The sequence below is a fragment of the Perissodus microlepis genome, chromosome 3 (assembly GCF_051167445.1).
Source record: "Perissodus microlepis isolate ML-2025 ecotype Zambia chromosome 3, ASM5116744v1, whole genome shotgun sequence".
Lineage (NCBI taxonomy): Eukaryota > Metazoa > Chordata > Actinopteri > Cichliformes > Cichlidae > Perissodus > Perissodus microlepis.
The window spans coordinates 5,389,987-5,447,241 of NC_140463.1; the positions used below are offsets into that span (position 1 = coordinate 5,389,987).

General features: G+C 43.1%; 3 protein-coding genes across 3 annotated transcripts; all 3 read left to right on the plus strand.

The window, feature by feature from the left end:
- Positions 1-88: 88 nt before the first annotated feature.
- LOC146389563 (ubiquitin carboxyl-terminal hydrolase 37-like) lies at positions 89-3,538 on the plus strand. Its single transcript, XM_084911383.1, has 11 exons — positions 89-214; positions 338-394; positions 495-626; positions 719-842; positions 928-1,079; positions 1,185-1,284; positions 1,425-1,501; positions 1,679-1,787; positions 2,397-2,454; positions 2,624-2,781; positions 2,868-3,538. Exons 1-11 carry the CDS (start codon positions 168-170, stop codon positions 2,871-2,873), a joined length of 1,020 nt encoding a protein of 339 aa, XP_084767509.1. The 5' UTR covers positions 89-167; the 3' UTR covers positions 2,874-3,538.
- Positions 3,539-35,363: 31,825 nt separating this feature from the next.
- Positions 35,364-41,467, plus strand: LOC146389564 (uncharacterized). Its single transcript, XM_084912274.1, has 6 exons — positions 35,364-35,473; positions 36,338-36,688; positions 38,120-38,452; positions 38,539-38,622; positions 40,724-41,074; positions 41,141-41,467. The coding sequence occupies exons 1-6, from the start codon at positions 35,437-35,439 to the stop codon at positions 41,185-41,187; spliced, it is 1,203 nt and encodes a 400-aa protein (XP_084768400.1). The 5' UTR covers positions 35,364-35,436; the 3' UTR covers positions 41,188-41,467.
- Positions 41,468-43,145: 1,678 nt separating this feature from the next.
- On the plus strand, positions 43,146-48,247 carry LOC146389565 (butyrophilin-like protein 2). The gene is made up of 6 exons (XM_084919198.1): positions 43,146-43,179; positions 45,638-45,985; positions 46,446-46,769; positions 46,859-46,960; positions 47,748-48,074; positions 48,141-48,247. Exons 1-6 carry the CDS (start codon positions 43,146-43,148, stop codon positions 48,245-48,247), a joined length of 1,242 nt encoding a protein of 413 aa, XP_084775324.1.
- The last annotated feature ends 9,008 nt before the right edge of the window (positions 48,248-57,255 follow it).

Here is a 57,255-nt window from a genome sequence, read left to right on the forward strand (position 1 = left end):
TCTTTTTAAATCCGGGAAGGTATGTTTTATGGAAAGAGTCACTGTCATCAAGCATTTAAATGAGAGCAATTAAGAGCAATGAGGCACACAGCTATGTCCTATATATATATCAGGTAAGAAGCACCACGGAAAAGATCCCAGCAGACCTGAGTTGGGACACTTGGATTATGGAGCTTCTGGACCAAGAGAGTGGATGGGAGCATGTGTTTAACAGGTAAGAGAAAGACGTCCTCCAAAATGTTTCAACTTCAAAGCTCATGCATACATGCACATACACTGCTCAGCATCCTGACATCTTTCCTAATTTTGTGTTCGTGTTTTTACCTTTTTGGAGCAGTGTAGCATGCGGTGGAAAAATAATAGAAAGTCAAACTGAGACTACAGACTGCTTCGGGTGAGTACACGTGGTGCACAAAGACCAAAGCTCACTTTGTCAAAGTGGAGAAAATGAATTCTTTTACACTGATACTGTAAACGTTGTGCGTGTGTGTCAGGTTTCCAAACATCGGAAACACCTGCTACATGAACTCCTGCCTGCAGAGCCTCCTCAACATTGAGGAGTTCATAAGAGACATCGGGCGTCAGGAGGTTTTGTGGAGCACAGATCCAGAAGCTCAGCTCTTAAGGTGCGCTACGTCAACCTTCTACTTTCTTCAAAAACCTGAAGAACAAAGAGATCTAACAGCAGAAATGTCTGTTTACCCTTTCCTTTCTACAGAAGGCTCATTGATGTCAGGGACTGTCATGAGTCAACAGATTATGGCCTTAAAGATCACCACCTAAGAGCTTTTAAGAAGGCATTCAGCAATCAAGCTCCTGAATACACCGGCAGTGCACAGAAAGTGCGTCAGCTATTTGGACATTTCGTTTTTTGCTTTACCTTCTGATTTTGATGTACTGTTTTAAATCTCTCTGCTTTTCTTTCAGGACGCTCATGAATTCCTAACATTGTTCCTCAATGAGGTCAAAAGGCTCGCACCTCACCTGGAGAGGAACGCAGCTCTGCTGGGCCAAAGTTATACCTGCCCAGTAGAAGACCATCACATTTTTAAAATGGAAAACATGAGGACATGCAAGAGGTAAGCCTGTCTTTCAGAAACGCAGAGCTGGTTGCAATATTTCCATATACCTCTTTTCCACCTACCTGATCTTTACTTTAACTACGTTACTCCTGAAATGTGTAGCTGCGGTCACCAATCATCACAGCAAGAGGAATTCACCAGCTTGTCTCTTGACCTGGTTCCAGAGGGGTCTGTTATAAACATGTTAGAGACATACTTGAAGGTAAGATCACAAATTCCAATAGAGTTGTAGTGTCAGCGATCTTAACACACCTTTTTTGTTAGTGTTTGTGTGTATGTGTGTGTGCATATGTTGAGATTTCTTTCTACCATAAAGCCTGTTTTCTCTGTGCTGTTGTTCAGGAACAAGAAATAGAATTTCGCTGTGATTGTGGAGGGACGGCCTCAGAACTGAAGTCGTCTTTTGATACACTGCCAAGGTGAGTAAGGTCACATCAGAATTGATCGACTGACCAGGTTTCCAAACTGTGGCGCATCAAATATCAGAGTTTTTCGAGACAATACTTGAGCAGTCGTTTTCTCCCATCTTCTGTTTGTGTTTGACACTCATTCTTCTTATTTTCTACCTTGTTTGTGTTTTTTTTCTTTTCTGCCAGAGTTCTGATCTTGCATCTGAAGAGGTTTGGCTTTACACAAACCTACAAGATTCAGAAGGTGGATGACCCCGTCAGGCTGCAGAGGGACTTGGTGGTGCCATCCAATCAGGTAAAAACAGACTGCAGAACGTCTCAGGCTACGTCCACACTAGCCCGGAGAGATTTGAAAACTCCGTGTCCACACTAGCGTTTTCAGTCATTTTCAAATAGTTGTGCGTCTGCATTGAAACGGCCGAAAACGCTTACGTTCCAGTCCTGCGCATGCGCAAAAGTGAGTGAGAATTACAGAATTTGAAGAAAAGCTATCCGGAGCATGTACAAACTGATATTAATCTTTTTTAGGGCTGTCAAAGTTGAGAGCAATCAAAACAACTGCTGTATAATGCACTCGGCTATCTTTGTTTAATTGCTCACATGACTGCATCACATGACTAAAATGCGTCATCGTTTTAGAAAGTCTGCGTTTTCGAGTGTCCACACTGCGACGGGACAGCTCCGTTTTCAAATGTATGCGTTTTCGAGAGCGTTTTCAAGATGCTGTGTTTTTCCTTGAGGAAAACGCCGTCTCAGTGTGGACGGGAGGTCAAAGCGGAGAGAAAACGATGTGTTTTCAAACGAAAACGCATTCGTGTGGACGTAGCCTCAGCAAATCAGCTTAATTATGGCACTGATGTGAGACTTTATGAAACTAACACTCTTTGGATTTGTTCCTTCTCAGGGTGGTGGCTGTTACAGTCTTGTCAGCATCATCAGTCATTATGGAGGCACAGAGTCAGGTAAAACAACAGACTTGTTACAAACAGAAAATGAAAACTTGCTACTTTTCAGTGAAGGACTCACACACAAAAGCTTTTGATGTTCTAAGAAGCACTAAGTCAAAATCACTGTTTGCTTGAATCAGTTGACTTCCAGAAGTTGGATTCATTTGTCTTAATGTGATTTCAGGACACTACATCTGTAGTTCTGTCCATCCTGAGGAGAGTCAGCACTCTACATCAGATCGCTGGCTCACCTATAATGACGCACAGGTGCTCCACACAACTGGATCTGCAGCTTGTGAGGAACAGCAGCACTCGGCCTACATCCTGTTTTACAAGAGAAACGTAAGAAGGCACAGCATCTCATCCTGAAGTGAGAGAATTTTTAAATGTCCTGTTACCTTGTTAACCAGTTTTGTCTTCATTCTCAGTTCTGAAACAGGAAATGGAAGGAAGGAAGGAAGTTAAGGTCATCATCATGCTGAGAAGGAAAAGCAGTCGTCCCAGCCCACCATCGCACACTGGAGGACAAGTACTGGTAAGTATTGCCCTCAGGAGGAAGGGTCCTCCCAGAGAGCCTGGTTCCTCCCAAGATTTCTTCCTCCAGGAGGGAGTTTTTTCTTGCCACCGTCGCCCCACATTCACTGGTCTCATCAGCAGGGACATTTTTAACATCCTAAGACCTGAACTCTTTCATGGCATGCATTTTTAATTTCTCTGTGCCATTTGGGTTGATTGGGACCTGATCGATGTAAAAACAAAGACATCAGATTCGGACTATCTTTTTTTTGTTTCTCAAAACAATGAGATCCACATATGAGGACGTTCATTTTAAATTTCGATTGAACAGTGGCAGTGTAATGTCCTCCCTCATAAGTGGATATCAGGTTTTTGAAGAGCAAAATTTTGTATTTTGGTCTAGACAACCCAAAATGTTATGTCCACATATGTGGACACCAGGTCCTAGGAGGTTAAAACAAAATCTACTAGTAGTGCACCACTACTAGAGATCGTCCTTTTCTGGACCAGTGTTTGGCTTGCTCTCTGGGAACAACAAATTAGTGCTGTCAGCGTTAACGTCATTTTAACTAATGACGTTAACGCTGACATCACTAATTTGTTGTTATTATTATTAATATTATTATTAATTTATTTGTAAAATAAATTAAATTAAAAAATAAAGAAATTATTTAATTCTTTATTTTTTTTGTTTTATTAAAATCAAAATAACAACAAAAACAAAAATAACTAATAAAAAAATATTAAAAGTATTCAGCAGTGTTTTGTGAAATTTGTAATGAGCCTTAGTTAAGTTGATGTCACAGAAGTTTCTGAATCATTTAGATTGTTCAACAAACTGATTCACTCAGGTAAAGATGGTAAGCTGGAGCAATGGTACCCTTGGAGTTCAGTTTAAGTTTTCAGACAAATATTCCCTCGATCAGTTGCAGCTTCTGCTTTTAAATAAATGATTTAGCTGCAAATGTTTAGCTGCAGGTAGCAAAGTCCAAAAGTGACAACATTTCCACTGCGGTCTCTCCAGAAATGGCTTATAAAATTTTGACCAAATTAGACATTTATCCTTGGATCAATTAAAGGGTGAAAATCTTTAATTGTACCTTTTATAACATTTTAACAAGTTACTGTCTCCTGCTGCATGTTTCCTGTTTTGGCTGAACTTCATCAGCTCAAAAAACTCACCGTGCTGTGGTGTACTAAATGACCTCATGTACAGGACACACTGAAGGCAGGTTTGCAACGTTTAATCAACAAAGTCAAGATCAGTTAACAACAGCTGAACTAAAGACTTTCTTTTTCTCATCGATAAAATGAGGTCCATGCCAATGCGCTCAAATGGGACCTCCATTAATGGTGAGGGGCATAAAGGCGCTTTTTGAATGACCAGCTGGTTCACCAGCTGACACCACTGGACGCACACCATCGGCGCACATCCAAACATGCAAAAAATGCAAGATGGTGGTGCGCACAGATACAGCGGCTCTATGCTCTCGACACACTGAACATGGTCTGTCCCTACTCGTTACAACATGTGGAAATGTCAGTGCTATGTCAGGGCGCACTATTTGACTCTCAGCTCTCATCATTTGATCAAAGGGCCAGTTGCATAATGCCATTATCTTCTGTGTAGCGAATTGCTGGAACGGGCAACCCAAACGCCACGTGTCCCTGTTGGTGGTGTGTGCAGGCCTACATACTGTCCTATTGAGCTACTAAACCCCGACCAATCAGTTTTCAGATTTAAGGGGTATGATGGCCGTCAGCTAACCGCAGCTGTTACTCTTTGCATTTTCCCCCGATATTTCTTTTCCACCAGTACTATGGGGTATTTGTGAATATCCATGACTGACCCGGCCAGTTGGTCTTTGGACAGGGTCACGGCAGTTTCAAGGTTAAAAAAAAAATCCCTTTCACTGACAGACTGAAGGAAAGCTCCTCAAAAATGGAGGGTCTTCAAGCTCCTCAGTGGCAGGAAAAGGTTTCCCGGACCCAGTGTTGTATATTTGTTTCCCAAAAGATTGAAATAGTGGAGAGAAATCAGGTTCTGAAACCATCCAGAAGACAAAGTCTCCAACTGGTTTGTGGAAGTCCAGTTTCTCCAAATTAATCAGCGGGTGAAATGTCTCTTCATGGATGGTTTTGATTCTGTTGTTGTTCACGAACAAAGCCCTCAAAGCAGCATATGAAAGAAAGTCATCTTTCATTGTTGTCTCCAGCGTGTTAAAAGAGAGATCGAGCTCAGTGATGAGTTTTGAAGCGGCTGCAGGGACTTCTCGAAGGTTTTGGCTCAAACGGTCGCAGGATGTTGTTCACAGTGGTGACACTGTTGACTGGTGATTGACAAGCACTGAGATACTAACATGACAAACACAAGAAACATCATGACTTATTCTCCTGAGTGCCTGCAAAACACAAAATCAAACTCAAAGCTTTTCTCTCAGGTGCTGGTGTGGCACAATCTAATGATAAGAAAGGTCATGCTAACAGCTTTTGGAGCACAGCTGCACAAAATAACAGCTTTTGGAGCACAAAATGCATTACAGGCAAACCCAGTACCCAAACATGTTAACAAGGATAAAGAAAAAATCTGAAACAAAAGCAGGTAGTGTGGTGATTTATGTTGTGAGGATGCTTTCACTCCCATCAAAGTCACCCAGTGTTGAGAACCCAAATGAGCCCAAAAACCTCAAGTGGCTGCAACCAACAGCGAACGTCAAGAAGTGGATACTTGCATGTTGAGCCAGAAACATGCAGAAAACCCAAAAGAGGCAAGACGGCACATCTTGGTCCCACTCAGGCAGTACGAACACCTGGAAAGAGGAGCCCACAGTTCAGACCCAAGGTCACTGGTAAGGACACCAGCCAGCCAGTTATAAGTCTAGTTTTAATTTTCATTTTAGTTAGTGTTATGGCCATTCTAGGGGTGGCCAGACCATAATATAAGGGTGATCCACCCCTGTCTGACCCCAAGCAGCACATCACACAACCAGTACAATTTTGATGGTGATTTATTTACAGTGATTGAATTCTAACAAAGGAAAGGAGCGAACTATAGCTTCGGGGTGGACCCCAAAACAACAAACAAAAGGGACCGTATCTAAAGGATGTACAAAACTTATTTATGAAAAGAATAAAACCAAATGACAATGTCTTATCTCCCTAACTAACAAAGACATGAGAAAAGGGTAATCAAATAAAAAGGCAGTCCACCCCTACATGCTCCTGTATAAAGAAACAGGTAACACAAAGCCTGCCGGTTGAGGTCCATGGCGGTGTCATCTTATATGTTGTCTCCAGGTCATGAGCCAATCTGTATGGGCCGTCCCATGGATGCACCAATCACGGAAAGGCACCTGCACACTCAGATTTACATATGAGACAACATTACAACAACAGTCGTAACATTAACTAAAAATGTTTTTCACCATCTCGTTTTAACTTCTGGTTTAGCTTCAGCTAACTAAAACTAAATGGGCCTTGGAAATAATCACATCTTAATAGAGTGAACCATAGACTGTATAAAAGATAGGACCATTGCAACTTTACTGCAGCACTTCACCCTTTCACATAGTCCCAGCTCTTCTCTGTCATGTTTTATGGTTCTGCAAATGTCTTCAGTTGGTGAAAGGTCTGGACTGCTGGTGTCTTGTTGTGCTTGCTATGCATCCCTGACTCGTTTCTTCTTTCTGCATCAAGTAAGGAATGTAGTGAAAGTTCCCAAGAGGTTAAAAACACCACTGAAAACATGCCATCAGACCTGAGTTGGGACACTTGGATTATGGAGCTTCTGGACCAAGAGAGTGGATGGGAGCATGTGTTTAACAAGTAAGAGTATAACGTCCCCCAAAATGTCCCTAACTAACAAAAACATGAGAAAAGGGTAATCAAATAAAAAGGCAGTCCACCCCTACATGCTCCTGTATAAAGAAACAGGTAACACAAAGCCTGCTGGTTGAGGTCCATGGCGGTGTCATCTTATATGTTGTCTCCAGGTCAAGGAGACAACATATAAGATGGATAGACAGACAGATTTCAAAATAGCCAGCTGGAATGTTAAGGGGTTGAATAACGGGATTAAGAGGAAGAAAATGTTAACATATCTAAAGTTATCAAGAGTTGATATAGCCTTTATTCAAGAAATGCACATGTGCAAGTCAGAAGCCTTACAACTTAAATGTTCCTTGGTAGGTAAAGTCTTTTCCAGTCCTGGAACTGGTAAAAGTAGGGGAGTGTCGGTTCTGATTCATAAAGCAGTTAGCTTTACTGAAACAAAATTAATAACAGATAAGGAAGGTAGATTTATATTGGTTTATGGACAGCTACTGGACACACCAATAATTTTATGCAATATCTATGCACCTAATGCGGACATACTCGCCTTTTTTCATAACCTGTCACAGTATCTTTTGGAATTAGAAGGTGCACAAATAGTGGTAGGAGGAGATTTTAATCAAATACTGGATCAAGACCTAGATAGATCACTTCCTAGGAGAGGCACAGAGAGTAGATCTGTAGTTGCCATAAGGCAGATGACCTCAGATTTAGGTCTGAATGATATTTGGCGGACAATGCATCCAGAAGGCAGGGAATATTCCTTTTACTCTCCGCCTCATAATGTTTATACTAGAATCGACTACTTTCTTATTTCTGAAGCCTTAGTGAATAACTCTATAGATTCAAGTGTTGGTAATATAGTAATCTCGGACCATGTGCCAATTTTTCTGTCTTGGAAATATTTTACAGATTCCTCAAAGCCGCAGATGGCATTTAAATGTGTCCTTAATTAAAGACTCTGGGTTTATTAAATTGATAAGAGATGAAATACAATTTTACAAACAGACAAATAAGCGAGAGGACACTACATTGGCTACTTGGTGGGATGCTATGAAGGCATACTTAAGGGGGAGGATAATTTCTTACGCTTCCTTTAAAAAGAAGGCAGCTAACAAGAATATCATTACGTTAGAAGCCAAATTAAAGGCACTTGAGGCAGTACATTCCCATACAAAAGACAGAGTTACGTTGAATAAAATCGTTAAAGTTAAATATAAGTTGAATGTACTGTACAACAGAAAGGCAGAATACGCTTTATTTCGCATTAATCAAGCATATTGGGAAATGGGAGAAAAGCCGAGTCGTTTATTAGCATACCGTCTTAAACAGAAAGACGGTATGAACCATATCCCAGGCATACGACAATCAGATGGGGTTATTTCAACTTCTATTAGACATATAAATGATGGATTCAGGGCCTTTTACAATAATCTTTATTCTACACAAGGGAGTTTAGATGAACAGAAATTCGAAGCATTCTTTACTGGTTTAAACCTGCCACAGCTTTCTACTACTGACCAGCAGATTATAGATGCTCCAATTACAGTGGAGGAGATTACCCGTGCAATTAACAGTATGCCACTTAATAAAGCTCCAGGATTAGATGGGTTACCATTGGATTTCTATAGAGCATTTGAGGATATGTTAAGCCCCCTGTTGCTCGATGTTTATAATGAGGCCAAAGGAGCTTGCAAAGAAAAGCGTCTGGACTTCTTTAAGTTACTTGAAGACGTTTCACCTCTCATCCGAGAAGCTTCTTTATAATGAGGCGTTCAAAGTAGGCTCATTACCTCAGTCAATGCACTCTGGACTTATAACATTTATTCTTAAAACTGGGAAAGACCCTTTAGACCCAAGTGGTTACCGCCCCATATCTTTGCTGAATTCTGACCAAAAAATCTTGGCAAAGGTCTTAGCGGGTCGATTAAAAGTAGTAATGGTGAAAATAATTCATGCAGACCAATCTGGTTTTGTTCCAAACCGCTATGGTTCAGATAATATTAGGCGGTTGGTTAATTTGCAAAATTATGTATATGATTCAGTATATCCAACAGTGGCCCTATCGCTGGATGCTGCAAAAGCTTTTGATTGTGTTGAGTGGGATTATCTGTTTAAGACATTATAAAAGTTTGGTTTTGGTGACAATTTTATTAGGTGGATAAAGATATTATATGATTCACCTTCAGCGCGAGTATTGACGAATGGGCTCATATCAGACCTATTCCTTTTACAGAGATCCACAAGACGGGGCTGTCCCCTTAGCCCCGGTCTTTTTGTAATTGCTATAGAGCCTTTGGCACAAAAACTGAGAAATAATGTAAATATATTTGAAATTTCGATGGGTAATAGTCAACACAAGCTTCTATTATATGCAGATGATATGTTGTTACTCATGACCCAGCCTGGGAAGTCAATTCCAGCCCTATTAGAATGTATAGAAAGCTTTACGCTGCTTTCAGGGTATCGCGTCAACTGGGATAAATCAGAGGCAATGCCTAAGTCAGGACACTGCCCCCATACTTTATTTAAACAGTGGGAGTTTCGGTGGTCCGTGAATGGTTTGAGGTATTTGGGGATACAAATGACCTCGGATTACACTAAGATGGTTCGAGCAAATATGGAGCCAATGTTTGAAAGAATAAAAATGGAATTTGGTAGATGGTCCAGAGTACGTCTCACAATATGGGGTAAAATTAGTTGTATTAAGATGATGACTGCACCCATGATCTTTTATATTTTATCTAATATTCCATTACACATTCCAGATAAGTATTTCAAAGATCTAGACTTTTTAATCCGGCAGTTTCTTTGGGGTAGCTCACTGCATCGTTTAAGTATTAAGAAACTTCAAGCGAGTGCAAAACAAGGAGGTTTTTCATTGCCTAATTTCCAATGGTATTATTGGGTGATGAACGTGAAACAACTTAGAGCTTGGTTACCTACTGCACCAGTTAAACCCATCTGGTCCCATATAGAGACGGAAGTTAATGGCGGTATTTCTCCTTGGAGGGAGCTGTTTGATACCAGTCATAAAACTACCCATCCTATAATTGCAAAGACATTGTGGTTTAAATTACATAGGGCAGGTCGCTGGGACTTTATTAAATCACCTTCGGCAACCTTATGGAGTAATAAAAGAATTTTAATTGGAGGGACATCGGTTGACTGGTTACAGTGGCGTAAAGCAGGCATCCTTAATGTATCAGATTTATTTGACTGTGGGACTAAATGTTTTTTAAGCTTTGATAAAATTGTAGAGTTATATAAGTTGCAGCGTAATCAATTCTGGAGATATGTCCAAATACATAGTTCATTATCGAAGTGGCTGGGAACCCCCTTGAGTTGTCCTGTGGGCAGCCCTGTGGAAGTCCTGCTCTCAAGATCACCCTTGGGTAAAGGTACCAACGCTAAGATTTATCACTTATTGCAAGAACGGTCAGCTGACCCTCTCCTTAAAGTTAAGGGCTACTGGGCCCAGGACATGGCATTGGACATATCTTCAGTTGAATGGGATTCATGTTTTCAAAATGTTAATACTATGTGTAAAGAAACAGGCAGTAGATTTATTCAACTTAAGATAATCCATAGGTGGCATCGAACACCGCAACAATTGTATAAATGGAACCTGGCCTCTACGGACGAATGTTGGAGATGTGATGGTCAAAATGCTTCGATTTTACATATCTTATGGAGCTGTTCGGCACTTCGGGATTGGTGGGAAAATATAATGGAGGTAATTTTCAGTGTTTTAAAAAGGAGATTTGGTATCTCACCAAAACTGTCCATACTTGGTATAACCACAGAACTTTCTGATGGAGATTTTTCCAGTTATACAAAAAGATGGATTATTTTGGCTCTTACTACGGCCAAACGGGTCCTGCTAAGACATTGGCGGAAAAAGAACCCCCCTCCCTATGAAGAGTGGCTAAAGACAATGGCTAAGTTGGCGTCTTACGAAAAAGTGACTTATGGTTTATTAGACAAATTGCCTCAATATGATTGTATTTGGTCCCCCTTTACAAGCTGGCTTTCTGTAACTTGAAGAACAGAGGAGTAATGACAGAGTGGTGGTGTGGGGATTGGTGTGCGAAGAAAGAATAGGATAACTTCCCTTTGTTTTGTTTGTTTGTTTTTTAAACTATTTATTTATGTAGTTATCCTTAAGCTCTGTTATTGAAGTTTAAAATGAAATAAATAAAAATTGTTGATGATAAAAAAAAAAGTTTAAATTTCAAAGCTCATGCATACATGCACATCCAGTGCTCAGTGTCTAATTGTGTGTTTGTGTTTTTACCTTTTTGCAGTAGCGTAGTGAAACATTTGGGCGGTGGATAAATAATGGAAACAAATCAAACAAATGACCATAATTTCCTAACCGTAGGGGCTAGAACGGTCATTCTTACACCGTTTTGTTCAGAAGAGATGGGGGAATCTTAAAGTGTTGACAATTTATCATTAAAATGTGAATTATTAAAGATATTTGACTTCTAATGCACCATAACTGAGTAGAGCAAAGCAAAAACTGCCTTGACTTGCCCTCAAACAACGCTTTCTAACTCTAAATCTATTTGGAGTATCAATATCATTCTTTCACCGTAAGAGACAGCAGGCTTTGGTGAACAATCATGGAAATTTTCAGGTCTCTGTGGAAATCCATTAAAAAGATATGACGAGAGAAAAAAGTGGTTCATTTCCAGAGTTTGAAATCTGAAGAAATCTGAGCGAAGGACGAATTTCCTACCCTCAAACAAGTCTAACTCATTTCAGAACGGTAATAGGTGAGAAAGAAATTCTTGAATTGTGAGCGTCAGGAGTGTCTGAAGATATACTGGGACAAGCCTTATGTCTTAACTTTGCTTCGTTAAGGAGATATGACGATTCGAATATGCCTCTCATTACAGAAATCAAGCGGTGATTTTGAACAAGCTCTCCATTGACTTTCTATGGAGAGTTTTGCGACTTTGTGTTGGTCTGAGGAGATTTGCCAAAATTCTATAAATCCCACAACAATGATAGTGACATTTTCGGAAAGCCAGCAAAAATACCTACGTTTTGATGTATAATTTGTGGAAGTTGAGTGAAAATTGAGCAAGTAGCAAGAAGTTGTTCGGACATGAAGAGAAGACTGCAAAACCTTCAGTGGCACACTGGAATCCAAGTGCATAGCAACCATAACAACGCATGTATTTTGTGAAAAAAATCACAATTTTGCAACTGAAAACTTTAAGAGGCATAAAAGTAAAACGGTAAAAGATTTGAAAAAGCTGATTTATACCTGAATAGCCCAATAATTTCAGAACATTTTAAAGTTTGAATGGTTGTTCTACGTGAAAATATGAGGAAGTAGTTAAGTTTCAAAAACAAGCAAATTTTAGCAGAATTGCAGAAGTTTCCCATTCATTTCAATGGGACAAATTAAGCTTAATATTTTAAAAAGTATAATAGTGAAAAATACCAAAAGACATAGCACACATTAGCAGAAATAGCAGAATAGTTTAAAATTTGAACGGTGAAAATCGGCTGAAAATTGTGGAAGTAGTTAAGTGCCAAAAAGTGTACGGAAGTCCTAAGAGGAACTCAATAGTGTGGATGCTTAAAGAGTCCACACAATAAAAAAAAAAAAAAAAAAAAAGAAAGTCAGAGGTCAGTGCTGTAGATACAGGTCAAAGGTCAGAGGTCATGTAGGAGTTTATTCTCTAAAAGCTTTTAGTTTGAATCTATTTTCAGTTCATTCAAATAAAATAAATTCTAACTTCAAAATAAAAGCCTCAGAGACAGAAGCAGCTGTATGTAAGCGTTCTACAGGACGGCTTACACAAACCTGATGTTACTGATGTCTCCTAGATAGATCTCATGGACCAAAGGCTCTCTGTGTCATCTTGGCTCCAGCTGAACTAAACTGAGAGTGAATTTGGGCTTTTAGGGAGGGGTGAAAGCAGAGCGCTGTAAAGGAAAGGGCTGTGATTGGTTCATAACACGTCAATGAGAAGAAAGGAAAGCTTCAGAGCAACATGAATGAAACAAAGTGTTTTGATGACGACTGAAAGCCAAAACTGTCCCTGAAATCAGAATCCAGTTCATCTCCAGCCCTGTCAGCAGTTCCAGCTGTAGTGCTGTTACAATAATAGTCATCACTTCTAGTTTCACAGCAGGAAACTGGGAACATTCAGCGTCTCAAAGATTGACCTGTTAGCACCTGCAGACATTGTTGAGCTGGGTCTGCTGATCTTGTCTTCATTTCTCCACTATTTGGAGAAGCTTCAGCAGGATCCACAGTCAGAGTCAAAGTGGAGTTCTAGCATGGACGTAACGCTTCAAGAAGCTTCAGACAGACAGTGTTCTCCAAAAGTTCTGCTCTACAAGGAAGCTTTGAGCTGGCTCTGTCATTGTTGTAGTCAGAAGGATGGAGGCTGGATCTTTGATGAGTGCTTGCACACAGGCTGTCTTTAAGTATTCTGGGACACAGCCAGAGGACAGACAAGTGTTCATTATTGGAAGCAGCCGAGGGGCAGGGACATCCCAAACTTCACTCAGGAACTTTGGAGGAATCATATCTACACAGCTTGATGAGCGTTTCAGTTGTGCCACAGTCCTTCAAAGCTCCTCCACAGAGACTGGCAGAAAAGAAGATCAGAGATTGTGGCTGGGGTCGGGGACATCAAGAAAAGAATCAGGAGCTGCTGTTTTGGATTTCCTCTCATTCATTTGATCCTTCAGAAAGTTTAGAAAGTGAAGACGTTCCTCACTCGATGCCGTAATCTGATGAAAACTTGCAGGATTTCAAAGACGCTCCACTGAGCTCCAAAGAGCTCTGGGCTGTGCTTATTAGAATGAATTAAAGGAGAGAAATAGCCGGCCCTCGCCTCGTTCACCTGTTCATTGAAAGCAGTCGTTCATGCTTTCATTTCTTGATGACGCAGCTGAAGATTCACCTTCTTCCGTCTCCTTTCTGCCCTCTGGCATTGTCTTTTCAGACTGTGAATGTCTTTGTGGATCCAGGGCAGCGAGCGAGCACCACGTTTAGTCCTGATCTTAAAGGTGCAGTTGAATCTAAAGTGGATGTACAAAGGAGGTTCAGATCATTCAGAGTGTTTGTGTGTGTGAGGGAGGAGGAACACCAGTGGTGGTAGAAACACTGATGAACATGTTTCTCCTGCTTCCTCATGAAAAGAGCGTCAGCGTACTGACACAGCTTCTTTTGCCTGATCACTTGGAAAAATGATCTCAAACAGAATCCATCAATGATCAGATAGAAACACATCAGCTCAAAGCCTGGAGTTCATACTGAAGCCCACAGTTATATGTAGGCCAACAACACGCTGTTTGAAACCAATGAATTTACTGTACTGAGGAACTCAAATGAGTCAGTAAGATCATCAACATGGATCTTAAAATCAGCAGCTCAGATCATGTGATCACACATAAGAACCATGGAGCAGGAAACATCTGAGACTTCAGCTCCAACTCTGATGGAGCCTTAGGAGGGCGGAGATACCTGCACAGATAGGAGCTGTTTCACACTTTAACAAGCAGCACCTCCAAACTACACCCTTCATCCACCTTAATAGGGGAGCATTTGAAGTGTCTAAAACGCCCCAGAGCGTCGGGCCGGGAAAAGACAGAGCGTACGCCTCCTTTATTGTGAAATTCCTCACCATGGTAACTGAACACATCAGCTGGTCTGCAGCAGGTTATGTTCAGAGTTTGAGGCTCAAATTGGCTCAAAGTTTCCCATTTTCACTGATTGTTTCCCGACGACATGCTTCAAGTGTGATATGGATCCTCTGCTGAAGGAATCTGCTTTCTATCCACAACCTGTTGATCCGTATCTGACTAACAGCAGCGCAGGAAGCCCTGCAGTTATAGAGAAACTGTCTGAGTCGCATTGTTGCTGCAGTTTACCTGCAACTGCTGATGAAGAAAAAGTCTCAATGTGTTTGTGTTTGGTCCTAATCTGCTGCCAAGTCTGTTTGACATGCTGGATTTCCAGCTGATAGATGACAGATTAGAAACTGATCAGTCTATTGATCACACAATATTCCATCAATAGAATTGATTTGACTTTGATTTGTGTAACAAAGTGATTTCCACGTCTCCTTCATGATGTGACAGTGTCAGAGCTGAATGCACTTGTAGAGTATCATGTTTTTATGGCTCACATTTAAAGTGTTCCAGCTCTAATGTACAGCTGTCATATTAGAAATAGAAGCAGCTCTGATTTTAGTGCTCAAAGAAATCTATGAAGTTATGAATTCACACATGAACAGTTTTCTGCAGCGTTCCTCTCGGCCTTATTTGCAGCTCCACTCTTGTTTTTGCTCTAATAATTATTTCTCTCCATGAGCTGTTTCTCTGCCTGAAGGAGGCGCCACTCCATCGCTTCATTTAGTGCAGAACAAGAGTCACATGATGCTGCTCTGTGAACACCAATCACACTTTGTACAGCTCATGTTGTGTTTGTTGTCCTCTCAGTGTGTCAGGTGGAGGTGGAGGAGGGGGCGGAGTCTGTCCAGCTGCCCTTCAAAACCACACAAAACCTGCCTGAAAATGTTGAGGTGGAGTGGGTACGCTATGACCCTGAATACAGGAAGGTCCACGTGTATAAGAACGGCTCTGACCAGCCTGAAGAACAGCACCAGGATTACAGAGACCGAACGAAGATGAATGAAGACCTGCTGAAAACTGGAGACCTCAGTCTGACCCTGAAACAGCCCACAGAGAGAGACAGTGGGAGATATGAATGTGATGTCTGGAGGAACGGACGGATTAGATTCAAAACAGTGCAGCTCAAAGTCAAAGGTTTGTTTGTCTGTCTGTGTGTGTGTGTGTGTGTGTGTGTGTGTGTGTGTGACTGTCTTGTGTCTCCTCTGCAGGGAGAGTTCAGGTCCAGGATCAAACAGGGGACATCAGGAACAGAAGCAGCTCCATTGATCCGACTCCTCTGATGGCTGATCAATCAGTTTGATCTGTGTGTTCTTTGATTATTGATCAGTGATGTCAGAGTGGAGTCAGTGTGATGTTGTTGTTGTGTGTTTGAGACTTTTAGTGTCCATGAAGGTCTCTGCTGCCGTAGATCCTCTGAACTGTGACAGAGGTCTCACTCTGGAGGAACCTCTCAGCACTTTCCAGCAGCTCCTCCATCATGGAGGACGTTCCCTCACTGTAACAGGTGGAGGAGAGAGGAGAGGAAGCACAGGTGGATCCTCTGAGGAAGAGGAGCGTTCCTGCAAACCACATGATCACATGACCAGAGGACAAGCATGTGTAGAAACACATTAAAGTCAGCCTGTAAATTCATCAGGAAGATGTTTTCTGCTGTAAATGGAGCCGTGTTGTGTTTTCTTTAGAACAAAGGTGAGCACAGTAAGGATCAGATTTGAAAAATTATCACAGGACTGAGACGAACAGATGAGAACTGATGTAGTTATTTTGGACTTCCTGGTGTTGACTCTGACTGAGGTGATGTTTCACAGAACCGAGTGGGCACTAACAGTTTCTGTGTCCTTGATGGAGCTTTCTCATCTTTTCAACATCTCTGCTGGACATAATCAGGAGTCTGTTGGCACATCCTCGCTGCAGGTGTGAAGAAGGAAACCTCACAGACAAAATGATGTAAATGTAAAAAAAGGTTTTGACAAATCTTTAAAACCTATGTTTGCATTAAAAGTGGGAACTAGCACTAGACATGAGGCTGATTAAGCAGTTCCCGGATGCTGTTCAGTGCCCACCCTAAGGCCCATTTTTTTAGCTAAAGATTTAATTTGTTGCTTTTATAAAAAGCTATTCTTGATAATCCCGTATTGTATAACTAACCTGTTGTTACATGTGGGCGTGGTGTTGTCCTCTCCCTCTCCTCTTCCTTCTTTATTGCCCCATCCCTTGTTTCTCTCTGCCCCTGCCTTCTCCTTTAGGACACACCTGCTGCTCATTTGCCCTCGTTGACCACCAACTGCCCTCCGAGGTGATATAAGCTGGAGGAGAGCAGTGTGGAGGTGGGAGAGAGAGAGAGAGACCAGCCCCACCGTGCGTGGCTTGTTGTGGGCAGTGGTTTTGGTTAAGTGACGGCGGCCTCCATTACTTGGTTTGGCCTGCCTGCTTATTTCTATAAGCAGTTGAAGCCTTATAGTTGTTTTTTTTGTTGAAGTGGTCACCATCTCGTTGGGTCGACCTGCCTGATTTATCATTAAAGCAGCGTTGCTGTCTCTTTCTGTTGTTACTGTTTACATGATTAATTGATTATAATAAAGATTTATTTTGTGTTAAACACCTCTGCCTGGCGTCTTTTTCATTTCAACCCAGATCCAACTGTTACTGTCCCCCACCCTCTTCGCCTAGCTTTCATGTGGGGATGTAACAAAGTGGGGACTCGTCCAGGATCGGAATGAAGAGAATTGAGTTAATCACGATTGCGAACAGGTGTTTGTGTGTTGTGTGAGGGTCATTTGACTAGCTGCTGCTCTCCCCGGCTAGCACAGGGGAGTGTCTAGCTGAGCGTTTGCTCTTCCTTTGGACACTTGTTTTTTGTTTTGCCTTTGTTATTTTCGGAGCAAACCCAGGTGGGAATTACTTCTCTGTTGGGGGTATGCTTTTCGGTGCCTTTGGCACTTGATGATTTACCTTCAAAGTGGCCTCGAGCCTGGTACGCTCCAGAAGCTAGGTGAGGCTAGATTCTGAGTAGGCAGGACTGGGGAGAAGGTTGGTAGAATTTTAGTTAATGGTTGACTCGACACAACACATTGTTTCGCATGTTTTTTTTTTTGTTTTTTTTGGTTGTGTAGTGAAGGTGTTCTGTGGCCCTTTAGTGGTTTGCCTGTGTTTTGCGTTTCATGGCCACTTTTGATATTGCTGGGTTTACGGCAAAGCTGTCGCTTACCCTGCTGGATATTTGTAGAAAGAAGGATCTGCATGAGGTGGCAACATATTACGGGATCAGTGTCTCCACTGGTCTACGCAAAGCGGAGCTGAAGGCCGCTCTGGTGTCTGGGTTGTTGGAGAAGGGGGTGGTTGTAATGCAAGAACCCCCGAGCACACCCGGTCCGGCTGGACCAAGTGCAGTGCCTCATGTTCCAAGCCAGGTCGTAGAACCGTCAGTGTTTACACCTGTGGGCCAGGGGCTGCCCGAGGGTGGACAAATGACGCTGCCCCATTTTGATCCGCTCTCCACCCAGTCATCAGAGGGTTCTAAGCAGGATGCTAGGCTCAAAGTCCGTCTGGCTCATCTCCAGCTGGAAAAGGAGGAGCGTGAGAGAGAGTTCCAGCTGAAAAGGGAGATAGAGCTTAGGCGTTTGGATGCGGAACTGGCTATGGCTAGGGAGGTTGAGCTGAAGAAGGTGGAGGCGGAGACTAAGGTCAAGGTGCGACAGCTGGAACTCCAGCAGGCCTCCTTCCCTCCTGTGGCGGCCTCGCTGTCACAGACAGAGGTACAGTTTGATGTAGGAAGGAATAGTCGTCTGGTCCCTGTATTTCGTGACACTGAGGTGGAGATTTATTTTTAATCATTTGAGCGGATAGCGACAGCCTTGCGTTGGCCGCGGGATGCGTGGGCCATCCTGCTGCAGTGCAAGCTGGTTGGCTTGGCACAGGAAGTTTGTTCCTCGTTGTCCGCTGGGTGCAGTTTGGATTACGACAAACTGAAAAGTGCTATCCTGTTAGCCTACGAACTAGTCCCCGAGGCTTATAGGCAGCGATTTCGTGGGTTGAAAAAGGTGCAGGGTCAATCCTTCCTAGATTTCACGAGGGAAAAGAGTGTCCTCTTTGACCAATGGTGTATGGCCTGTAAAGCTGCAGACCTAGTTTTGGTACGGGAGTTAATTCTCATTGAGGAATTTAAAAACTGCATCTCCGAGCGGATGGCAGTATATCTGAATGAACAGAAAGTCTCCACTTTGCAGCAGGCCGCAACACTGGCTGACGAGTTCGCACTCGTCCATAAAGCCAGTATCGTTAAGCATGAGCGACGCGACACACTAGCGAAGGCTAGCGGTGCTAGTGGTGAGCAAGGCACAAGGGGGAGGTGCCTGTGCCTCGTCCCAGGTCAGACTGGAAATGTTTTTACTGTTTTAAATCTGGCCATTTAATAGCGGACTGCGAGGCCTACAGGCGAAGGCAGCCAGCCTCAACACCACATAAGTCAAAAGGGATGGGGCTGATTAAAATCACTTCCCCTGTTAACAGGCCCCTTAGCACGGAGACTCCTGATGAATGTTTTAAACCCTTCATTTTTAAAGGAGCAGTGTCGCTTTCTGGTGAGCCTAAAGATAAGTGTACTGCGACTATTTTACGTGACACAGGTGGTTCACAGTCCCTCATACTGGCCAGTGCACTTGCCTTTGATGAAATGACTGCCAGTGGCACTGATGTTATTGTTAGAGGCGTTGGAATGACTTACGTGCCAGCCCCCCTCCATCGAATTTGGGTGCAGAGTGACCTAGTAAGTGGTATTTTTCCTGTGGCTGTGTGTCCTTGCTTCCCGATTGATGCCGTGGATTTCATAATGGGCAATGACATTGCAGGTGGGAAGGTTTATCCTACCCCAGAGGTCACAAAGACTCCTGACCCAAGGCCTTTGTCAGATGCTTTAAACCGGCAGCACCCGGATGTATTTCCTGTAGGTGTTCTCACCCGGTCACATGCCCATCGGCAGGGAGAAGTGGTTGACTTGTCAGAGTCAGTGGTCGGCTCTATTTTGGAAAAGGATGTGATGCCCTCCAAGGAGGGGGTGGGTCCTGATGCCAAGGAACTGGCTCAAGAAGTAGCTGAGCCTGCTCCTAAACCTGCAGCCCCTACTCTCCTCACACGGAAGGCCCTTATTATCGCTCAGAAAGAGGACCCGTCGTTAGCCAAATATTTTGCCGCCGTAGATGAGAGTGATGGTCCGACAGGAGACCGGAAGCAGACGTTTTTTGTTTGTGATTGATTGTTAATGCCCAGGTGGACCTCAAAGCCAGGGGAGGACTGGAGTGTAGTCCAACAGATAGCGGTCCCAGCTAGTTTGCGTCAGCATGTGGTACAATTAGCCCATGGTCATTCATGGTCAGGACATTTGGGGATAACTAAAACATATGACCGTATTCTGCAGCACTTCTTCTGGCCAGCAATGAAGGCAGATGTTGCAAAGTATTGTAATACTTGTCACACGTGTCAACTGGTGGGCAAACCAAACCAAACTGTGCCCCCCGCCCCACTTTGTCCAATACCTGCCGTTGGTGAGCCATTTGAACACGTTTTGGTCGATTGTGTTGGTCTGTTGCCAAGATCACGGGCAGGTAATCAGTTTTTATTGACCATAATGTGCTTGTCCACGCCGTTCCCCGAAGCAATTCCTCTGCGGAGGATCACCACTGCAAACATTACTAAGCCGCTAATCAAATTTTTTACCACCTTTGGTCTCCCAAAAACAGTGCAAACGGACCAGGGAACTAACTTCTTATCCCGAGCATTTAAACAGACTTTAATCTCCCTAGGCATTTCTCATTCTGTGTCCAGTGCTTACCACCCAGAGTCGCAGGGTGCACTTGAGCGTTGGCACCAAACACTTAAGGCCATGCTGAAAAAGTACTGCCATGACACGGGCAGAGGTTGGGATGAGGGTGTCCCCTTTGTGCTGTTTGCGCCACGCAATGCTAAGCAGGAGTCCTTAGGGTTCAGCCCAGCTACCCTTGTGTTTGGCCGAGATGTGCGGGGCCCGCTAAAGATGTTGAAAGAGAGGTTCCTTAGCGGGGGTGTTCCAAAAGCTGATGTGGCAGAATTTGTGAAGATGTGTAGGGATCGATGGCAACATGCTACCACACTAGCAAAAGAGGCCCTGTGTACATCCCAGGCAAGCATGAAGAAGTGGTATGACAGGAATGCTGTGAAAAGACATTTTCAGCCTGGAGAGAAAGTCCTAGTGTTGCTGCCAGTGCCCGGTTCTGCCCTTTCGGCCCGTTTTGCAGGACTGTATGTTATAGTTAAGGTTTCCGAGACAGATTATGTCCTCAGTACCCCAGAACGCAGGAGGAAATCTCGCCTGTGCCACATCAACATGTTGAAACCCTACCATGATAGGGAAACCCATGAGACTGTTGCCAGCGCAGCAACCCCCAGTTCTGTCTCTGCTGCCGTGCTGAGCGTAGAGGCCAGTGCTGACGACGATCTGCATATGCTTTCTGAGGGACAACAGTGTGGGCGGTTGGCAAATTCAGCTTACTTAGCCGAGGTAACGGCCCACTTGTCTCATCTGTCCCCTTCACAGTTTGAAGATGTGCTTAGCCTGCTGCACTCCTACCGTTCTCTCTTTGGTGATGTGCCCTCGTGTACTAGTGTTTGTGAACATGATATCAATGTTGGTGACGCAACCCCAATCAAACAGCACGCGTACCGCTGCCCCATGGGAAAGCGCGAGGTGATGAAGAAGGAAGTCAGTTACTTAGTAGAGAACGATTTGGCACAACCAAGCCACAGCCCTTGGAGCTCCCCGTGTTTGCTTACGCCCAAGTCTGATGGCACCCCACGTTTCTGCACAGACTACCGGAAGGTAAATGCAGTGACTGTCTCCGATTCTTTTCCACTTCCTCGTATGGAGGATTGCATTGACAATATAGGTCCTGCCAAATTCATTTCCAAACTGGACCTTCTTAAAGGGTATTGGCAGGTGCCTTTGACCCACAGAGACATTTCTGCATTTGTCACACCCGACCATTTCATGCAGTACACCGTGATGGCGTTTGGCATGAAAAATTCTCCGGCCACATTCCAACGTTTAATGCAGCTAGTGTTGGGGGATGTGCCTCGGTGTAATGTGTACTTGGATGATGTAGTGATATACACGGACACATGGGAAGAGCATGTGGCTACCCTACAATCAGTGTTCCAGCGGTTGGCCGAAGCCTCGTTAACTCTAAATCTCGCTAAGTGCAAGTTTGCCAAAGCGACCGTCACCTACCTGGGAAAGCAGGTGGGTTTCGGGCAGGTTCGCCCGATAGAGGCAAAAGTCGAGGCTGTCCTCAGCTACCTGGCCCCAACCACTAGGCGGGAGTTAAAGCGGTTCTTGGGCATGACTGGATACTGTCGCTGTTTTTGTAAGAACTTTGCGGTAGTTGTGGCCCCTTTGACAAAGCTATGTAGCCCCAAAATCCCTTTTGAGTGGTCAGGGAAATGCCAGCATGCATTTGAGGCTGCAAAATCTCTCCTTTGCAGTGCCCCGGTTCTGGCAGCCCCCAACTTCTCTCAGCCTTTCAAACTGGAAGTTGACGCTAGTGCCACCGGAGCTGGTACGGTTCTGTTACAGGATGACGCAGAGGGTGTGTGTCACCCAGTCTGCTACTATTCTGTAAAGTTCAAGCGCCATTAGCTAAACTATTCCACCATAGAAAAAGAAGCTCTGGCACTGCTGATGGCCTTGCAGCACTTCACTGTGTATGTGGGCTCTAGCTCCTTTCCAGCTTCCATCTGTGTATACAGATCACAATCCCCTTACATTCCTCCAAAGTATGTACAACCACAACCAGCGACTCATGCGCTGGGCATTGCTGGTGCAGGATTATGATCTGGTTATCCAACACAAGAAAGGGACTGAAAATCTGGTGGCTGATGCACTCTCCCGCAGCGCATAGTGATGCGTTTGTTCTGTGTTTCGTATAGTGTGAATGTAAGGGGTGGGGGGATGTTACATCCTGTGAGGCTGTGGGAGTGTGTGGGCGTGGTGTTGTCCTCTCCCTCTCCTCCTCCTTCTTTATTGCCCCACCCCTTGTTTCTCTCTGCCCCTGCCTTCTCCTTTAGGACACACCTGCTGCTCATTTGCCCTCGTTGACCACCAATTACCCTCAGAGGTGATATAAGCTGGAGGAGAGCAGTGTGGAGGTGGGAGAGGCTTCTGGTGGATTTCCTCTGTGTTGGTCAGAGAGGCTTCTGGTGGATTTCCTCTGTCTTGGTCAGTGTGTGATTCTGGTCTAGGTGCGGCCTCCATTACTTGGTTTGGCCTGCCTGGTTATTTCTAATAGCAGCGTTGCTGTCTTTTTCTGTTGAAGCCTTATAGTTGTTTTCTTTGTTGAAGTGGTCACCATCTCGTTGGGTTGACCTGCCTGATTTATCATTAAAGCAGCGTTGCTGTCTCTTTCTGTTGTTACTGTTTATATGATTATTGGATTAATTGATTGTAATAAAGATTTATTTCGTGTTAAACACCTCTGCCTGGCATTCTTTTCATTTCAACCCGGATCCGACTGTTACTGTCCCCCACCCTCTTTGCCTAGCTTTCATGTGGGGACGTAACACCTGTTGAATGGAATAAAGTCTGTTCCTTCAAATATATGTTCCAAGTATTCCTTTACAACTCCAATCTGAGAAGTTTTTCCAGCTGTGTGTATGTTTGCATGCAATTACTGGCAGTCATTTTTAGAAACTCCCAGCATGCTGTCAGAGATTTATTATTGCACAGTGCCTGTTATATCCAGCCAGGGCTCATAGAAGATGTTTTAACCATCTGGAGATACTTGTAGACTTTTAATTCATTTGAAAACCTGATACTTAACCTCGTCCACCCCAGCTGTAAAACTCAGAAACCAGTCTTACTTGTTATCATCTATCGTCCACCTGGGCCTTACACAGAGTTTCTGTCTGATTTCTCAGACTTTTTATCTGATTTAGTTCTCAGCTCAGATAAAATAATTATTGTAGGTGATTTTAACATCCATGTAAATGCTAAAAATGACAGCCTCAACATGGCATTTAATCTGTTATTAGACTCAATTGGCTTCTCTCAAAATGTGAAAGAACCCACCCACCACTTTAATCACATTTTAGATCTTGTTTTAACATGTGGCATAGAAACTGAACATGTAACAGTGTTTCCTGAAAACCCTCTCCTGTCTGATCATTTCCTGATAACATTTAAAATAATTGATTACACAGCAGTGGAGAGTAGACTTTATCAAAGTAGATGTCTTTCTGAAACCGCTGTAACTAAGTTTAAGAATATAATCCACCCACTGTTATCATCTTCAATGCCCTGTACTAACATAGAGCAGAGCAGATATCTGAACGCTACCCCAACAGAGGTCGATTATCTTGTTAATAATTTTACCTCCTCACTACGTACGACTCTGGATACTGTAGCTCCAGTGAAAATAAGATCTCAAATCAGAAGTACCTGACTCCATGGTATAATTCTCAAACATGTAACCTAAAGCAGATTAAGCTGGAGAGGAAATGGCGTGTCACAAATTTAGAGGATCATCATTTTGTGATGACTGTGGCAGCAGTCGTGTGGTTTTAGTGAAGAAGGACCCAAAGTCTGGCAAAAGCTGTGATTTGAGTGAGCTTTATTATGGGAGGTGAAAACAACAAAAGCGAGGGTGTCGAGTACAGAACTAAAACATAACCTAAACTGGGAAAACTAGAGAACAAACCTGAAACCATAATATCCCAGGACGAACATGGGATGGAGAATAGAGAAGGCAGAGACACACCGAGTTACACAGACAACGCAACAAGGAACATAAATACACATGAGATAATGAGGGAATGACACACCAGAGGGAAACACAGCTGAACCTAATTAGGCAAGACAAGGAAGTAAAACAGAATACGCTAACATGAGGCGGGACCTTCAAAGGAAAACAGGAAATTCACAAACACAAACTCAGGGACACGAAGAGAGCACAAGGGGAGGACACAGGAAACCAAAACCAGAATAAAGTAGGACATGAGATAATAATATTAAACACAAAACGCTGGGTCAAACGACCCAGGACCATGACACATTTAGCCTGGAGAAATAGTTTGTTGCTTTATAAGAAAGCCCTCCGCAAAGCCAGAACATCCCACTATTCGTCATTGATTGAAGAAAATAAGAACAATCCTAGATTTCTCTTCAGCTCTGTAGCCAGGCTGACAAAAAGTCAGAGCTCTTTTGTGAGAAATCTCACAGATGTAATATTATCTACAGCTACTTTTAGTACCATTGATATTTATTTAGACTCTTTTTCTCCAATTGATCGTTCTGAGTTAACTTCAATAATTACTTCCTCCAAATCATCAACGTGTCTTTTAGACCAAATTCCTACAAAACTGCTCAAAGAAGTCCTGCCATTAATTAATTCTTCGATCTTAAATATAATCAACCTATCTCTAATAATCAGCTATGTACCACAGGCCTTCAAGCTGGCTGTAGTTAAACCTTTACTCAAAAAGCATCTCTAGACCCAGCAGTCTTAGCTAATTATAGGCCAATCTCCAACCTTCCTTTCATATCAAACATCCTTGAAAGAGTAGTTGTCAAACAGCTAACAGATCATCTGCAGAGGAATGGCTTATTTGAAGAGTTTCACTCAGGTTTCAGAGCTCATCACAGCACAGAAACAGCCTGCTAGACCTTAGTGCTGCATTTGATACTGTTGACCATAATATCCTATTAGAGTGATTAAAACATACTGTAGGTATTACAGGTACTGCACTGCAGTGGTCAATTATGGAGTTCCACAGTGTTCGGTGCTAGGACCAATTCTGTTTACATTATACATGCTTCCCTTAGGCAGCATCATTAGAAGACAAAAGCATACATTTTCACAGCTATGCAGATGACACCCAGCTCTATCTGTCCATGAAGCCAGATAACACACACCAATTAGTTAAACTGCAGGAATGTCTTAAAGACATAAAGACCTGGATGGCCGCTAACTTTCTGCTTCTTAATTCAGATAAAACTGAGGTCATTTTACTCGGCCCTGAAAATCTTAGAAATATGGTATCTAACCAGATTCTTACTCTGGATGGCATTACCTTGGCCTCCGGTAACACTGTGAGGAACCTTGGAGTCATTTTTGACCAGGACATGTCCTTCAATGCACATATTAAACAAATACGTAAGACTGCTTTCTTCCATTAGCGCAACATCTCTAAAATTAGAAATATCCTGTCTCAGAGTGATGCTGAAAAACTAGTTCATGCATTTATTACTTCCAGGCTGGACGACTGTAATTCATTATTATCAGGAAGTCCTAAAAACTCCCTGAAAAGAATAGAATAGAATAGAATAGAATAGAATAATCCTTTAATTGTCCCACAAGGGGAAATTTGGGTGTAACAGCAGCAAGAAAAACACATATACAAACAAACAGTACACAAGACACAGAACAGAAACATACACAATTTTTTACATATTTACATAAAGGAAAGTCTTCAGTTAATCCAAAATGCTGCAGCAAGAGTACTGACAGGCCCTCATTGGCGTCCTGTTAAATCCAGAATTGAATTCAAAATCCTGCTCATCACATACAAAGTCTTAAATAATCAGACCCCATCTTATCTTAATGACCATATCACCCCATTAGAGCACAGGATGATTCACGGCTTCCACCTCAGCTCTTTTTCCAAAAAGAAGAGTGCTGTCTGCTGCCGCTCATACAAGTCGACGTCAACTAGGTCCAGTTCGTGTCTTTGCAGCAGGTGTTGTTTTTCTGTCAGTGTACTGTGTGGAAAATGGAGAAAGAGGACCCAAATGCAGGACTTGCAGGCTGGTTAAGAATGAGCATGGTGCTTATAATAAAGACTGGATAAACTTAACTACAAGTCTAAGCTTTGTTTTATATTTTAATACTGTCATTTGTTTTACTTTGGTTGTTGTAAAGTTTTTCCCACATCATAACTGGAAAACTGTTCAATCATACAGTCTGTTCCTGAAAACCTGGGCCTTCTTTGAAAGGCTGTTCCTTTTGAGCTCCATAACCAGTTTCTATAATTTCTCGAAAGTATACTTTTCCAGTGGGTAGGTGAGGTTCAAAGTGTACATTAATCCAAACAGCATTGCAGCTGCTAGGGTATAGTTATCCAAATCCTGCAAGACTCTCTGGCCTTCAAGGACTATCCCAATGTCCTCAGGGCTGCCGCTGGCATCTCTTGACTTTATAATGTAAATTCCCATGGTTGTTTCCATATTAGATCATTGGATAATGGCTTCATCTGTGGCCTAGAAAATGCAGAATTCCAAGATTTAATTCAACAGAACACTGGTCAAAGAACATTATACCAAATTTTGTTTTAATCTGTGTCACTATTCCAAAAAATGTTAACATTAACACATTAGGTGAACAAAAATGGATTCATTACAGCATGTGATTTGAGTCCTCAGAATGCTCAAAAAGGTAATTCATTTCTGAAGTGAAATCTCCATGCAAATAAGAAACAGGGTTCGCAAAATCGCTAGCCCGACGTCCCGGGGCTAGCGATTTTTCCATCTCAGCCCTGCCCGTCGGGCTATCATAGGAAAGAAAGATATGTCAATGCTTTTGCATTCTTTCGCAAATGTAGCTGAGTAACTATGTCATCGGCATCGATGAGCCACTGTCAATATGTGACACATTGAAATCGCGTTTGGATTTGCGCTTGTTTTTTGCTTTCACTTTTACTTTGCGATCGTGCGAACTGTGTGTAGAGAGCGGCAGCACTGATTGGTGAGTGACGATTAATTGCGCACCAATTCCTCTGGCATCGTCTTATCAATCGTTAGCTTACTATCAAACATGACAAGTGAAATCTCCTGCAGCAAGCTTAAACGTGATAGAGGTTGATTGCGCAGAGAATTGCTGATCGTTATGTAAGTATGTGTGTAAGAGCAGATGGATTTATGCAGGTATTTTAGTTCTGCAGAGCCAAACAAGACAGGTCAAGGTGAAGAAGGGGCAGCCAAAGAAAAGCCTACCACAAAACGGAAAAGTTATGACAAATCAGACTATGAGGGAAAAAGAAAGCGCAGCTTTTTTGGTTTCATGGACAAAAGAATTTATGTGGCTGGAATTTGACGAGCTAAATAACATACCTGTAAAATAACAACACCCCAGTAAAAGTCCACATATATAAAGGGTCTACACTCTTTTTCACTGGTGTTTATGCTTTAAAATCTTATTTACCTTCAAGTTTAAAACTCCAGATGGTAGTAGATTTTCCAAAGCGAGAGGGACAGTGCAGCCGATTTTTCCTCCATAACCTTTCCAGGGGGCGGAGCTTGAGGATAAAACACGACTAATTTGTTTCTTCTCAACATGATTTATTCTAAAAGAATGAATATACTTAAAGAATATGTGGAAATTAAAAGACAAAAATATGTTTAGATGTAAAATTTAAATTAGTCATGCTGGATATATGAAGTAATTATATGCAAATTCAACAACCACCCTATTGCATTTTTTTCAGTGTATATTTGCTTCTTCACTGACCCCTGCAGACCTCTTTTACCAGCACATGTGCATCTTCTAAATATAATATTATATTTTAAAGGGTCTTAGACCCCACCTATTTTATAGTGAACCACATTTTGTTGGAATATAAGAAGGAAGATTCACTGTTGGAAGACCCTTATGAAGAGAACATCGAGGGAACAGTTTACCCTGCCCGGGATAGGGTTACCGGGGCCGCGCCCTGGAGCCAGGCCTGGGGAGGGTGCCCGAGGGCGAGTGTCTGGTGGCCGGGCCTTAGTCCATGGGGCCCGGCCGGGCACAGCCCGAAGAGGAGACATGGGCCCATCCTCCCACAGGCCCACCACCCGCAGGAGGCGCGATAGGGGTCGGGTGCATTGTGTGCCGGGCGGCGGCCAGGAGCGGAGGCCCTGGTGGACTGATCCCCGGCTACCAAGACTGGCAATAGGGACATGGAATGTCACCTCTCTGGTGGGGAAGGAGCCTGAGTTGGTGCGTGAGGTTGAGAAGTACCGGCTAGATATAGTCAGGCTCACCTCTACGCATGGCTTGGGCTCTGGAACCAGTCTCCTGGAGAGGGGCTGGACTCAGTCTCAGTCTGGAGTTGCCCCTGGTGAGAGGCGGCGGGTATTCTAATATCCCCTCAGCTTGCTGCCGGTACGTTGGGGTTTTTCCCGGTGGATGAGAGGGTTTGTTCCCTGCGCCTTAGGGTCGGGGAACGGGTCCTGACTGTCATCTGCGCTTATGCGCCGAGTGGCAGTTCAGAGTACCCAGCCTTCTTAGAGTCCCTGGGGGGGTGCTGGAAGGTGCTCCAGGACTCTGTTGTCCTGCTGGGAGACTTCAATTCTCACGTGGGTAACGACAGCGAGACCTGGAGGGGCGTGATTGGGAGGAACGGCCTCCCTGATCTGAACCCGAGCGGTGTTTTGTTATTGGACTTCTGTGCAAATCACAGTTTGGCCATAACGAACACCTTGTTCGAACATGAGAGTGTCCATAAGTCCACGTGCCACAAGGACGCTGTAGGCCGCAGGTCGATGATCGACCTGAATTTTGTAATCGTATCACCAGACCTGCGACCATATGTTCTGGACACTCGGGTAAAGAGAGGGGTCAGCTGTCAACTGATCACCACCTGGTGGTGAGTTGGATCAGGTGGCGGGGGAGGCAAGGCAAGGCAAGGCAAGGCAAGGCAAATTTATTTGTATAGCACAATTCAACAACAAGGTGATTCAAAGTGCTTTACAGAGACATTAGAAACAAAACAAATAAAAAGCATGATTTAAAATTGATTAAAACAAGCAAACAAACAAACTAACTAATTAACAAACAAACAAACAAACAAACAAACAAAACAGTATATAAAATCAAAACAGATAAAATCAGAACAGTAGATAAAATCAGTAGTTAAAATGTTAGTTTTGAAATTTAAGCTTAAAAGTGTGGATTTGGTGCTTTATTCAAATGCAGCTGAGAACAGTTGAGTCTTCAACCTGGATTTAAATAAACTGAGTGTTTCAGCTGATCTGAGGCTTTCTGGGAGTTTGTTCCAGATATAAGGAGCATAAAAGCTGAATGCAGCTTCTCCGTGTCTGGTTCTGACTCTGGGAACTGATAAAAGACCGGATCCAGATGACCTGAGGGATCTGGAAGGTTCATACTGGGTCAGGAGGTCACTTTCTGCTTCTTAATTCAGATAAAACTGAGGTTATTGTACTCGGCCCTGAAAATCTTAGAAATATGGTATCTAACCAGATTCATACTCTGGATGGCATTACCTTGGCCTCCAGTAACGCTGTGAGGAACCTTGGAGTAATTTTTGACCAGGACATGTCCTTCAACGCACATATTAAACAAATATGTAAGACTGCTTTCTTCCATTTGCGCAACATCTCTAAAATTAGAAATATCCTGTCTCAGAGTGACGCTGAAAAACTAGTTCATGCATTTATTACTTCCAGGCTGGACTACTGTAATTCATTATTATTAGGATGTCCAAAAAACTCACTGAAAAGCCTTCAGCTAATCCAAAATGCTGCAGCAAGAGTACTGACAGGGACTAGAAGGAGAGAGCATATTTCTCCTGTTTTGGCTTCCCTTCATTGGCTTCCTGTTAAATCCAGAATTGAATTCAAAATCCTGCTCCTCACATACAAGGTCTTAAATAATCAGGCCCCATCTTATCTTAATGACCTTGTAGTACCATATCACCCTATTAGAGCACTTCGCTCTCGCTCTGCAGGCCTACTTGTTGTTCCTAGAGTATTAAAAAGTAGAATGGGAGGCAGAGCCTTCAGTTTTCAGGCCCCTCTTCTGTGGAACCAGCTTCCAGTTTGGATTCGGGAGACAGAAACTATCTCTACTTTTAAGATTAGGCTTAAAACTTTCCTTTTTGCTAAAGCATATAGTTAGGGCTGGACCAGGTGACCCTGAATCCTCCCTTAGTTATGCTGCAATAGACGTAGGCTGCCGGGGGATTCCCATGATGCATTGAGTTTTTCCTTTCCAGTCACCTTTCTCACTCACTATGTATTAATAGACCTCTCTGCATTGAATCATATCTGTTATTAACCTCTGTCTCTCTTCCACAGCATGTCTTTTATCCTGTCTTCCTTCTCTCACCCCAACCGGTCGCAGCAGATGGCCGCCCCTCCCTGAGCCTGGTTCTGCCGGAGGTTTCTTCCTGTTAAAAGGGAGTTTTTCCTTCCCACTGTCACCAAAGTGCTTGCTCATAGGGGGTCATATGATTGTTGGGTTTTTCTCTGTATCTATGAAGCGCCTTGAGGCGACTTTTGTTGTGATTTGGCGCTATATAAATAAAATTGAATTGAATTGAATTGAATTGAATTGATGTATTTTGGTCCTAAACCATTCAGAGCTTTATAGACCAGCATCAGAACTTTAAAGTCTATCCTCTGATGGACAGGCAGCCAGTGTAAAGACCTCAGAGCTGGACTGATGTGGTCCACTTTTTTGGTCTTAGTGAGGACTCGAGCAGCAGAGTTCTGAATGAGCTGTAGTTGTCTGACTGATTTTTTAGGTAGACCTGTAAAGATGCTGTTACAGTAGTCAAGCCTACTAAAGATGAATGCATGGACTAGTTTTTCCAGGTCCTGTTGAGACATCAGATCTTTTATCCTTGAAATATTCTTGAGGTGATAGTAAGCTGACTTTGTTATTGTCTTAATGTGTTTTTCTAAGTTTAGGTCTGCATCCATCACTACACCCAAATTTCTCGCCTGGTTTGTGGTTTTTAGATGTATAGATTGAAGTTCTCTGGTGACCTGTAATCGTTTTTCTTTGGCGCCAAAGACTATTACCTAAGTTTTGTTTTTGTTTAGCTGGAGAAAATTGTGGCACAACCAGTCATTAATTTCCTCAATGCATTTACCAAGAGCCTGTACAGAGCCTTTGTCTCCTGGTGACATTGTGATATATATTTGTGTGTCATCTGCATAGCTATGATAGTTTATTTTGTTGTTCTTTATAATCTGTGCCAGTGGGAGCATGTAAATGTTAAACAGAAGGGATCCCAAGATGGAACATTGGGGAACTCCACATGTGATACTTGTCTGCTCAGATGTGAAGTTACCTATTGATACAAAGTATTTCCTGTTTTCTAAGTATGTTTTGAACCAGTTTAGTACAGTTCCTGAAAGACCTGCCCAGTTCTCCAGTCGTTTGAGTAATATGTTGTGGTCAACTGTATCAAATGCTGCACTGAGATCCAGTAAAACTAAGAGTGACATTTTTCCACTGTCTGTATTCAGACATATGTCGTTAAACACTTTGGTCAGAGGACGCTGGACAGACCCGGTGCACCTAAACGCGTAGTGAGGGTGTGCTGGGAACGTCTAGCAGAGGCCCCAGTCCACGAGATCTTCAACGCACACCTCCGGCAGAGCTTCAACAGCATTCCGAGGGAGACTGGGGACATTGAGTCCGAATGGACCATGTTCAGCGTCTACATTGCCGAAGCTGCTGCATTGAGCTGCGGCCGCAAGGTGGTTGGTGCCTGCCGTGGTGGTAATCCCCGAACCAAATGGTGTACACCAGAGGTGAAGGGAGCCACCAGGCTGAAGAAGGAGTCCTATCGGGCTTGGTTAGCCTGTGGGACTCCGGAGGCAGCCGACAGGTATCGACAGGCCAAGAGGAATGCGGCTCGGGCAGTGGCTGAAGCAAAAACTCGGGTGTGGGAGGAGTTCGGAGAGGCCATGGAAAAAGACTTTCGGACTGCCTCGAAGAGATTCTGGCAAACCGTCAGGCGTCTCAGGAGGGGAAAGCGGTGCCCTACCTGCACTGTGTATAGTGCTGGCAGAGCGCTGCTGACGTCGACTGAGAAAATTGTCGGGCGGTGGAAGGAATACACTGACACGTCTTCCGAGGAGGAAGTAGAGTCTGGGGATGAGGGGAATGACCCGCCAATTTCCGGGGGCGAGGTCACTGAGGCAGTTAAACAACTCCTTGGTGGCAGAGCCCCTGGTGTTGATGAGGTCCGCTCCAAGTTCCTGAAGGCTCTGGATGTTGTAGGGCTGTCCTGGTTGACACGCCTCTACAATGTTGCGTGGAGATCAGGGGCAGTACCCCTGGACTAGCAGACCGGGGTGGTGGTCCCCATCTTTAAGAAGGGAGACCGGAGGGTGTGTTCCAACTACAGGGGGATCACACTCCTCAGCCTCCCTGCGAAAGTCTATGCCAGGGTGCTGGAAAGGAGAACCTCGGATACAGGAGGAACAATGCGGTTTTCGTCCCGGTCGCGGAACACTGGATCAGCTCTTTATCCTCTCAAGGATACTTGAGGGTGCATGGGAGTTTGCCCAACCAGTCTACATGTGTTTTGTGGACTTGGAGAAGGCATTCGACCGTGTCCCTCGGGGTGTCCTGTGGGAGGTGCTGCGGGAGTATGGGGTGTATGGCCCATTGCTACAGACCATTTGATCCCTATACAACCGTTGCAAGAGCTTGGTTCGCATTGCCGGCAATAAATCGGACTCGTTCCCGGTGGGTGATGGGCTCCGCCAGGGCTGCCCTTTGTCACCGATTCTGTTGATAATTTTTATGGACAGGATTTCTAGGCACAGCCAAGTGGCGGAGGGCTTTCACTTTGGTGGCCTCAGAATCTCATCTCTGCTTTTCGCGGATGATGTGGTTCTGTTGGCTTCATCGGGTGGAGGCCTCCAGCTCACACTGGAACGGTTCGTAGCCGAGTGTGAAGCAGCGGGAATGAGGATCAGCACCTCCAAATCTGAGGCCATGGTTCTCAGCCGGAAAAGGGTGGAGTGCCTACTCCGGGTCGGGGATGAGTTCCTGCCCCAAGTGGAGGAGTTCAAGTATCTCGGGGTCTTGTTCGCGAGTGATGGGAGAAGGGAGCCGGAGATTGACAGACGGATTGGTGCGGTGGCGGGAGTGATGCGGACGCTGCACCAGTCTGTCGTGGTGAAGAGGGAGCTGAGTGTAAAAGCGAAGCTTTCAATTTACCGGTCGATCTATTTCCCTACCCTCACCTATGGTCACAAATTGTGGGTAGTGACCGAAAGAACGAGATCGCGGATACAAGCGGCGGAAATGAGCTTCCTCCGAAGGGTGGCTGGCCTCTCCCTTAGAGATAGGGTGAGAAGTTCGGCCATCCGGGAGGGGCTCAGAGTAGAGCCGCTGCTCCTCCACATCGAAAGGAGCCAGCTGAGGTGGTTCGGGCATCTGACAAGGATGCCTCCTGGGCGCCTCCTGGGGTTGGTGTTCCGGACATGTTCCACCTGGAGGAGGCCCCGGGGCAGACCCAGGACACCCTGGAGAGATTACATCTCTCGGCTGGCCTGGGAACGCCTTGGTGTTCCCCCGGATAAGCTGGAGGAGGTGGCTGGGGAGAGGGAGGTCTGGGCTTCTCTGCTTAGGCTGCTGCCCCCGTGACCTGGCCCCGGATAAAGCGGATGAAGATGGATGGATGGATCTTTTATAAACATTTTAAGCTTCTTCAGTTTTCTGTCTTAAGACATTTCTGTTTGGTGCATTTTTCTTTTTACATGCATTTATTATGTATGGACACTCTATATATTTATGTTTTCTAATATATTGCTTTATTGGGCAGTTTGTGTTATATCATAATGTAAATATTCTAAGGAATTCATCATACACACTGACATCTTGTTTCTGATATATTTCACCCAGTTTTGATTTATTTAATCGTTTTAAAAGCATTTATTGTTTCCTCTGTCCTTACTCGTCTGTGATCTTTATTTCTGTCCAAATTATTAATCTTGTAATTACCTTCACAGACTGTAAAAACTGGAAAATGGTCACTGATGTCACTACTGAGAAGTCCACTTAGTGCCTCATTTATAAACGTGTCTATGAGAGCTGCAGGATGTGATGTGGCTCTGCTACTTTTAGAGATCAGGTTCACACAGTATGTTGCTTTAATACCTGAAGATTAGGTTTCAACTGTTATACATTTAACACGTCATCAATCACTGTTTAGTTTAATTCATATTTTACAGTTGGTCATCCAAGTACTTCAAATTTTTCCCAGTTTCTAATGGTACAGTACTTTTTTTTGGCTATCAGTTGTTTAAAAGTCTTTAGATATGAGATTTTTTTTAGTTTTTAAGAATAAGGGCGATCGTGGCTCAAGAGTTGGCAGTTCGTCTTGTAATCGGAAGGTTGCCGGTTCGAGCCCCAGCTTGGACAGTTTCGGTCGTTATGTCCTTGGGCAAGACACTTCACCTACCACCTACTGGTGTTGGCCAGAGGGGCCGATGGCGCGATATGGCAGCCTCGCTTCTGTCAGTCTGCCCCAGGGCAGCTGTGGCTACAACTGTAGCTGCCTCCACCAGTGTGTGAATGTGAGAGTGAATGAATAGTGGAATTGTACAGTGCTTTGAGGTTCTCGAAAAGCGCTATATAAATGCAATCCATTATTATTATTAATAAATTTACCAGCAATCCAAAATACATACATGTATTTATTAGAATTAAATATAAAGATTGTCGTTATTCACTTTTCTTTTTCCTTTTTCTTTCTATTTTTTGTTTACTTTTACAAAAGTAAAAGAAGTAACAAACAAAGTTATGTCTTTGGAATATGACAAGTGAGTCAAACAGTGCTTCACATCCTCGCTGCAGGTGTGAAGAAGGAAACCTCACAAAACGATGTAAATGTATGAAAATGTTTTGACAAAGCTTAAAATCCTACTGTAGGTTTGGTAAAATTTTAAGTTTAATTTCTACATTTAAATTCTAAATGACAGCAGAAACTTAATTCCTCAGGGCAGCAAACACATGTTACTAGAAGGAGTAACGCTTCTAATAACATGTTGTTTCTCCTCTGAGTTTAATTGTGAAAGTAAAAAAAAGAACAAAAAAGAGTTTTATTTTGAAGAATCTGCAGGAAATTATCAGTGTTCCTCTGTCTAACTTAAGAGGACCAAACTTTTAGTGCATCAGCAGCTGCGTGTTGTTGTTATCAGGACTTTAACTGGAGATGAAGATGTTGCTGCCACTCCTGCTCCTCGTACTCGGTAAGAGCGCTCTTTGAATGCAAACACAACGACACAACTTTTTGTGCTTTTAGACAACATAAAGTCTAACATGAGTTTACTGAATGTAAACTGACTCTACTTGACTTTATTCCTTATAACCCCCTCTGGGACTTCATGCAGGGCGCTCACAGGGTTACAGCTGAGTTCATATCTGTTTAAGACGAACTATCTGTGTGTTCCAGACGTCTCTGTTTCTTACTGATAGAACCACAAACCTGCCAGAGAGTAGTGACGTTTGACAAGATTAACGACTATGGCAAAAAAAAAAAAAGAAGAAAAAAAACTTGTCCAATGATACAGATGAAAATTGGTTGTGTTGCCAGTTGTGTGTAACATTGTCAGTGGTGACACGTTCATGTGTTGTAACACTGAGATGTCTATTTGCTAATAAACTGTTTTGTGTGTGTGTGTGTGTGTGTGTGTGTGTGTGTGTGTGACTGTGTTTCTGCCTCATTTGATGTTGTTGCATGGTGAGGTTACTTGTTAAAAATGAATAGACTGCGGTGTCGTTGTTAGCCCTGCAGGGCTCAGATCTGCTTGTATCTGTGTTCATTTTCAACCAAATGTAGATATAAATAAGAGATGGTTTCCTCCTTTCACCTCAGTGTTGTTCAGTCATCCATCAGTTTTCTTTAACATCTTTGATGTCCTTTCAGTCAGTGTTTGTTGGATTGGAAGAATCCATGTTTGAATACTTTTCATAAAACATGGCTGAGAGTGACGTTACATATTCTGCAACTTTCTGAAACCACTTTATATTCGACTTTATATCAACCCAAGGACAAAATCCACTGCATACACATAATAAGTGTTTTTGTTGTGTGTGCTTGTGTCTCCTTCCAGTTTCCCAGCATGCCCTGGCTCCGGTAGTGGAGGTGTATGAGGGGGAAAAATCTGTCCTGTTGCCTTACGAGTACTCAGGTTTTATACCTGAGGAAAATCCCACAGTGCTGTGGACTCACAATGATCTCAACCCCAAATCTGTCCACCTACGACGAGAGGAAACAGATGATCTTAAAGGGCAAAACCAGCGTTACAGCGGGCGCACATCAATGAGGCCTGATGCTCTGGACAGTTTAGACTTCAGCCTCACTCTGAGAAAACCCCAAATGACTGATAGTGGCAACTACACCTGCTCCATCAGAAATGAAGGGGCAGAACTGAAACTGACCGACGTACAGCTGCATGTCAAAGGTAAGAAACCCAAACAAACAAAAGAAAAATAACACCTTCTATAATCACAAGTCAAAGATCACATGTCAAACTAAAGGTTGATAGAAAAGGAATTTCTTTTGTTGAAAACTGGAAAATGGCATTAACATTTTCCAGATGTATCCAGTCTGCAACCATCAAAATCTCACAGGTAGATTTTTTGGTGTTTCTACTAAATCTGGATGATTTGATTCAGAAGGTTTTACATCCTGTATACGCAAGAAAACCTGCAGCTCACAGGCCTAATAGAGATCGATGTACAACATGTAATGGAGGATGTCATTTTAAGAAGATAAACTTGACCTCCAGAACTATGAATGACAGGATGATAAAGTGCTGCCAGCTGTTCTTTATTACAGAAGAATCCACTTCCAATCAAGTAGCTTTCATTTATTCATTTATTGAACAGGAAGCAGGGTTATGCATTCATAATGTGAGTGTGGAGGTTGTGTAGTAAGGGGGTGTTATACAAGGGCCAACATGAGAAATTAGTGGCGCTCCCTTAATGGCCTCAAGCTGCCACTTGTGGCACGTCTGGAGGAAAGGCAGATAATTTTGAATGTTGTGGATCCAAAACTTGGCACCGCCTCCATCTATGATGGCCCAGGAGCTCCGTTTCTGGGTAGATGACCTGAACATACCAGCATCAGGCCGCTGCATCAACAACATGTTGGGAGTGATTGAATCAAAATCAGCTACGTTTGAGGGGACATAAACACAACCAGGGGCTTGGAGTTGACGATGCCCTCTACTTTGCTGAGTATGGTCCTAAAGACTTCTTCAGTGACATGCTACGAGATGGTGTAGAGCTGACTTGATGGAACAAATCTCCCGTTCCCATGAACCACCGTGTGGCGCGTATGCAGGGTTGAAATGGAGATGCTGGCTGGCCAACTGTTTTCAGAGCAGGGCCGAGATGCGATCCTTGACATGACGATGAACACCAGGTGCTGCCATCTGTACTGTGTATGTACCACATGTAGTGAAATGTATATAAAATTTGAATAGACACTGAGGAGTGGAGGCCTACTGTAGGAGAGCTTTGGCTGGACCCTGCAGAATCCAACCAAGTCGGTACAGTACAGCTGGTCCTCTTCATGGATCCAGATGTGCAGGCTCCACTGGAGTCAGGAAATATGACCAATCATGATCGTGTATGTCTCTATCTTTATTTACACACGTTCTGTTGCTTGTCAAGACTATTTGTATGGATTTTATAGTGTCCAGTTTAGTTACCATTTTAAACAAAAAGAGAGAGAATCATGATATTTATATATTATTAATATGTATTTTTACTGGTAGCAGAGATCAGAGTTCAGTAACATAGATGCTCAGATCAGAGCACATCAATTCTCTCTTTACCATGAGCATGGCTGCTGCTGCTTCTGATATTATGGTTCATTTTCCTCGTAGATCAGCAGGTGGAGGTGAAGGTGGAGGAAGGGTCAGACTCTGTCATCCTGCCCTGCAAAACAAAACCTGACCTGCCTAAAAAGGCCACAGTGGAGTGGACTCGCCCCGACCAAGAACTCACTATGGTCCATTTGTATGTAAACAGAAGTGACCATCCTAAAAATGTAGACAACCTTTACTGTGGCCGCGCAAAGATGAACAAAGACCTGCTGAGAACTGGAGACATCAGTCTGACCCTGAAATACCCCACAGAGAGAGACAGTGGAGGATACATCTGCACCATCTCCAGGGACAAAGACATCCTGAGACAGAAAGTAGTGCTCCAGGTCAAAGGTCAGACATGTAGAAAAACACCAGGTGTCAGTGCAGGAGATTGAGGTTCAACAGTCATGTTGATATTGTTTCATATTTCTCAACAGAACCATTTCCATCCTGGGCCACAGCTCTCCTGGTTCTTCTTGTTCTTTTTCTAGTACTTTTTGCGGGTCTTATATTTCAATTCATTATTTGGTGTCAGGTGAGTGTCTCCTCCTACACTACCCATAATGCCGATGGTTAGCAGAGCTGAAGAGAAACTTCCAAGTTTTTTCCTGAAGTCACAAAACCTCCTTCAGACTCAGTCATTGATCAGTGAACTCAATCAAAACCCTCTGTTCACTTGGAAAAATGTGCTGACAGTAAATAAGCTCAGTCTGTCTGTTCTTCTGCTCTTCATCCAACATGTCTGCAGACTAGTTACCAAAGAACGAGTCAGGAACACATCAGGAGCATGATGGAGACACAGTCTAATACTTGTGTCTCCATCATGCTCCAAAACGTTGTTGCTTTGACTCTCGTCTGCGGGTTTTTATCAAGATGAAGGAATCCAGAAGAAGTGTAATAATAACAATTTTCAAGAACATCAGTGAGGTGCAGATTGTTTGCAATATTTGGTTAAAGGTGCCTTAGTGAGTTGCACTTCAATGAAAAGTACTCATATGAATGGGGATTGAAATTTTTACTCAATAAGACAAAGATGATGTTTTTTATAAGGAAAAGGTAGAAAATGAGGTCAAGCACAAGTTACAAGATCAAGTTAAATGTTATGCGATTTAAACAGTTCAAGTTTGTGGTTTGAAACAATGATGTGGATAATACATTTTAGTAAGGTGTTAAATATGAGATGGTTAATATGAGCAGTAGACAGGATTTCTCTCAGAGCTCTGTAGACTGTGTTGATCCGATGAGTGTTGGACCGTAGATGTGAACTATTTAATTCAGCAGCAGACAGTAGGTTCACATTAATGGAAAAGAAGAGCAAAGATGGAGTTTTAACTTTAAACTCGCATATCATGCAGGCTTACATTTTTTAAGTTCTGTCCAAATCTATAAATAAAAGAATACATGTGATCAAACCAGGTCAGCATTCATTGTTCCAGAGTTTCATGTCAAAGCAGGAAAAGGGTTAAAGATGAATGTTCAGTATACACAGGTCACAGTACTGTTAGCTGCTCAGTGGGTAGAAAATATGAGACCGTTAATTGATTGACTGATAATACTTTATTCATCCCGAGGGAAATCGGGTTAAGGCTGCCAGCCGTGCCAGCGCCATCTTGCCCTCCGACCATACATACATTACACAAACATCACATGGGGTAGACAGGTCAGAGAGGTATAACAATGGAAAATGTACAACATGAGGAAAGACGAGGAGAAAAAAATAACTCCCCCAGACTGAGCTCCAACTGGGAGATCAGGGGGGTGAGTGTAGGTGTGCGTCAGTGTACATGCGTATGTGTGCGTGTTCTGTGTTCAACCGAGAGAAAGTGTCCCTTCACCCGGTTAAGCTAAAGTCAACAATCTTCTTCAATGTGGGCGGCCTTGAATGAGGGGAAAGAGAGTCACAACAAAAAGTCTTATTATCTAAAGGAGAGTTTTGTTATTCCCGTCAGCTTTTGCCTTGAGCATCCAGCTGGTGCCAAGGGGGCCGCATGAGATGAAGATGGTAGTTGTTTTGATTAGGGCGAAAAAAACTGCATCCAGTTTTACAGCTGGTGTAACGTCCGTCACTGGTCACCAGGTCTCTTAATTCCCGTTGTTCTTCTTCAAGATCTTATCCATAATGTGTTCCAAAAACACAGTCTGAGTGCTCACAGCCCATCGTCTATCATGTCGGCCAGCCTTGTGAGATTTTGAACAGCTGTAGCCGCTTCTTGTTCTTCGATAAGCCTGGTCTGAGCCAGCTCCAATCAGCCAGAACTCTGTTACCATAGTTCTGAATTGGTAGACGTCGTTCAGTGTCCTCCATCAAGAGTGTCGCCAGACACACGACGCAACCGACCATCGAGTATCTGGCAGCAAACATCTCCTCAGGACAATCGGGCTCTCCCAATTCCCGGAGAGTGTCAGATTCATTAAGGGACCATAATTCTTCTTTAGGTTTTTAGAGAACAAGTCTGGGAGACTCTCTTAGGGTTAGAGAATAATCGAGACTATACAAAAGACATGAGAAGCCAAGCAGTTTTAAATTTCTCTCAGTGTCAGGATCTCTATCCTGTTCCTCCTGCTCAGATCTGCTTCCGTCCTTCAGTTTTCTCTACACCTCTGAAAACCTGCTGCTGTCTGTGTTTGCTGTTCTTTCAGTGATTCCGGTGGAGGTGGAGGTGGGGGCGGGGGCGGAGTCTGTCCAGCTGCCCTTTAAAACAACAAAAAACCTGTTGGGGGAAATTCAAGTGATATGGGAACGTTATGAGCCGTTCCAGAAGGCTCACGTGTTTCCAAACGGCCCAAACCAATTTGAAGAACAGCACGAGGTTTACAAAGGCCGAACTGTGATGAACAAAGACCTGCTGGAAACTGGAGACCTCAGTCTGACGCTGAAACAGCCCACAGAGAGAGACAGTGGAGAGTACAAGTGTTTGGTCTGGAGGAAGGGAACCTTCATCAGAAAGAAAACCGTGAAGCTCAAAGTCAAAGGTTGGTTTGTCTGTTTGTTTGTTGGCTTGTGTGATTGTGTCTGACTGTCTCGTGTCTCCTCTGCAGGTCCAGGATCAAACAGGGGACATCAGGACCAGAAGCTGCTTCATTGATCTGACTCTCAGTTTTACCCTCACCACTCTGCCTTTTTGTTCATTTAGTGGGTTTTAATGTCACAGCGTGATAATACAGGAACACACGTTTCACTTTTAAGTCCAGTCACATCCTCACTCTGTTTCTGCTGTGTGTGATCAGCTATTGTGTGACGTTCCATATTCCTCATCTGTTTCTCACCATCTTTACAGTCTGTGCTGTTTAACTTTTTTAAGCCATTTTTGGGCTTTTTCTGCTCTTTAATTAAACACTTTTAAATAAAGGTTTTACTTCACTTATCGTTTGGTTTTCTTGTGTCTTTTGTATGCATTATGTTGCACACATAGACTAGTGTTACCTTTGTGTTTATTTTGGGGTTTTGTTTGTTGTCGTTTTAAGCTTTGTGTGTATTTGACTTTTGCAAATTAAAATGAAGAAAATATTTTGGTATTAAGAAAAAGTCTCAAAGTAATTGTTGCGATGCCAACAGAAGGTTGTTATTTTTATATTGTGATGGAAATGGAGAGCGGAACCAACTAAGTGGAACCAGTGGGCTGTGAGGTGTTGCACCTGGCACTCCTAAGGTGAGGGACCCGTGCTCTCCTCAGAGGAAGAGAAATGAGAGGCCTGTGTGTTTGTTCCTCTGACAGCTTCAGCTGTTTTTCACCTGCTTGTCTTGAGGCAACTGTTATCATGATTTATATATAAAACTGAGTTGAACTGTTTGGGTTCACAGTGCACTGAATGCATCATTTGCTACTGTGGTGCGACCAGTGTTCGGACCATGTGACCTGCCCAGAGTGTACAGCTGGAAATGAGCAGCTTAACGACAATCTGACTGGTTTCCATCATTATGTTTCTGATTCATTTACATTAACTCACACTGTCCCTGTTCAATAAAAACAACAGGCTAACCGTTAATCTGATCCAGTGTTGTTCTTCTTCTGTGGTGTTTGTGATGGAGCAGCTGCTCCTGATGTGTTTGATGAAATCAGGGTTTCCCACAGCTTCAGGAAGCTTACCCACTGTGCAAACTTGATATCATGAATTGAGCCTTTTATGAGCCATTTCTGGACGTCCAATGTTGGGTCTTTTTTTCTGAACATTTACTGACTGTTACCTTCATGCACGGGCTGTTTATAGTCCACATGTGTGTTTAACCTCAAACGTAAACTCATTTTAGATCGTTTTCACACTCCGTCCATCGGCTCTGTAGGCCCATGTTTCCAGAGTGTGGAGGACATGTTTTCTGTCTGTTCTCAACTTTCTATGAGCCTCCAGTCATCCTCTGCGACAGAGGAGACAATTAAATGAAGTTAGTGGAAAATATTTTGTAACAGAAAAATGTCCTCCTCCCTCTGTAAAACATGTGTGAAGGACTGCAGAGTGATCAGCGGACATCTCCAACATGGCACAAGTTCATTAGCTAAAACCAAAGTGATGCTTTAAACTTCTTAAACACGATGTACTCCTTTTAAAAATGATTCCAAACATTTTCTTAGTAATTATAATACTTAATTCTTTAAACATTATTAATTTGTGTTTTTTAACACATAAGAACTACAGCAGGAGTGAAAGAGGAAAACTCAAAAAACAAAGTCATGAGCTTGAAGAGTTGAATTTTATTTTTAAAGCTATAAAAACATTTTTCATAGGTTCAAAACTTATTGTCAGTTTTGCAGAACTTCAACATAGAGAGACTAAAACTGACGTCCTCCCTTTCAAACCTTCTTTTCAGCTTCAGATTCCAGCAGAATATAAATCCACATGTTGCTAAAAGCTGTCAGTAGTCTGTGTGAGACATGCTGTAACGCTTCTCCTCCGAGTTTAATGTTGAAAGTATTTTTCTGTAAAGGATTTTATTTTGAAGGAACTCAGGAGGGTCTTCTTATCAGGAAACTTTTCGTCGTGCACCAATGCCTGCAGTGCAGCGAACACCACAGTGATTTCTAACTAAAGGTTTTTCCCAGAGAAGGAGATGCTGCTGCTGTTGTTCGTGCTGCTGGTACTCGGTGAGAGCGCTCTTTGAATGCACACACACACACACACACACACACACACGGTTGTTTAAAATAATTTGAAGTGTGTAACATGTATAACTACTCACCTCAGTTACTTTACTCCTGCTGAAATCTGCAGGCTTCATGCTGTGTGACAGCTGAGCTCATGATCCTGGTATCTGCTCATCTGTTTAAGAAATGTTCCTGTCCTGTCTCACTAATAGTACCACAGTAATGCCTGTAGTGAAGTTTGGCCACATTAAAGGTTATAACAGAAGCCTGGGGCCAGATCTATTGTAGCTTCAGCTAAATAAATGGGAACAGTGTGTTTTTGCAGCAGGTCAGTTGTAACAAAGTGCTCATAATGTCAAATGTATTAGTTGTGTTGTGTAGTCCCCACACTGGTTCATCCTGGTGCCTTTTTAAGCTTCACTGATTCACAGGTCATTGTTAAACTTAACAAACAACATTTAGTTTTTGGTTTATTTGTAACAGTTTGTTCCAAACGCACAAATGTGCTCTGGTCTTTTTAAATTGATGACTTTTGGCTGTCCAGTGTTCCACCAGATGTCTGATATGGAAGACCAAGAGATTCACACACATTGACATAAAGCATTTTTAATTTGGTGTTTAATTGTACAATAAAATACAGATTAGTAAATACATGTAGGAATTTTTTTTTTAAATTTACTTTGGAGACTGACCTGGATTTTTTTCTAAGCTCCTGTTTGAACCATTAGCTCTGCTTTAGCATTACTAACAGGTGTGTGTGCTCGTTTAAAGGACTTTTAGCTCCAGCATTCACACTCTGTGCAACACTGATATATTGAACCTCTTAAACTAATGTGCTAAAACAGCTAATGCTAGCATCAGTGCATGTTTGTGTTACTCTAACCAATCACAGAGCTCCTTTCATCACACTTCATGGCTGATTTATTAACTAATTTCATAGTTATTTTCAAAAACATCTTTAAAAACTGAAAATTGAAAAAGTACTTTTAAATTATTTTTTGCATGGAGAGTTTAGCTTTTTTAAACTTCATCTTCAAATTGAAATACTGGAGTGATAGTAGATCTGGAAATATTTACTATCAATGATTCTTTTTTTTAATTAAATTATCACATAATAATTAACTTTATAAGTGTCCAACTAAATAAAAGAAAAATAATTAGCAGATTCCCACCCTCATTTTCAAGTACATTTTGTGATGAAGACATACACACACTCTCGCTCTCTCTCTCTCACACACACACACCACGATAAGATTTAAGTGGATTTATGTAGCTGTGAATTTTTAGATGTTTGTTTTCCAGATGTTGTACATTTGTTGTTGTTTTTTCTCTTACCAATAGAGCAGTTGGCGATATGCTGTTCATTTCTATTTGTGCTCTAGTCATTTATTACATCTTCCTCAAGTCTCCTCCACCCCATGTTTTCCTCCTGCCTGTCCTGCCTTAGACATCATCATACTGTACACCAGATACATTTTTAATAACTGAAATAACACAAATAGAAATTAAGAAACAAAAAGATAAAAGAAACACATGAACCAGAGGAGACAAAGCTGATGCTGCCTCAGAGGGCAGGATTTAAGAAGGAGAGAAGAAAATTCACGAGTTGATGAATTTACTGATGCACTGTAAGAACGTCCTGAGTTCACTGCATCATCTGGCCTTTCTGTGTGGAGTTTGCATGTTCTCCTCGTGTATGAGTGGGTTCTCTCAGGATTTCCTCCCACAGTCCAAAGACATGCAGTCACTGGGGTTGAGGTTAATCTGTGATTCTAATTTGCCCGTAGGTGTGAATAGTTGTCTGTCTCTGTGTCAGACTAATGGGTCTAATTGCATAATTTGATATCCACTATCTGTGGCTATCCATTAGATAGCTTGAATTCATCTCGTGCAGTCTTTCACCAGTTCATGGGAAACCCAGTTAGCAATTTTCTGTTATCTGAAACGTAGCTCCTGCAGTGCAGCTACACTTTCTACATACACCTGTGTATGTAGGTCAGGGGTCACTGAGCTTACCGAGCCAATAATTAGTTCTAAAGGTTTTAGAATCAATAAAATGACAACAGTGCCCAAATTTATGCACCCGCCTGATTTTGTTTAAACAATTATTGCACACTTTCTGTTAATCCAACAAACTTCATTTCACTTCTCAAGTATCACTGTGTGTGTCTCCTATATGATAAATTTAACTGACATTTTTTATTGTAACAACCAACAATTGTTGGGCAGGAAAATAATGACTATTAACAAGGTTGCCCAAACTTTTGCATCCCACTGTATGGAAAAGCTCTTTTTTAGAGCTTTATCATTTCACACATAAATGATATTAAACCTTTCCACACTTGCTCAGATGTAGGGAGAGAAAAATCAGGGGGATTTCAGTCTCTTTCTATCCTCATTATATGGGCTAATTATAGTTAATTAGTGTTTCTGTTTTTGTGTTTGTGTCTCCTTCCAGTTTCACATCATGTCCTGGCTGTGATGGTGGAGGTGTATGAGGGGGCAAAGTCTGTCCTGCTGCCCTGTCAGTACACAGGTTTTGTAGTTGAGGACCCCACAATGATATGGACTCGCACTGATCTCAACCCCAAATCTGTCCATCTGAGACAAGAAGAAACTGATGATCTGAGCGGACAAAACCAGTGTTACAGCGGGCGCACGTCAATGAGGCCTGATGCTCTGGACACTGGAGACTTCAGCCTCACTCTGAGAAACCCCCGACTGACTGATAGTGGCGACTACACCTGCTCCATCCGCACTGAAAGGGAGGAACTGAAACTGACACACGTACAGCTGCATGTCAAAGGTCAAAAGCCCCAATAACGTCTGTAATTACAAGTCAAAGATGAGTACAGTGCTAACACAGGTCAGAGGTCACAGTAAAAGGTAGTAGAAAGGGTCTTTCTAGTAATCTAAACCTAAAAAATGGCAGAAACATTTTATAAACGCAACCAGTCTGGAAACATAAAAAAAAAACTGGGGAGACAAAGAGACCATGACTGGGGAAATCTGAGGTAAACTAGCATGAGCACACTGAGGACAGGACACAGAGACAGACTGGTCTGACTAAATGAAGTCAGATGCACTAAAAGAATACAAAAGTCATATAAAATAGAATGTAAATACAATAGACAACTCAAATATGAACATTTTATAATTCCAGCTCAAAGACTGGGTCAAAGACACAGGACCATCACAAACACGGATGCTTTGATTATCATCAGTGTGACTGCTGCTGCTGATACTGTGGTTTCTTGTTCTCTCAGACCAGCAGGTGGAGGTGAAGGTGGAGGAAGGCTCAGACTCTGTCATCCTGCCCTGCAACACAACACCTGACCTGCCTGAGGACACCACAGTGAAGTGGACTCACTCTGACCGAGAACTCATGATGGTCCATGGGTGTTCAAATGGAAGCGACCACCAGGACGACCTTTACTGTGGTCGCACAAAGATGAACAAAGACCTGCTGAGAACTGGAGACCTCAGTCTGACCCTGAAATACCCCACAGAGAGAGACAGTGGAGGATACATCTGCACCGTCTACAGGGACAAAGACATCCTGACACAGAAAGTAGTGCTGCAGGTCAAAGGTCAGAGATGTAGCTACAGGTCAGAGGTCAGAGCAGGAGATTGAGTACAGCATTCATCAGTCATGTGATATTGCTTTGTTTGTCCACAGAACCGTTTCCATCCTGGGCCACAGTTCTCCTGGTTTTCCTGCTTCTTCTTGTAGTTGTTTCTGCGAGTCTTTTGTTTCATTTCCGTCATGCCTTGGTGTCAGGTGAGTCTCTCATACTACACTACCCATAATGCATATAGTTAGCAGGTGTCCTCTGGGGTTTCTTGACTTGTTCCGCTAATTTATTCATTAATATGTAAATATTTAATTTGGATATTAATGATCAAAGAACTGCCGTCACAGCCCATTGTTCATCTTACTGCTATCTTACTCCGTACAGTTTTCTATACATATTTCTGTACATTGTTACCTGCATATACAAACTTCAGTTGCTTGTGTAAATAGGACCACTTTGTGTTTTCCTTTTATATTTTATATCCCCTTGCTATAAGAGTTGTGTAACACCCACATTTCTCATTCGTGGGATCATAGTTTTTTGTATTCTTTTCAAATTCCACCAGTAAGATTGGGGAAACCTTTTTCCATTACATTAGCCTGTCCCTGCTGGTGGTGTCGTTCAAACAGAAAACAAGTCTTTGTTAGTCTGTAGATGTTGGAGGAGCTCCTCAGTGGGCAGTTCCTCTCAGAGAGTCTGCAGGACAGTTTGGTCTGAAAGCTCCTCCTGTGTCCTCGAGGATCAGAGTGTAAAATGAGAAGTGAACAAACACCTGCTGAACTTTGATCTCCAGGAGAAAACCTGATAACGTTCCCCCTGTGAGAACAGCGAGATCTGCTCTGAGCTGCTCCGTAAACACAAATCAGACTTTGTGCGTTAGATTGTTTGAACCTCCAGCATTCAGTGAAGCTACAGATGGATGATTCAAACAGGACATGGTATTTCTCTACACCTCTGAAAACCTGCTGCTGTCTGTGTTTGCTGTTCTTTCAGTTATTCCAGTGAAGGTGGAGGAGGGGGCGGAGTCTGTCCAGCTGCCCTTTAAAAGAACAAAAAACCCGTCGGGGGAAATTCAAGTGATATGGGAACGTTACGAGCCGTTCCAGAAGGCTCACGTGTTTCCAAACGGCCCAAACCAATTTGAAGAACAGCACAAAGTTTACAAAGGCCGAACTGTGATGAACAAAGACCTGCTGGAAACTGGAGACCTCAGTCTGACGCTGAAACAGCCCACAGAGAGAGACAGTGGAGAGTACAAGTGTTTGGTCTGGAGGAAGGGAACCTTCATCAGAAAGAAAACCGTGAAGCTCAAAGTCAAAGGTTGGTTTGTCTGTTTGTTTGCTGGCTTGTGTGATTGTGTCTGACTGTCTTGTGTCTCCTCTGCAGGGAGAGTTCAGGTCCAGGATCAAACAGGGGACATCAGGAACAGAAGCAGCTCCATTGATCCGACTCCTCTGACGGCTGATCAATCAGTGTTACGACTGCTGTCGTAATGTTGTCTCTCATGTGCACCCGGAGACGGTGCCTGCAGATTGGCTAACTACATGGAGACAACATATTTACACAGGAGCATGTAGGGGTGGACTGCCTTTGTATTTGATCACTGTTTTCTCCTGTTTTTGTTAGTTTTGGAGGTACGCTGCTGTCATTTGGTTTAATTTCTTTGAGTATGTTGTTTGTATCATTGTCTCAGGGACCAAGCAGTAAAGCATAAAGGACACAGGGGTTTAATTTAAAAAATTGGGTTTTATTGACCCAAAAGTATAAAAAGATATTTAACAAAGCCAAAACTTAAACAGGCAGACCAGCAAAACAGGTCAACTCAATAGACTAAGCTCAAGATAACAATTAACGAAACCTCAAGCAAACATAAGACAAACTGACCTCCTGAAATAACACACGGGGGAACGTTAATACTGGTTTAGCTAAACCACATGACACACACAGAGGAAAACAAAATGGCTGCCATATAACCAACTAATACAAAACAATTAAACAAACTTGAAACACCCTCCAGGCAATGAAACACGACGGTTGTCAGTGGTACTTCAGCTCTCCCAGCCCTTTGCCACACCTTTTGCCAGACCGGAGAGGAACCAAACCCCAGCTGACTCACACACAGGAAGATGTATTAATATAAAACAGAACTTTGACCTTGCAGTGTTCATATGTGTGTGTCAGGCGTTGTGTGGAGGCGAGGAAGAAGGAACCCAAATGCAGGACTGGCAGGTAGGTGAGGTTTATTATAAGGAGTGGGTGAACGGACACTGACTGGCTGGACAACTGAACGGCGGACTGAACTGAGGGAACACACGGGAAGGACAACATAACATCAATGACACGACAGTGAACGAGTAGAAACAGAGGGCTTAAATACACAGACTGATGAGGATGATAATGAGAGACCGGTGAGTACACAGCTGAACATAATCTGGCTAATGACACGAGACGAGCTGACACAGGAAAAGCAGGAAGTGAGAACATGGAAGTGGCAAAATAAACTGAACATGAACAAAACTGAAAACACTGGGTCACCGACCCAGGAACCCTGACAGTGTGCACGCCATATAAACATTGGAGGGTGTAATAAAAACAAATAATAAAGGAACAATATTGGACAATGAGTAGAATATATTTAAAGTAGTGACAGCAAAGCAAACTAAAGTGAAGTAAGCAATGGTGAGGTGTGGCGCTTATCCTGTGCAGCTTGCCATCACACCTTGAGCCCCTTTTGTTGTATTGCCGTTAGTTCCACTCCGAAGCTAAAGTCGCTCCTTTGTATTGAACCCACTCATTGTAAATGAATCACCATCAACTTGTACTAATTATGCGATGTGCTGCTTACGATCACACAGGGATGGATCACCTGTATATTATGGTCTAGACCAGTGGTCCCCAACCCCCGGGCCACGGACCGGTACCGTGATTGATCAGTGATGTCAAACAGCATGATCACAGGTCCATAGTAACGCTTTTTGTTCTCACTCGCCTTTTTTAACTTGTCAATTTGGTTTTGATCTAAAATATTATAATAATTATTGTTCTATGAATTTAACCTCGGTCATAACAATTTAATCTGATCCAGTGTTGTTGTTCTGCTGTGGTGCTTGTAATGGAGCGGCTGCTCCTGACGACAGATGGATGATTCAAACAGGACATGGCACACAGAGAAGAAGGAGTAGAGGAAGAAAGCTGAATGTCTGTAATGATGATCTGCATGGATCAGAGCAACAGTGAGAAAACATGGAGGAACCTTTAAGGAACAATGTCAAGACAGAAAAACAGGAAACACACTGCTGAGCTTCAGATTCAGAGTCTGAAACAGCAACAAAACACTGCCAGTAAACACCATCCAACTATTTAGTGTGCAGTGTATATGTTGAGCTCTGAATGTGTGTAAGAGTCCAGCAGACAGTCTGATCCAGTTTGGCTCTACTGAAGTCTGGATGTAGATCATGGAGGAATTTCTCACTTAGGGCTCTGATCCTGTTCTTACACACTGAGGTTTTGTCTCGTTTTCTTCATCCTGCTAAGCTGTTCATGTTCAACACTACAGAGGGAACAAATCCACTCAGTGATTCAGTTTGGTTGGAGGAAGCAGCTCATCTGAGGTCATTTGATCATCAGGTTGATTTGGATTCATTGAACATGATGGTATTGCTTTTTGAAGTATGATCATATTGATGGTAAGTCATAACACAGACAGCTGCTCTGACTTTCTAGATTTCTTTCTTTCTCTTTATGTACCCCTAAATTACAACAACAGTCATCTCAAGATGCTTTAAACTCTAAGTCGGTGTAGTGTCTCAGTCATCCAGGTCACGGTCATCTAAGCATTTTGGGAACAAATGAACAAACATAGAGTATGCTGTGCAGAGCAGCGAGCAGTTCTCAGACCTCTACACTGGAGACACCAAGCAGCCACTTCATGCTCTCTCTTTCTAGTCCCTGTCAGGACTCTTGCTGCAGCATTTTGGATTAACTGAAGGCTTTATTTCACTGCTCTGTGCTTTAAATCAGCAGGTTAATGATTTGCTGCAGCATTCGTTTTCACAATAGTGTTCTTTTATAGATTTTTAATCCCTATCTGATAATGTGTTTTAGTAGGTGGCGCTCGTAGGGATCATTTTTTGTGGAGTCATGTGATCCATCAAACACCCCCTTTGATTGGTTACATGCTGCCAGCACCGCCTCTTTCATGTGAACGTATGAGCAAACTCTGGGTTAACTTAGTGAGTTGGTAACCAGCCTCGTGTGACTGCTTACTGTCACTTGGATCTACATCCAGATGAATAGAATCAAGTTTTTAGGATGATCATAATGCAACTTTACAGAAATAAAGTAAACTACAGTGAGGGGCTTCATTTAGTAAACTCATGTTACAGAGTTTGTCGTTTGAATGCTTAAACCACTGCGACCACTGCAGAGAACAACAGCAATCTCTCCTCCTCGACCAGGACAGGTTTACTGTCCTCCTCTAAATGTCACACAATAATAAAATGGACTCAAAACCCAAACTGGACAAAAGGGAATCCCAGTGAAAAACAGACTGTTTTCATTGTTACAGTCAGGTTGTACAAACCAACATGTGTGATGAGCAAGACTCACCTCCGTCCCCTCAAACAGATCACTCAGTCATGGACGTGTTCGTACAGCAGCTACTTTCAGCTGCTCCCTCATCACAAGACGCTGTCACAGCACACAGCTCTGCATGTTTTACACCAAATGCAACACAAAGGCGATTATTGTCACCACTGAACATGTTAACCTCTACACTATGGAGCCATAAACCTCTGTTCTTACAGTATAGTATGCTTTCATTAGATGAAAGCACAAACTACCAATATGCTCATATCTGGTTTCTTCACCTGGTCCCGATGCTAATAAACATTATACATGTCCTGAGGGGAGCATGAATATCTGACCCACAATCATCATAATCCATCCTGTAACAAACATGTCTGTGTCGGCTCACAGAACAGAAAACACAAAGCGTCTTTGTTGTGTCGGCTTCTATTTAAAGAAACAGAAACAACAAAAACCTAAAACCAGCAGCAGCAGGGAAATTACACGTCTCCTGTATCATGAGCTGCACAGACTTCGGATAAAAAATGTCTTGGAGAACGGCCATGGTAGGAGAGGGCTGGGACAGGACAACACATTCGTTTTACCAAGTTTCCCGCAGCCACAGGAACACCCCGCTTATAAAGAATAAATGTCAGATTTATTAAAGCCTCTTAAAATGTTGTTTAATGGTCTGAGAGCAAGAATAAACACAAACACAGGATTCAAGTGTAGGACGGTCTGAATTTATATGAAAGCTTATATAGGAACAGATTTGTTGTGACACTGTTCAAGTCTAAAAATCTTTATTACTGAAGCTCAGGGAAACACAAAGACTTCAGACCCTCCCACTGTCTGCACAGAGATCTGCCAGAGATAGTGGTGTTATTCCACAGAACTGATTGGTCAGTAGGTGGTGAGTTCATACCTGCTGATCTCTAATCAGTAATATCCAGAACACAGAGAGTGCTGAGGTCTGACCCAGTAAACTCTGGGTCACATTTGACTGAATGTTTAGAGATTTTCATTGTTTTTCAAAGGTCTCACAGAGGACACAGACTGGGCTGGTGTTTAATTTTCCTAAAAGCTGTTTTATTCATTTCTTTTCTTCCCTTGTGTTTCCTTACTTTGATTTACCAGAGAGGAGATTAGTTTGTAAGAGCGTAGAAGCTCCAGCAGCATTTATAGTATAAACACAGCTGTTTTATTCTGTTTGACACAAAGACTGAAACATTTCACAAAGAGGTCAGAGTGACTTCAGAGTTATTTCTAAAGAAATGAGGATGCAGAGCTGTCTGTACCTGGTCTGTGTCCAGAGGAATGTGTTTGTAACGAACAAACACGACTGCAAGTACTCAGCTTCATACTTTAGAAGGCCACAGTAATGTGGACTCTTCAGCTGATGCCAAATCTGTCCACGAGGAGGAGGAGATGATCTTAGAGGAGAAACACAGCGCTACGATGGTCACACATCACACAGATTCAGTCTCACTCTGAGAAAACCAACAGACTGACAGCAGCAACTACACCTGCTCCATCAGTGATGGGAGAGCAAAGACTGACAAGCGTTCATTTACAGGTCAAAGGTCAGCAACAAACCCCAGCACCTGCTGTAGATACTGATGTCAGTACTGTAGGCAAAGGTCAGAGGTCAAACTGAAGGGAAGATTTCCTAAATAGACTCACCAGTAACATGTAGCTCAGAGCTAAACTCATTGGAAACAGGATGTCTCTGCTTCAACAGCTGCAGTCTTTACTGCAGGTGGAGGGTTACACTCACAACATTTACACACTGTACACAGTGGAGAACAGGTGGACGCACACAGACGTGCAGCAGAAAGAGTTTCATAGTTTTGTCACAGTGTGTGTTCCTGCTGGCAGACAGCTGTAAACAACAACATGAATTCGTCTGTGAGAGTCCAGTCTGGTCACAGGTTCAGCTTCAATGTGAGATTCTCTCCTTCCTCCTGGGTGATAAGAAGACTGTTTCATCTGGGAACGACCTCGGGCAGCACTGCTGCATTATCTTGTTTAGATGTTGGGAAGGCCTCCAAACATGATCCACCCACGAGGCCAAAGAGCACGAAGGGAAAAGAAATGTTTATCAAAGCAGAAAAACAAAACACCATCCTGAGAGTGCAGCCATAATTCTCTGTGTGTGTGTGTGTCTGTGTGTGTGTGTCAGACACCTCCCGCTCAGCTGTTGCTTAGCAGCCGTGTTTACTCTGGCAAAGAAACCAGAAACTGGGTTGTGAGCTGGACTCTTACAAACAGCAGCAGCAGGAGGATGACATCGAACAGCGTCACCATCAGGTTTCCATAATGCAGCAGAAGCACAACACCTAAAGTCTACCTGGAGGTGGTGCAGATTGTTTCTGTTGAGAGCATCCAGCTCAGCAGCTTGTGTTGAATAATGAGAAGGCAGCGTGGCAGCAGTGGTGTCTGCTGCTCCCCGTCTCCAGCAGGCAGCAGGTGTGGCAGGATTTCAAACATGATAACATTTAACAGTGTGACTGTGAAGGTTCTCAGTCATCCAGGTCATCGTAGTCAAAGGAGCTTGCAAAGAAAAGCGTCTGGACTTCTTTAAGTTGCTTGAAGACGTTTCACCTCTCATCCAAGAAGCTTCTTCAGTTCTAAGGTCAAATGGTGGAGAGTCCCAGATATAAACCTAGTGGGAGTTTCCCCCCACAGAGGGACAAAAGGACCCCCTGATGATCCTCTAATCGCCTGAGCCAAGGTGTGAAACTGGGTGTGGGTCCCAATCAGCCAGAGTTTCGGGTGAGCTCTTTGTGAAACCTGGCCCCACCTTATCATGCGAATTCCTGAGGTCAGATGGCCCAGGATGTGAGTGGGCGTTAAGGCGTCTGGGAAGGGATCTCAAAACTGGATTATAGATGGCAGACAGTCGGTGTCGTAAACCACCGCCTCTGTTCAAAGATGGTCGCTCACAGTGGACATAGATGCTTCTTTCACTCCTCTTTCAAACCATCTGTCCTCTCTGTCCAAAATGTGAACATTGGCATCCTTGAAAGAGTGACCTTTATCCTTAAGATGCAGATGGACTGCTGAGTCTTGTCCTGTGGAGGTGGCTCTTCTGTGTTGTGCCATGCGCTTGTGAAGTGGCTGTTTGGTCTCTCCAATGTAGAGGTCTGGGCATTCCTCGCTGCACTGTACAGCATACACCACATTGTTAAGTCTGTGTTTTGGCGTTTTGTCTTTTGGGTGAACCAGTTTTTGTCTGAGTGTGTTGCTGGGTCTGAAATGCACCGGGATGTCGTGCTTGGAGAAAACTCTCCTGACTTTTTCTGATACACCGGCTACTATTTAACAGTGTGTTTGGCAGGACTGTGGTGCATCCATCAGCTCCTACACAGCAGGCCCGTCCTGCTGCAGAGGCTCGAGCTCTGCTGAAAAACAGACCAGGTGTTTGATCCTGTAACAACACAGAAGTTCTGCAGCCATTTTCCTCTCAGCTGTCTGTGTGAGAGGTCTGCTGGGTCAGACAGCTTTAAACCAACAGACCTGCTCAGCCCACATCACATGACTGTAGCTAAGTCGTGTTTTCACAGCAGTGTAGTGAAGGATAAATGAGCCACAGTAGGAGCAGGCTCCTCAAAAACTCAACACTAGCTCCTTTGTTACAGGTGCTGCTATGTTCTTCAGCCCTGAGCTGTGATCACATGACCTAAATGTGACCTGCTGGCTTCCCTTCAGCTTCCCTCAGTGTCAGTTCACATTGTTCTTTATTTGGAATGTAACTTTTTTTAGAGCATGGTAATAACACCAGCTCTGGCTTCAGGATCAGTGAGTATTGCTGCTCCTGAGGCCTATAATCAGATTTGGGGCTCTGCACCTTTAATCAGGCCAACATCGTGTTTACTCTGAGCCCACAGAGTCTTAGGGACTTCCTGTTGTAGCTGCAGCGTCTTCCTCTGATGTTGTGTAAAGTGCTGCCAGCTGAACAAGTGTTTGTGTGTGTGCACAGCAACAGAGAAGCTTTTGTAAAAAGATATTTGTGAGCACCTGAGTGTGGTTTCATCTGTAGTTTGTCAGGCAGTGATAAATCCTCCCTTCCCACTGTGACAGTTACACACGAGGAGCTGATTTTGACACATCTAACATGTGACGGTTTGTGAGTGTTGATGTGTTTAGAACAAACATTCATGCCTGTGCCGCTGTTTGTCAAAGGCATCATCTCCTTCTGTAGATGTGTGTGTGTGTGTGCGTGTGTGTGTGTTTCCAGCTGGCAGTCTGCCCTGATACCACAACGGCTGATTAGAGCCGTTGTGGTATCAGGGCAGACATACATGTGTGGCTGATTAAAGCCACACATGTGAGTGTCAGGATCACTTCCGTCACTTTTAACTACTGCTAGGCTGAAAGTTATTGGGCAACATCTGTAAAGATGTGAAATGGCTTATTTCACAATTGTGTGTACAGGGTGTGAGTGATCACGTGAGCTGGAAGTGTGGTAACTTTAACCTCAAGCATCAGTTGAGTCAGAGCAGCTGTGCATCTCTCCTGTGCCTCCTCCATGCTCATCAGAAAACAGAATGCAGACATCTGTCTTCCTGTCCTTCAGCCAACTCTCCTCTTTCTTGTTTGGCGTCCTATATTATATGTGCTAAACTGTTTGATAATATCGTTTTATCTAGGGATGCACCGATACCGATACTGGTATCGGGTATTGGGGCCGATACTGTAAAATGTGTGTGTACTCATACTCGTAAAAGTTAACCGATACCATGAACCGATACTAACTTATTTCATTAATCAGAGGGTGGCTTGTCATTTCTGTTGTAGTTTTTTAGATTGGCCACTAGGGGGACACACTGCGCTAAACAGGCACAGAGTTAGGCGAGTGAGACTGGTGGCTCCAGATAAAAAAGAGAAACTGGAGGCTGCTGTAGCTAGGCTAAACAAAATCTCAGCAGTGTGGACCGGAACAGCCAACTTTAACTCAGGTTTTAGAAAAGCAATGAAAAATGTCAAGAGAAAATCCACGGGCAGTTAAAATAACGGAGGCTCTGACTCATTTTATCGCTCTGGATGACCAGCCAATGCCGGTCGTGGAAAATCAGGGAGATAATGGCGCCAAAACTTTCTGAAGAGGTAAAGACAAGCAGTGTGTGTGCGATGTCAGTCCTCGGTTTAACGGCACAGTGGACTGATGATCCACGGGCAGATGAGGAGTTTGTTCGTCAACACCGAATACTTTCGTTATTTTGTTTGTTTGTTTACATTATGGACACTCTGCAATGATTTAAAAGTTTATCTTATTCTCAAACCTAATTTGTATTTATTTTATTCCAAACAGAAGTGTTTATTTATTATTCTGAAAGCTCGAGACAGTGCCAATAGTTCAGTGATATTTTGTTAAATTACAATGTGGAGACTCTGCAATAATTTAACAGAAGTGCTTATTTTTCACTTGAAATTTTTTTGTGGTCATTTTTATTAAGATTTTTGTTTTTTTGGGGGAGAGAATAAAATAAAACCTGTCTTCCAATTCATTGCATTTGTGTGTGTGTGTGTGTGTGGTAGAAGTATCTGTTTTTGTACTCTGTATCGGCAAGTACTCAGATCCAAGTATCGGTATCGTATCGGTTTGAAAAAATTGGTATCGTTGCATCCCTAGTTTTATCTCTTTAAGGAAGGATGAAATGAAGGATGAAAGAAATAAAAAAGAAACGGGGGGATCTCCAACTTTCTCTCATGATGGGTAGAGCTGTGGAAATATCCAACAGTTACACTCCAGTGGATGCTCAGAAAACAGCTGAGGGTTATTATCCACCAGCCTTCTGACTAGTAGCTGACCTGCTGCTAAAATCTTGAAAATCTCATTTGCACGAGATTGTCTATCATTTATGATCCAATCAGTTTCTTGTCTGTCGTGTGACATCATCGAACCTGACAAATCTCAAAATCTGATGACAAT

What these genes read in the sequence shown, in the direction of transcription:
- LOC146389564 (XM_084912274.1), top strand. Translation starts at nt 35,437, where the DNA reads ATGAAGATGTTGCTGCCACTCCTGCTCCTCGTACTCG. An exon ending in ACTCCTGCTCCTCGTACTCG is followed by an intron (nt 35,474 to 36,337) that starts GTAAGAGCGCTC and finishes GTCTCCTTCCAG; the next exon opens with TTTCCCAGCATGCCCTGGCT. An exon ending in CGTGAAGCTCAAAGTCAAAG is followed by an intron (nt 41,075 to 41,140) that starts GTTGGTTTGTCT and finishes TCTCCTCTGCAG; the next exon opens with GTCCAGGATCAAACAGGGGA.
- LOC146389565 (XM_084919198.1), top strand. Translation starts at nt 43,146, where the DNA reads ATGCTGCTGCTGTTGTTCGTGCTGCTGGTACTCG. An exon ending in CGTACAGCTGCATGTCAAAG is followed by an intron (nt 45,986 to 46,445) that starts GTCAAAAGCCCC and finishes TTGTTCTCTCAG; the next exon opens with ACCAGCAGGTGGAGGTGAAG. An exon ending in CGTGAAGCTCAAAGTCAAAG is followed by an intron (nt 48,075 to 48,140) that starts GTTGGTTTGTCT and finishes TCTCCTCTGCAG; the next exon opens with GGAGAGTTCAGGTCCAGGAT.
- LOC146389563 (XM_084911383.1), top strand. Translation starts at nt 168, where the DNA reads ATGGAGCTTCTGGACCAAGAGAGTGGATGGGAGCATGTGTTTAACAG. An exon ending in AACATGAGGACATGCAAGAG is followed by an intron (nt 1,080 to 1,184) that starts GTAAGCCTGTCT and finishes TGAAATGTGTAG; the next exon opens with CTGCGGTCACCAATCATCAC. An exon ending in TCTTTTGATACACTGCCAAG is followed by an intron (nt 1,502 to 1,678) that starts GTGAGTAAGGTC and finishes CTTTTCTGCCAG; the next exon opens with AGTTCTGATCTTGCATCTGA.